Here is a 72,089-nt window from a genome sequence, read left to right on the forward strand (position 1 = left end):
CCTCTGCTGTATTTACCTGCTCCGCTGGTACTGGTGGTTGCCACTCCATTTGGCCATGGACCACTGTTCCTGAGCAATAGGAGCTGTGGAAAATGGTGTCCCAGTCTGTGCCACACATTGTCCGGGAACAGCCAAAGTGAATGGGAACTGCATGTGACTGTACCTGCAGAGGTGCAGGTAAATACAACAGCGCACCCTGCCAGGGACTAACCCTGGTGAACCACCTCTGTTTTATTGTTAACCCTGGTTTAGATATATTTAATTCTATTTTAGCACATCTGGATGCACCAGATAACCATTTGAAGTCCCTGTAAGTCCTTCATTTCTATGGATCTAGAATTCTATCATTATTTGTAAATGGAGTCATAAGCTTAATACAAAGTTTTCCAACTAAATATTTCTGTTCCTCTCATAGACTGTGGGCAATTTAAAAATGAATTAAAGAAAACTCTGCTGCAGTCCTCTCACTCTCAAGGGCTCATCCATTTTATTGTCCTGTGAATAATTAGGGCCAGATCCTGTCACCATTATTCATGCTGAATATTTAATTACTCTGCATGCAACCCCACTGAACTACTTATTATGAAGATGAATGGCAAAATCAAGCCTTTAGGAGCAAATTCAAGTACACAGGCTCTCAGAACACAAGGAGCAGAACTGGGGGCCCTTTTCTCCACCCTTACTCATTTGGAATAACAATTCTGAGAGTTGCCTGTATATGCTACTCAACCTACAGATGACAGGATCTGTCTGAGAGTCTTTTTGAAGAGAAAAGAGTATAGTTATTCATTTAAATATGCAATGGTAATTTGTATCAACCACATTCCCATTTCCATTAGAAAGGGGAGAGTGCAATTTAAACATCAAGCTAGAGGGTATTGCTGAAGGATCTGATATTTTGCTGAGTTATTTTTGTTTAAGCAACAAAACAGGTCATTTGTCAAAAAACAATTCAATCTACTTTTTATTAGTATTATAAACAAACAGGAACCTCAGTGTTTCAAACACAAACTGCCTTATTTATAACATGGAAAATGTTCCCTAAATATGAGAGTCTGGACCAAATTCTGCTCTTGTGTACATCAACATAAATCAAGATTAATTCAGTTGGCTCCATTAAAATTATGCAGATATACTTGAGAGTGGAACTTGCCCCTTAAACCATACTCAAATATCTGCAAGAACAATATAATTAAAATTAGGAAAAGAGGAAGGGAATAATTTGGATCAAAGTTGTCCAACTCCCTCACTCATCTCCATTTCTATATCTTTGCTTTGCAATTGAAGTCAGTTTTATAGAGAACTCAGTATTTAACCTTATCCCACAGTATCTGCCAAGTGAATCATCCACCCAACACCTGAAAGGCACACCCATACAAATAGGCATATACCTATAAATTACATGAATCATGTGCATAAGCAAAGAAAAGCAGGAGAAGGGTGGGGGGGAGGGGACAGAAGTATGTCAAACGCTGGATCTGAATGTGTTGCCAGATCAGTAGCTTGGCACTAGCATGGAAGTCTATCAGCATGGAAACAGGTGTTGTAGTCATGCTGCTACAATACCAGAGGGCATCATTATTAAACACAGTGACAACAAAGGAGCTATTGTAAGGAATGTGGAATAAAAGACTTGAACACTAAGGTTAACATGTAAGGAAATAAGCAAAATACGTGTGCAGAATTTGTCATATGCTACAGATTTTCCTTCATTAGTATGAAAATAAAAACCTAGCCTGAGTCCGGGTAACAGCAGGCACGCTATTCAGTGGTAATGTGATTCAAACAAGGAATCATATATATTTTCTCTTTTGTAAGGAACCTAAACAGCAGATAATGACTCATGTTTTAGTTATAAAGGGTTTGGTTCAAATGCACATGTGCTTGGGGTCTGGATGTTCATCCTCAAGGTCTGAGATTCTTTCATCAACAAAATATATATGTCCAGTTATTCTGACTTCTGTTCTATTCTACTCAGATTTTTACACCTTCCACAACATATTGAGTGACTTCCAGCAGTGCGTTGAGCAGCTGTGGATACATGCCAACACACACACACACACACTGGGCCACTTATTCCGGAAAATCAGCCGCTTTTCCGGAAAAAGCTGCGAACTGTCTACACTGGCCCTTGAATTTCTGGAAAAGCAACGATGCTCTACTGTACAAAATCAGCTGCTATTCCGGAAAAACTATTCTGCTCCCGCTCGGGCATAAGTCCTTATTCCGGAACACTGTTCCGGAAAAGGGCCAGTGTAGACAGCCCAGTAGTCTTTCCCGGAAAAAAGCCCTGATCGCGAAAATGGCGATCGGGGCTCTTTTCCGGAAAAGCGCGTCTACATTGGCCACAGAAGCTTTTCCAGAAAAAGGGCTTTTCCGGAAAAGCAGCCTGCCAATGTAGACGCTCCTTTTCCGGAAAAACTGAAAACGGAATAGTATTCCATTTTAAGCATTTCCGGAAATTCATGCCAGTGTAGACACAGCCGAGGGCAGTGTAGACAAGCAACATGAATTTCTTGTGCAAGAAACCCCTATGGCTAAAATGGCCATCAGAGATTTCTTGCTCAAGAGAGCATCCACACTGCCATAGACACTCTTGTGCAAAAGCACATCTCTTGCGCAAAATCACATGCCTCTGTAGACGTGCTCTTGTGGAAGACTTTTTGTGCAAGAACTCTTCCACAAAACAGTTCTTGTGCAAGAAGCTGCCAGTGTATACATAGCAACATTGTTCTCTCATTTCTCCAGAGGGAAAAGCATGGGCAGTAGTGAGGTACCTTGTTTTCGTAGTGTGGATTGGTTTATTTTTTATTTTTTGGAAGTATAAATATACCTTTTGCTACTTATTGATTGTATTGATTGCAAAGTCAAAGATATGTGCTTCACAATCGAAGCAGAAAATAGTAAGGTTTGTGATTGCCCCTAGTTCTTGGCTGCACTCAGAAAAAGGTCTGTCTTGCACACAGACTAGCTTTATTCTGATCATTGAGCATTCTACTGTGCCAGAAGGGAGAAGTTGTCAACCACAGTCTTCATCCTAGAGCTTTAGTTTTTTAGCCATTGAGTCAACTGAAGATAAGCACCAAGTCCTTGAACTTGATTCAAAATTCTAGGGGGAGATGGTATAGAAAATAGAGGACTGATCTGATGTGTTTGCAGGAGTTTGTGCTGATTAGGAGACTCTGTAGCATTATGAACTTGTTAGAATTTCCTGAGTGCTGAGAGCTTCGTGCCCACGTATGTTGGGTTATTGTAATTCATCTGAGATGATAATGGTGTGCATAACTAAGGCCCGGTTTTCATCAACCAGGAAAGGACTTTATCTTCCAGAATCAGCAAGGAATCCAAAAGTTTTCCTTGACTACACACTGAATTGATCCATTATGGATGTGTATCTTCCACCAATGAAGACTGCACCAATGTCACAAGCTATTCAAAATACTTTCCTTTCTGGTGTAGCTGGAAATATTTTTTGTTGTATTTTGACACTTTCATTCTCAGGCATTGGATGTAACGTGCCAGTAGTTTTGTGCCAAAGTTCACAGTTTTCATGAACGTCTAAGCTGATTCTTATTTTGTCTGAGTTTATTTGCTTATATTGGGGTGTTCATTTATTTTTAATTACATGGAAAGGAAATTGTAATTCCATCAAATGTTTGCTGTTTCAAAATTCAGCTGAATTCAAGACTGATATAATTAAATGCAATGTTATAAACTTGAAGCCTAATACCTATGACAGACGAGAGATGGGTTTATGTTGCAATGTCAGGATTCAGCCTGATCCAAAAAGTGCCCTGGTTCATGCCCTTAATCTACCTGAAAAAAAATGGTGTTTCCCCCAAGAAAGAATCCTATTTCCTTTTCAAAACCAGGGGAACAGACTGCCAGGGGACAGTCTGCCAGACACTAATAAAATACTTCAGAGTATCAGGAAACAACACCATTGCATGAAAGCATTGGAAAATGTGTCATGGAAATCGAATTTTATCCACAGCATTCACTTACACAGTTACTTCAGAAAAGAGTAACGATATTTACCTGCAGCCCAGATTGAAATTCAGATGTGTTTTTTATCCTCATCAGGCAGAAGAATTTCCCTGTCCTTATGTCATGGAATGAATTGTCACTGACCTATATTTCTCTTCCATATCACAAGCGGATTCAGATGATAACAACACAAATGTACTTTCACCCACAGTCTGCAGAGATAGCCTGCTTGGAGCAGTTCCTCACACATCTGAAGAAATGTTTGTACACCCCATGGGGAAGGATGAGAAAATAATTCATACCACAGTCCGCTGTTTGTAGCAGGTTTCTGCAGGGATTGGGTAAAAATAAGTTCTCTACCAGGAAAGATGTGTATTGTTTAAACAAACAATGTTATGTAGAGCTCTCTGTTTCAGCCATGTGACTATAGCTGTCTCTAGCTTAATAACGAGCACTGAGGTCACACACATTTTGCTGTGAAGTGACAGAAAAAGTAAATAGCAAAAAATGGACTAAAAAGTCAGAGGTTGAACAGAGTGCTTTCTACTACAGTACTAAAGCTGAAGTGTCATGGTGATGAGTGATAAAAAGATAGCTAAAGGTAGTGCCGAGGTGTGAAATTCATCAAGCACTGAAATCCCAGTGACAGGACTGTTCGACTTTTCCAGGTTCTACCTCTACATGAGCATATTTTTATTAATAGTTGGTTATGTACTATTATCTCCACTGTATAGCAGACACTGCCTATTAAATGTAGTGAAAAGATGTTCTCAGACAAATAGAAGGTAAGATAGCAGATCACATTTAAAAATGTGCTTATTGCGTTACACCAGTGAATAACATTATCTCAGAATTTGCAGTATTCAGTAGCCATTTCCTTTAGTAAGTAGAGTGAAATACAGAGAACACTACAAAAAACGAGGAAGTGTTTCCAGTTTACCTAAAGCACAATTAACATGTTTTGTAGAGAAACTGTTGTATGCAAAACTAGGGGAAGTGAAAAACCTTTGACTTATACTCAAGTGTTTGGACTCCCTACAGAAGTAACGTAATGAAATATTGGGTTACCTGTGTTATAGAGGAGCTCAGACTAGTAGATATAATGGTCCCTTTTGGCCTTCAAATCCATGACTATGAATTTATCAATACAACTAAAATTGGACTACTCCTGTTCATAACGCTAAGTGTGCACATAAGTGTTTACAGGATCAGGTCCCAAGGGAAATGAATGCTACCTGCTATATCATCAACTGGGTTTTCCCTGGAGGTTTCTTATTCAAGAACTGAGTAGTCCAGACAGATTTATCATGTGCCATCCTTTAAGTCCACGATGATATGACTGCAAGGACCTGTGAGATTTCTAGCATGATTTCGAGATCCAAATCCTTTGAATATATTCATGAAATTTTCAAAAAGCATATACCTCCCTCTCAGCTCAGCTTCTCAGTAATGTGAGGTTTACACTTCTAAAAATGAGGGGCTTGTAACTTTTGTATAAAAGCGCTCACTTTCATTATGTTAATAAGATATTGGTAGGCACAGGTTTGTAGCTAAGCAGTTTATCCCTTGGTTTTGTGACTACCCAACTTGCAAATTATGTACAGACGGGCATAAAGAGAGTCAGACAGGCCTATTAAATGTTTGGGTTTATTTCAGAGTGAAAAAGAGAGCTGCACATCTGTACAGGTGGATATGCTATAGCTCTCCTAATATTTGGGCATTTTGGAAGTTCTCGTGGCTTTTAATTTTTTTTGTTAGAATAAGTTTCAATAACAATCAACAGTTTGTAAAAAGAGACTTTTTTCTTCCAGCTCCTTGTGTTTACTGTTTCATTTCGCTACAAAAATGTATCTTATTATTTTGCATCATTTCCTATGGGATATTTCTATTTCTCCTTGGTCTTCTGTGACAAACACCACCATGCTGCATGTAGTGTTGATTGTAGAACTAAATGAAGCATGCAGTGCAGCATCTGAAAACAATTAGAAAATAATTGAAATGAGCCATGGACTCCAGGTACTGCCATTACATTTTATTTTTCATAAGTAACGTTATTTGGGAACTAGCGCTGTATCGTCTCGGTCCCTCTGGTTGGTGGCTGGCTGGCAACCAGAGTCCCCTTGCTGGTGCAAAGAAGGGTTTAAAAATAGGAAAGAGCTGCTGTTGTGGCAGAAAATAAACAAAGCTGTGGTAAGGGCAAGAATCTGTTAAGAGGTTAGGGAAGAGGCACACTTCTTATATGCCCTCACGTGGGAGGAGACTGAGCCCTGCACTCAATGCCTTTGCAGCAGCTGCTTTATGAATTAATGAAGAGATCTTTCCATGAATATGCACACAAGGCCCTTTCATTAATAATTCATCAGGCCATCAATCAGACAGCTGCACATTCAACACAGGAAATTGAGGTTAGGCCTGGTTTTGCCCTGCTCTTTGAATTACTGCTGAGGAGTCAGGTAGCAAAAAAGGGCCTCTGATAGTTTATCAAACAAAGTGTGGGGAACAGAATCCTCACACCCCACATGAAGAGAGAATGCTTAAAATGCATGCATGTTTTGCTTCGAGAGGGAACGTCCTTCCCCCACTGCAAAAAACAAGCGCTTGTCTCTGCTGTTCGCTACAGTACAGCTTTGTTATGATGCAAAGCTATTTTGATCCTCTGATAGCAAGAACACCTTGTACCAGCTACACCCTGAAGACAGACTGTTGGATTGTGGAAAGTGATTCACATCTTTCCAACAAAGAGGACACTGAAGTGTGGTTGGTAATTTTTATTTCTGTTAAATGGGATTGCGGTCTGGGAATGAATTAGAGGGATGTCTTAAGGGGTAAAGGCTTGAGCTGATTCCAGAAAACAGTTTATGATGTAACTTTATGTATGTGAGAATGGGACAACTCATAGGGACAGTTATTCCTAAGTAAATGTGTTCACGGGATCAGACCCTTGATAATATCTAAACAATAAAATATACCTGCAAGGAGAAATTTTTAAAAATCCAATAATTTAGGGCCTGATTCAAAACCACTGAAGTCAATATAAGTTTCTACTGGCTTTAATACAATTTGGATCAGGCCCTCGATGCCTTTAAATCTTTAGGGTGTACACCAGGAGAGGGGAACCTTTTTGGGGTTGGGGGCCACTGACCCATGGAGAAATCAGTCAAGGGCCGCACACAAACAAGACTCACAAAACAAACAAACAAACAATCAAAAAACCCCTCACTGATGGAGGAGAAGGACATGCCTCACATTCCCCTTGCACACTAGAGCCTAGGGATCTCAGCCTAGTAGATTTTGTGTGCTCCAATCCCATGGTGGGGCAGCAGGAGGCTGAAGTGCCAGCATGGGCTCCCTGATTGGGGGGCCCTGAGCTTCAGGGGCTGGATCTAGGCACATTGAGGGGGCCACATCTGGCCCCTGGGCCTGAGGGTCTTCACCCCTGGTGTATGTGATCATCAGTCTTTCATATATCACTGAATTTAATGTATTACTTAGGCTAGAGGACCATGTAATGTCTGTTGGGGAACAACACCTCTTCTATCAGCAGCATGCTAGGAAACTTTTCCTCTACCTCCCAAAAGAGGATCTGGCCATAATGAGTTATGTGTGTCACCTCCAGACTGGATTATTTTAACTGAGGGAAGTAGGCAGGCACTAAGCAGAAGCTGTTGCGTGAGTAGGATGCAGCCACTCTCTCTTTAGCTGGGAGAAAATGTCAAGAGCATCCCATGCATGTGCTTCGACTCCTCCCCTGGCTCCCAAGACACTACCATTGTCTTGAACTCCAAAGCCATCAACAGATGAAGTCCAGCTCAGATCAGTGTCCACATCTCCAGCCATGAGATCTGGGCTTCTTTTGGACAAAGCAACTTACAGGATGAAGCATGTGAGAGAGAATTAATTTTTGGTCAAGGAGTGTCAGTTCCAAATCAGTTTCTAGATAAATGAGCCTTAATCAGAATCTGACCACTTTCAGAGTATGTTTCAAAATCTTATTAATTAGAAAGCATTTCCTCTGTAACAGGAACAAGGCTTTCAAGTTCTATACAGTGCTTCCACTTCAAAGTTCATTCTTGTATTCAGGCTCTACAGACATTACCTGTTACAGTGGCATTTCCCATTGTAAGCATAGTGAATAAAACAGGAAACAGTACCTGCTCTAAAGCCAGAACTTTTAACCTGAATGTAATGCAGTATACTGGCTCTTTAAGACTCATGAAATAAACAAAAACCCTGGAAATGGCCGTGTAACAGGAAGAGAAGAAGCAGGCCACAGGGAGTTAGTAATTGGGTAGAAAAAAAGTACAGGAAATTGTCACTTTAAGGGACCAGTAGGATATGGTGGAGCTGGGCTTCTCTCTCATCCAACCAATCAGAGAGGAGCTCTCCAAAAGAGAGCAGTAGAGATACTGCCTTCTCTCTCAGGGTGTGTACTGAGATGCAGAAGGAAGGCAGAGCCAGAAGGCTGAGTTCCCAACAAGAAGGACCGAATCAGCAGCTCCATGGAGAAGGGTCTGGGGCAGAGTAAGGACTCAGTTGGCAGCAGAAGAGCTAGTGAGGAGTACAAACCTTTGTGTTGCTGTATGGCCTTTATTTAGGGGACACTGAGAATGCATCTACACTGCAGGGCTTAACTCAAAATAAGCTACGCAAATTGAGCTACATCAATTGTGTAGCTTATTTTTAAATGGGGAGCATCTACACAGCACTTATTTCGAAATAGAGCATTCTTCCTCCGACTTCCCTTACTCCTCGTATAATGAGGGTTACAGGAGTCATAGTAAGAAATCCTTCAGCTTGACAATATTTCAACAACGCTAGCAATGCAATGTATCCGGGAAGCAGCTAGATATTACCATGATGGATGCTTTGAAGGACAGGGTCATAATTCAAAATTATCTGGACAAACAGGAGAAATGGTCTGAGGTAAACAGGATGAAGGTTAATAAGGGCAAATGCAAAGTATTCCATTTACAAAGGAACAATCGGTTTCATGCATACAGAATGGGAAGTGATTGTCTAGGAAGGCATACTGCAGAAAGAGATCTAGGGGTCATAGTGGACCACAAGCTAAATATGAGTTAACAGTGAGACACAGTTTCAAAAAAAGCAAACATGATTCTGGGATGCATTAATAAGAGCAAGACATGAGAAGTCACTCTTCTGCTCTACTCTACGCTGATTGAGGTACTGTGTCCAGTTCTGGGCACCAATTTTCAAGAAGGGTGTGGAAAAATTGGAGAAGGCTCCGAGAAGAGCAACAAGAATGTTTAAAGGCCTAGAAAACATGACCTATGAAGGAAGACTGAAAGAACTGGGCTTGTTTAGTTTAGAAGAGAAGATTGAGAGGGGACATGATAGCAGTTTTCAAGTATCTAAAAGGGTGTTACAAAGAGGAGGGGGAAAAATTGTTCTCCTTGGCCTCTGATGATAGGACAAAAAGCAATGGGCTTAAATTTCAGCAAGGGAGGTTTAGGTTGGACATTAGGAAAAACTTCCTAACTGTCAGAGTGGTTAAACACTGGAATAAATTGCCTGGAGTGGTAGGGTAGAAGGGAGGGGTTGTGGAATGTCCATCACTGGAGATATTTAAGAGCAGGTTAGACAGACACCTGTCAAGGATGATATAGACAGTGCTTGATCCTGCCATGAGGGCAGGTGACTCAATGACCTCTCGAGGTCCTTTCTAGCTCTAGTATACTATGATTCTATAACTGATGAGTCCCGTTTTCTGCTGATATAAATGAAACTCCACTAGAGTCAATAGATCTTTGTACAGTTATAGCACCAGAATTTTTAACTGATTGTCTGAACATATTAGAATTATGATGTAGACTGAGCTTGGCAAATGCTACTTGAACATGAAGCAAGAGAACCCAACTCCTCAAGAGTCTACTGAGAAGGAACTAATTATCTTGGTGATTTAGATCTCTCAAGGCTTTTCTTCTCTCTGGCACTTAGGGTATGTCTCGACTACATGGCTCTGTTATCAGAGCCATGTAAATTAGTTTACTAGACATACCCAAATTAAGCGGCGATTTAAATAATTGCTGCTTCATTTACATTAAAATGGCTGCCACATTGAGCCAATCAGCTGTTTGTCGGCTCAGCGCGCTAGTCTGGACGCTCGTGGGGTGAGGCTTACCGGGGCAGTCGACAAATGCCTTTGATGTCGACCGCGGAGCGTCCAGACTAGCGCGCTGAGCAGACAAACAGCTGATAGGCTCAGCGAGGCAGCCATTTTAATTTAAACGAAGTGGCGATTATTTAAATCGCTGCTTCATTTGGGTATGTCTAGTAAACTAATCTACATTGCTCTGATGACAGAGCCATGTAGTCTAGACATACCCTTAGAATGTAGAATGGGGGGGGACCTGCAAGAGACCTGAAAAATACTTTGACTCTAAAGGCTTCACATCCATCATAAGATCTAATGGATTGGCTAAGGATGGATCATGTCATAAATAAAAATACAATAAAGTATATTGAATCAAAATACTTGTATGTCCTCTATAAGCAATAACACTTGATAATAGAAGTGAAATATACCCTGGCTTTCTACTTCAGTTTTGTACTTTTTACAATATAAAAGCACAGGGTTATTTTATACCCCTAAGACGGTGTCTTTTCAAAGCTTTCCTTATGGCATATCCTGCTGAACTATTTCTCACTAACTGCATAGTTCCTGTTACATGACGTGTTGTCATGTGTCCCACTATAGTGTGACTTATGCTGGTGGACAGGACATGTCACAATATAGTAAGGTAATATTCATTCCAGTGCACAGGGGAATTAGGCACTCATCTCTTCCCCTTCTGGTATTGTTAACAGCAACCGCACATCAGGTGCCCCTGCACGTCGCACAAGGCATTTACCCTAAGTTATGTGACAAGTGAAGAAATATGGTTTCCTAGGGGAAAATGGTAAAAATAAGTAAAGAATAAAGGAAAAAATGCTTAAGTCAATTTTATAGTGTAATCATTTCCAGTAAAGCACAATGGCTGGAAGTTAATGCCGGACAAATTCACATTAGCAATAAAGTACTTTTTTAAAAAGTAGAGAGAGATACTAACCTTTGGGATAAATGACCAAGGGAAGTGGTAGATTTTACATCTCAATGTTTTCAAATCAAGATTTGGATGCCTTTTGGGAAGAGATGCTTTAGTCAAACAAGTTATTGGGCTCAAATGGATGAAATGATATTACATGTGCCCTACAGGAGATCAGTATAGCTGATCATCATCTGGTAATCTCTTTTGGCTTTAAAATCTATGAATCTGTATTACAGTGTATTATAATTGTAAAAGGTGTAATTGTGCTGGATATGCCAGCCTTGAAAAGACGTCATAAGCGCTTACCAGTCCACATTCAAAATCTGCTTCGGCATCAGCAACAAGATGATGATGAAGAAAATAATGATATTGTACTCAACTGTCAAAAATAAGCCAATAAAACCTTTCCTATCTGGAAAAGCAGAACTTTCCATGTCAGAGAAATCCACATGTCATATTAGATCTGAAGAAGATTGAGTGACATCAGCTAATCAAGAAGAATAGAATAAAATTAGTGTAAATGAAATTGAAATTTGGCTTATCTGGTACAAGACAATATTCAGAATACACATTGGACCTCACTGGTCTGGCACCCTTGGGACCTGAGTGGTCCCAAACCAGGAAGTTTGCCAGAGCAAGAGAGGTCAATGTTTCCCCGCTGGCTGCCCATTCCCAGGCTCCCAAGGCTGAGGATCCCATTCTGCTGTCAGCAAAGTTCCTCAGCTTCCAGCCAGGACTGCCTGGCTGCTGCTGGTCCCACTGCCAGCTGGCCCTGATATTGTTTGGGAGTTTCCTGACTGAGGCCGCCCAGCCAGCTGCTGCTGTGAGTTTCTGGGGTTCCCTATCTGGAGCTGCCCAGCTGCCACTCCTGCTCCTACTGAAGGCTCCTTGGGATTCTGGGCCCAGGGCTGCCTGGCTGCCACCTGGCTCTCCTGCTGCAGGGAGTTCTGCAGCTGAGGCAGGGGCTTCCTGTTTGCTGCCTGGCTCCACTGATGTTGGGGGTTTTCCAGCTGGGGTGGAGCTCCTCTCCCCCACCTGGCCCCACTAATACTGGGGGTTCCCCAAACTAGGCCGGGGCTACACAGCCATCACCTGGCCATGCGACTGCTGGACCAGCCAGGGCTCCCAGCCCTGCATTCTGTGGCTGGCTCCTGCTCCTGCCTCCATGGCTCTTTGGTCTAGCAAACATCTGTGGTCATGCGAGACCATGGATGTTGCTGGACCAGAGAGACTTGGATTTGGGAGGTTCAAACTATAGTAGAGAGACAAGTTACACAAGATAATATCTTTTCTGTTGGTGAGAGAGACAATAAAAGCTGATCGAATAAAAGATATTATCTCACCTACCTTTTCTCTCTAACATTCTGGGACCTGCACAGCTACAAATATAAGGCATCTTTTTCAAAATTATTATTGCTTATTATTATGTTGCTTATCATTTTGGATGTTTTAAATTAAAGCCATATTACATGTATTTTAATTGGTGAGTAGGACACAAAAATGCTTCTTTTAAAGCAAATTTTCATTATTAAATCTTTTTTTTTTTTCCAGGCATGTATCCAGGGCCAGATTTTACTGACTTTCATTCCATGGGTAGTTCTGTGGAAATGAACAGAATTATCTGCCAAGTAAAACAGGTACTGGGTAAGCATACCAGAATTTAGCCCATGAAGGAGAATAGACTTCAGTCTGCTACTGTTTCCCAAACAGAGTTTTTCCATTCACAGCTGGAAGCCAAAATCATAAACTGCAGGTTGTAAACCTGTACTATTGTCTCAGCTTCTGTTTCCATGGAAATGGGCACCAGGTGCCTCCCCAAAAGTTGTAAATGTTTTAAAATAGCAACTATTTTAGAATTTTATTTAATGTGATTTTACCAGTCCTTTTTGGGTTGTATGTGGGGGAGGGAGGGAATCAAAGTACTTTTCCCTTGTCCATTTCAGTTGCCTGCTGAGGGATCAAAGTAATATTTGATTTCTACAACAGTTAAAAAAATAGTCAAAAATACCCTAAACATAAACATTGCAGAGAAACTATTTTCTCTAGCATTTTTTATTTTATGTAGGGCTTTTGGGGAAAGCAAATTAGCTAATAAAAATCAATCCTGGGTAGTTATATTAGAAATCAACACGGGGAATTTTCATTACCCTCCCATATGGCCATTTTATACATTTAAATTCCAGTGAAGAGGGAAATCTGTAATAAGCAACCTTGTTATCACACGTAGTACTGTGACCTTGGTGACTCCTTTAATCTACCCCAAAGATTTCTAGTCCTGTTTTGTCCAGCTGATATTCAAAGACCACATTTACTAGGCAAATGATTTTCCTGGTCTCTTGGGGGGTCATTTATGACAGGTTTCAACCTCTGTGTTTATGAGCATGCACACACACATGTTTAAAAGATGTATTAATGGACTACAAAAACCACAAAATACACCCTGCCAATATTTTCATGAGCTAACTGCACAGGCTGCACTGTTTAGCAGGCTCAATACATCTTTATCCATTTCCCTGCGTATCCTAACTCCTCAGTAGTCTGGTAATGCCATCGCAGTTGCTGTTTTTCTGTCTCACCATCCATCTTTACATATTTTCAGTTACTAAACCAATAAATGACTATCAAAAGATAAAAAAACATTGCTTTTTGCTTTAGCAGGACACCTTTGATGAGATGTCCACAGAACCTAGTCATTGCTTTAAATGGAGGAGATATGGGGCTGAAAAGTACTGTAATATCTCTGATGCATGAAGCTTCTGGGAGTTAATTCTCCCCATTTAAACGACCTTACATGGTTCAGTAACAACCCACTGCAGGAATCACTGACATGGATGATTGTTTTTTGACTTTTTAACCTCCAGGTAATAGAGATTAAGTGCTACTTGGATAGAGACAATCTTTTCTAGTAGTGTATTGAGACTCAACTAACTACACTATATTTTATACTGGAAAATAATAGAGTTACAGCAGTGAGCTATCTTTCCTTTTGCCCCTGTTGTAAATGGTTTGTCTCCATAAGATCTTGGTCTAGTCAAATGCAATGAAATTGCAGTTAATTTTCACATATACTCTGGGTAAATTGTTCAATACATCTGGAGTTTTGTGGTAATTGTTAACAACAGATCTGCAAAGCAGGAGCTTAGAATTTATAGTAAAGTCAAATGACATAGGAAGTAAGTTTAAAGCATTGAAGAATTGATGAGAATTGAACAGGATTTGGTTAAGAGCCAGAGAAAAAGACTGTGATTTTTTTAAATGATTAATTATCTGTTCTTTGTAAGTACTTGTTGCTGCTACATATCCCTTATTGCTGTTATCAGTGCTATATTCTCTTAAAAGAATACATTGTTTTTCCTGAGTATTTGATTAACTCTTCCTCCTTTGCTGTACTAGTAATTGCTAAAGCTCTGGGATCCTCTGCAGTGCAATTTACCTACACCAGCCTCCTCCCTCTCCCCACCATATTCTTCAGCTACATGCTAGAAGAGCCAGGGAAGAGAAGAGTCTGAGTCTCCCTGCTGATTGTAGACAGGCACTGTGTGTCAACTTGTGTCAGTGATCATCTATACATCTGTCCTTGGCTCAGTTCACTAGCTCTTTTCACTTGCATTTCAGAATTGCCTTCCAGCTGATTGAAGACTTTTGATCGCTACCATCCTCTGATGTACTTGAATCAGTGACCTACAGATAACAGGACCTACGGCCCATTATCAGTCTCCTTAGACGACAGTTTTCATCTCAATTCCATTGGCTAGTTCTTGCAAGAAACTTTCTCTTGCATGTTATTTAAGCAACATATTGCAATGTGTCTAAAATTCTAAATAAAGAATTCTGGCCCCTGTTGAAAATGGAATGTACTGCATACCTACTGCATTCTGAAGTCAGAAAAATACTGTTAGTTCACTTCAGATTCATAATGCATACATTTCCGGTTACACTTTGTTGGCCTAATGTGAAATCTGGTTGCAGAAGATTGACTGGTTAGGATCTGACACTCACTATTTTCTTATCACTCACCTAGTGAAGGTTCATCCCAAATTTACTCTGGTTGAGGATGTACTGGACTACCCAGAAAATCATTCTTCATTTCTGCAGATCAGCAGATGACACAGTTTACTGCCCTTTCTGCTCCTTTTCCTGGAGTTTAACAGTTCGGAATCTATAAATCTCTTCTTTATATTCTAGGACAACAAAATATGCAAAGAAAAAAATGTCTCCAGTTTCTGCTATAAGGAAGAGACCAGCCCTGCATACAGGTGTGCTGCTTATTGCTACTAAAAACCATGAATATCCAAGGTATTATAGAGTGAATACAGTGTTGGCACTGTCTGGAGATTGTCTGGGGAAAGAAAGGACAATATTTTTCTATGGGCTGTAAAAACAGTAGATATACCTTTTCTATTTTGAAAAAAAAATGACATCACTAACTTTGATGCGTTAGGGGACAGCAATGAAATAAAGAATAAATCAGTGGAGAAAACTAAGCTAAGAAAGGATGATCATATAAAACAATGACTTTTCCCTGGTCATGAATGTGGGGGAATGCAAATGCTTGGTTTCAAGAAGTACATAAAATCTCTTTTTGCCAATGAAGCAAACCTCGAAACACAATCTTCCAGACTCTCAAACCAAGGTATGCAAACTGCAGAGGCAAGTGTGTTGCTAGCAAATACAAGATTGACCACCATGCAGACCACTGCCAGCTTGGTACAGGTATTATTGAACAGCCCAATTTTCCACACCGAGTAAAGGAATCTTCAGCATTGATGTGCAATACAAATACCAGTAATTATAGCAAAATTATTACTAGTGATATAGTGACATTATGTCTACTAATCTACAGAGGAAGTAGAGAATCTAAGGGGGAAGTAGGGTACTTTGCAGACCTTCATTAGGTAAAACTAAAGGTAATAAAATGCACATAATGTTCCAAGTAAGGAAACCTTTTGCTCCTTTCTTCTTTTTAATAAAATTTAACATGCACTTAAAGATCAGGAATTACAGAAAATTCATGTGCAGGTTGAATATTGAAAGAGCAGAGGGCTGACAGGATCACTTTAAATGTACTTCTGGAAAGGGTTCAGCTTCTACAGTGATGACTGAGAGCAGTGTATGAACCTGAACAGAATAATCTAGACTAGAATAGTGCTCCTTTGGCACAGAACTTCACTTTATCTGATAAGAATTTATCCCATTTGCTTCAGTGCCACTTTTATTTCACTATTTAGCAAGGGTGAAGTGGAGATGCATCCTATTACTTTCATTATTTCATATTTACCGCACCAGTGATAAGTAAATTGCTGCAAGTGCACCTTGAAATCTTGCAAGTGTTACTCTTCTGTCAGGTAGAGCCAGCAGAAACCAGGGTCAGGCTAAATACTTATGAGTGTGATTTAATCAGTACAACACAGAATTAACTTGATCCCCCACCCAGTAACCTGAGAAAGTCTCACACCACCCAGGGTGCTTCCCCATTTTCCAGCACAGAGGCTGAGTGTAGAAAAGCAACTTTTAAAGAAAGGAGGGAAGTCACCCAGCATGAATTAGGGAAAATACCCCAAGCAGGATTTCTAATCATAAACCTGTGAGCAGGGCCAGCAGCCCAGAATGCATGGGCTGTGCCTTCTGCCTCATGTTCTTGAATTCTACAGCCAAAAGTTCCTTTTCTGTGCCACTTTGTCCTGTCGCCACACCCCGCCTGCAGTTGCTGTTCTAGTCAGAGGACCCAGAGTTCAGAGATACATTTGTGTGAGTTCGCATCCTACTTGGGAAAGAAGGCACCTGGCTTGCTCTGCCATCTGAGCACTTGCTTTGTCTGGCCTCACCCAGCAGCTGCAGTTCCTCTCTGCCTGACTATTCTGCCAGTGGCTCACTCACCTCACCAGCAGCTCGTAAACCAGCCAACTGTCTGCCACCTTCTGCTGACATTGCCTCTTTGATGTGACCTCTGCACATCCATCTCAAAGATGTTTAACTTTTTGCACACTGGGCAGAAACACCACCCCACCTCAAGTCACTTCAGCTCTGACTGAGCATGTACAAGAGGCTCTTAATGACACCTATTTAGCGCTAACCTTGATCAGTAGGAAGGAACAGCTTAAACTAGTCTAGGGGACTCCTAAGAAGAGTCCACCCCATTTGACTGAAACACCTGTCCTCAACCCTCGCACTTTCACAGGGCTCTGGCAGTCAAGTTCTAGCTTAATGAGGTCCTTTAGCTGAGGATGACCCCTCATTTGGGACCAGCTAAGCACAGTTCTGCTTTCCTTCATTCCTACAATATTGACAGCTCATTTGTAACAGCATTTCACTATCCCTGCATTCAGTACTGAAGTGATATGTAACCCAGCACCAGGCAAATTTGATTATTTTGAGCAACATCACTCTGTCTGCTGGATATCTAAGCAAAGTAGGTGTGTTCATATAAATACAGATGTTCCTAAAGTCTCCCTCCCAGTTAGCTTCCAAGGGACAACTCATTCTGCTCATTCACACCCTTCTTATAAAATGCTTCTGAAAATCCCATTCAATGTCTCTCCACATCCTTATACACCTAAACAGCTTTTAAAATCCATCTATCCGACACTTTTGGAAATAGGACATAGGTGCCTAAGTCATATAGGCATTTTTGAGAATTTCACTCACAGTCTAAGTAGTTTTCATTAAATCCTTCTGGATAAAAGTTATGCTCATATCTGTGTGCACAAATATCAGTATAAAGACCTCAACCTGTTTGCAACTAAAACTCAGAAAGTGAGATGATTACTGATATTTGCACCTGTAATTTATTGAAGGTTAAAAATAATGCAACATGTTGCACATGCAATCAATCAATCAATCAATCCCAAAAGGGAAACCAGACTAAAGTCCATCTAAATTGTAACTCCAAATGTCTTTGATCACAGTTAAGTAAATGTGGATTCAAGAGCTATAGAGCATGATGAATGCTTCTTGAAAGCTACACAGGAGTAGAATTGGTGTTCTCATAGCACTGCAGCATGATAAAGCGCATTTATGAACCACTGCAGGAATTGTTGTAACTCATTTGAGTGTCTTCATTCCAAAAATATAAAACTAGCTGCACAGTATGAAAAAAGATTCAGAATAAAATCAATATCCTCTGTTATAACTATTCTCCAAGAAATACTGCCATGTGTCTGTGGGAAGAGAACTTAAAATTCACTCCTGACTTTTCTATGATTTCTGGCTAATTAGGTTCACCTTTCTTAATTCTTTGTATTCCAGATTTCTTCCCCAAAGCCCAATGTACTTGTTTTCTATACATTTTCTATCTCTCTGGTTCCACTTTTCATTTCCTTTTGGTATGAGCTCCATGCCATTGTTTTAGTATTGTAAATGGTTATCCTCATGCACAATGAAGGAAGAGATTTTGAAAGGTAATATATCATGGAAAAAGTAGATCAGGCTGCTGTGTACTCCCTAAGGGATAACAGACTTCTCTCACAGTCCACTGAAAACGGTGGTGCCTACATTCAAAGGTAAAAGCAATAATGCTTTATTTCATCAAGTTTCTGCAAGCTGGGAAGAAATGTTTTCTTCTTCCTAGGATTTATACATTTATTCCAAAATCCATTTCAAATTGACAAAGAAGATTTAAGGATGCAGAACTGCATGGAATATGAGTTCCATTATTGCCTACTAATGGTATTATGCCTGACACGGTACGCCACAAAGAAAGCACTGTCCCTGCCTTTAAACACTATCAACCAAAATGAGGCAGATAAGGCACACAATAAACTGCTTGGTCAAATAAAATCATGTTTCTCAAAGTACAAATGCTGTGTATAAGTGAAATAGTAGGGACATTATATAAATCATCAATACTCATACCTTTGCTACAGATATACTTCCAAACCAAATATTAGTTGCAGATATTGCCACAAAAGTTGACATCACCACAGTCTTAAGGAGTGAATTCATATAACCAACTGATCATGTTAATTTTACCCACATTGACTGTAAGTAAACAGACAAGCTTTTCATATTAAGTACACTGTAAATATTTATTTTAAAATTTTGGTTGACATATATATATATAGGTGTTAACCAATATATAAGACAGACACACAGGGAAATCAGTAATAAGGTACTCATTTACAGCATATACATATGACATTACCTAAGAGGTCCATGGATAACAAAGAAGAGACAGGAATATGCAGCACTTTAAAGACTAACAGGATGGTTTATTAAGTGATGAGCTTTCTAATAAACCATCTTGTTAGTTTTTAAAGTACTGCATAGTCCTGTCTTTTGTTTCAGCTAGACCAGACTAACACGGCTGCATCTCTATCACTATGGATAACAAAGGGCACTTGAATTGTGGCCAGTGTCTGAGCCTAGGGTGCCTTCTGTGGGTCAGTTAAAGATCAAACTAATATTGACCTAGTAATGTGGCTGGCTGTTTGGGGCCAGGGCATTTGGTATAGTGAGCAGAGTTTCCAAATAAAATCTCACTATACTAGAGCCAGAGAACTGGTATGCAATAAAGGGGGCGATGTGATTTCTTTTTTCAGATTCTTGATAACCAGTGTGTGGGGGAGAGGGAAATCAGGAACACAGTTTGTGATTGGCTAGTGAGTTTAACTTCAATTAGCCACGAGTTTGGGAAAAGCTGCTCTCCTGTTCGCAGCCTGCTTGACCTTAGTATTATTAGTGTGGATTGCCTCAAGCACCCTCGGTCAGTCACATAAAGCTTGTCTGTGCAGGAGACAGAGCTTTCTAAGCATGAGTCTGAAACTATGGAACAGCTCCCTCTCGCAAGACTATCCCAAACCAAAACACCTGTTTTAAGTTCATGACATTCTTCTTCAGTCTGATTTTTACAGAAATGGAACTGCATATAGATTTAAAAAAAAACCCTCACAATATTACCATAGCAAAACTCTATATTGCACACACAGTTTTCCCTCTGGGACAAGATAAGATAGAACTATCCAGGACAGATGCTAGTCATGTCACTTACTTCACTGCTACAGGGCACTCAGATCCCACATGCTATGTCTAGACTACATGACTCTGTCGATGGAGCCATGTAAAACAGTATATTTGGCATAGGCAAAGAAGCAGGGATTTAAATAATCCCCATTCATTAAAATAAAAATGGCTGCCGGGCTGTGCTGATGATCATCTGATCTGGCACAGCGGGGCAATCTAGATGCGTCGCGGTTGACAAGGGAAGCCTTTATTGACCACTCCAGTATGCCTCGTGAAGTCTAAATGCTCATGCTTTGATACAGAAGAAGAAAGCTCTGGGTGGCTTTTCTCTCATGGTTAAGAGTCTTTATTGCCTATTATTAATTATGGAACTCCATCTAGATAGATTCACCACTCTGTATAAGATCATAGATTCACCACTCTGTATAAGATCAGTGTAGTGTTTAATAGTTAAAGAGCTCAGTAATAAAGTTTGGTTAATAAAGTTGTGGTCACCCTTTTTAAACCATAAACTATGAGACATATATTATCTCTACCTGCCAAGTCCATGCCAACTCCAGTTTGCATTTACACTAATGGGATATGCGAGTACCCATACATACAATTTTTGAAAGCACAGTTTAGATGATCAATTCTGAGAATCTGAACCACAATAAAAACCTTATTTTGCATGCAAAGCCAGTTGTACGCAACTCTCCCACTTCCCTCTCCCACACTGGCATTTCTTGGTTAACATTTTCCACCAGTTACAGTCACAGATAAGCTCCAGGCTCCCTATTTAAATTAGAAACCAGTGAAATCCTGGTACTGTAGGTTACTTCATCTTTGTCTCCGGCATCCTTATAAGAAATGGACAATGTCTGATTTTCATGAGCTGCCTGTTGAAGAATTATAAAGAATTAATAATGTATAAGCACATAACAAAAGTGTATAGCACTTCATAAATTCCTTACAAATAATTTATGGTGTATTTACAGCATGAAGTAGTTTTAAACACATCAACAACCATTGCAGTTATTTTATTTTAAAGGTATTCATTCCATTGTAAATAACTTGTTAAATAATTATGGAACGTTAGTATCTGCATGTTTTCTGGGAATGATTTCTGAAGGAGTAATAAATGGGTCCAGCACTACTGAAAATGCATTTACTGTGTTTTAAGAGTGGTATGTTTGATTATAAAATACTTACTGAACATAAATGTGCCATTTGGAATGAAATATGAAGCCCTATTTTAATAGTAAATGCCTTTGCAACAGAACTATGACCTTTCTGTAGCAGACTTATAAATATTAATAATGCATAAGAAGTGACCTGAACCTTCACATTCAGCACATGGTCAACCCATTTTTTACGTTTAGAGAAGTATGGTTAACTTTCATAATTGCATTTTTTTTTAATTTATTTGCCTCTGTTCTGCCTGATTCAACCCAAGACTTAAGAGCAAAAGTGCAAGGAAAGGGAACTAAGCCTCACAATATCTATTACTGTGAATCTCACGCAAGACTACCAATTCTCAATTCAATGCTCCTTTTTCCCATCCCCTTCCTTCCGTATCCCTGGACAACTGTTTGATTACAGATTTATCCCAGCCCCAGTGAAGCCTCTTGAATTTACATAGATGTGAAGGTTCCTGCCATGCCCATCATTGTCAGTTTTCTATTTCTGTGAACTCCGGATAGAGATGGACCACAGATTGCTGCCTGATTATCTTGACCATCGTGTTATTAGCCATACATTCCCTCTCTTTACACAGGTGCACTTAGACAAGCTAGTATGGAATCTGTCTTTCTTCTCATAACCCTCAACACTACCCTTGTTCCCCTGAAAGGTCTTACATCTTTCATCCAAATTCCATAGATGGACATTCTGTCTTTGGGAGTATTCCATTAGGAAACATTTTGACACAGCTAGTCTTGAACAGCGCTCTGTTCAAATGTCAAAGAATCTTAGAACACTAGAACTGGAAGGGACTTCAAAAGGTCATGGAGTCCAGTACCCTGTCCTCATAGCAGGACCCAGTACTGCCTAGATCATTCCTGATAGACGTCTATCCAATCTGCTCTTAAATATCTCCAGATATGGAGATTCCACAGCCTCCCTAGGCAACTTGTTCCAGTGTTTAACCACCCTGACAGTTAGGAAGTTTTTCCTAATGTCCAACCTAAACTTCCTTTGCTGTAGTTTAAGCCCATTGCTTCTTGTCCTATCCTCAGAGGCCAGGGAGAACAACCCCAGACACAATACTCCAGTTAAGGCTTAATCAGTGCAGAGTAAAGCAGAAGAATGACTTGTTGTGTTGTCTTGCTCACAACACTCCTGTTAATGCATCCCAGAATCTTGTTTGCTTTTTTTGCAACAGCATCACACTGTTACCTCATATTTAGCTTGTGGTCCACTATGATCTCTAGATCCCTTTCTGCAATACCCCTTCCAAGCCAATCACTTCACATTCTATATGTGTGAAACTAATTGTTTCTTTCTAAGTGGAGTACTTTGCATTTGTCCTTATTAAACCTCATCCTATTTACCTCAGACCATTTCTCCAGTTTGTCCAGATCATTCTGAATTATGACCCTATCCTCCAAAGCACTTGCAACTCATCCCAGCTTTGTATCATCTGCAAACTTAATAAACATACTCTCTATGCCAATATCTAAATCATTGATGAAGATATTGAACAGAGCCGGTCCCAAAACAGACCCCTGTGGAACCCCACTTGTTATGCCCCTCCAGAAGGATTGTGAACCATTAATAACTACTCTCTGAGAATGGTTACCCAGCGAGTTAGCACAGACCTTATAACAGCCCCATCTAAGTTGTATTTGTAAGTTGTCATGTTCTGGAGTTTCCCGTTAGTGCTCAACAATGCATTGCAACATCCCAGAAGAAACTGGCAGGTTAATGGAGACATCAATATATATTTTAGTAAAACAGATTTTACCTTGAAACTTTTACAGATCAATGACAGGGAAGATGTTTGTTTGGCACAAAATTATCTGAACCTGAAGCTTTGTATTTTGTTTGAAATTGAGGATGATTATACAGTTTTCTTTGCTTATGGAATATGTTTAAATATGATGTTAACATCAAATAATAGAAGGAAGAAAGTTACGCCCTTAGGGATATGAAGACTCAAAATTTTTAATACAAGAAGAATCTATAAATTTCATGCTGTAATTAACTACAGTACAGAAACTAATATTGTAAAGTCCTTTTTAAAAATTATATAAGATCTTTTAGAAGTAGATTCCAATGTTTCTTCAAAACAGTTGAAATTTTAACTATATGTTTTAAAAAGAAATAAAGAAGTATTTTCCTTGGCATGAGAAACAAAGTCAACTATTTGGCATCAGAACAAATGCATTACCTAGAATGAATCAGATCTAGGAGGGAATCTGTCTACATACACAAAAGAAGACATAAGAATCCTTTGTTGTGCTGCTTTTCTGATTACAAGATAGTGTTACAATAAAAGTAGCTGACTGCACACTAAGGAGGTTTATAACACGCTAGTGACAATTACCCAGGCACAAAGATACTCAGTAGGAAGTAAGTCTGTTTAAAAACTATACAATTCTGAAACCTTCAGTTGCCTCATTACAATTATAAAATAGCAAACAAGAGAATTGAAAAGTTTTAAAGCCTTTGAGCATTAGTATATTAATGTGGTAAATGGGAATGCAAAGCAGAAACTCAAAACATTTACCATTATCCCTGATCCATGATTTTATAGGAGGAGGAAAGTAAAGTGTGTGGAGGAAAAACACAATAGACAAGAACATATGGTATGTGAAATCCCAGGAAATACAAGCAAGAAACTATAAAACTGTTTTGTAGTTATTTCAACCAGTCATGAAAAAACACAAAGCTATACAAAGCTATCCCCCCCCCCACACACACACACCCGGGCCCTTTCTGGATACCATGCAGGACTAGGAAGTTGTCCTCAGCTAAACAACTCTGAGATGTATATGCCCATATAAAGTAGTCTAATATCCTACTGAATTTCCAGTTTAAGTAATCTCATTCTACTCACCTTCCTGAAGTTTCAGTTGAATACAGTACTCTTCTTCACTTCCTGCCCTAAATATGTATGTAGTGTTAAAACTGCTTCTATGAATACAGTTGGGATGGGTACATTTCAGTGTCAGGGTGAAGTGACTACTGTAGGTAGCATTTTAAAGTGCTTTGATAGGAGTACTTCAGCGTGAAACGTACGCCATTCATTAGGAAGCACAAAGTTCCATTGAGAATGAAGGGACAAAAGATTTTCAGGCTTAAGTTCTCAGACAACATGGGAATACTATTGTGTACATAAAATCTGCACATAGTTACGCTGATTGCAGCGACAAATCAGGTACTTACATGTATACGCACATCTAGTTACTACTGTCCCCTCCCTCCCCCCACCACCACCTGATTTGATTTTAGAGGATGAAGAAAACTGAAGAAAAACACCTTGTTCTCTGTAAAACCACTTACAAAGTCAGTCCTGCAGCTGGAATAAAGGAACCCCGAAAGATCTGACTATGAGATTTTATTGTGCATCTATTGTAACAAAGATCTTCAAGGTCTGCAAGTTTTACTTTTTCAGCTAGCTAGTCTTCACTGATTACTGGTCTCTAACCCAGAGGACAACAAATAAACAAAATTGTACACCAGAGTCTATCTGTGGTACTTATATCCCCACTAGGATAGTATAAGAATATCTTACAAGCATATGGATTTATCATACAATTCCCCTATGCGGTAGGAAAATGCTATTATTTTACAATTACATTTAATGGGAAACTGAGGCATGAAGTGACTTTCCCAAGATCTCATAGGCAGCCTGTGACAAAACAGTTAGGGTACGTCTAAACTACATGGCTCCGTCGACGGAGCCATGTAGATTTGTTGTTTTGGCAAAGTCAAATGAAGCCGCGATTTAAATGATCGCGGCTTCATTTAAATTTACATGGCTGACGCGCTGAGCCGACAAACAGCTGATCAGCTGTTTGTCCACTCAGTGCACTAGTCTGGACGCTCCCCTGCTGACATCAAAGCCTTTTGTCGGCAGACCTGGTAAACCTCATCCCACGAGGAATAACGGGTCTGCCGACAAAGGGCTTTGATGTTGGCAGGGGAGTGTCCAGACTAGTGCGCTGAGCGGACAAACAGCAGATCAGCTGTTTGTCGGCTCAGCGCGGCAGCCATGTAAATTTAAATGAAGCCGCGATCATTTAAATCGCGGCTTCATTTGACTTTGCCTATGTGTCTAATCTACATGCCTCTGACGACAGAGGCATGTAGTCTAGACACAGCCTTAGACTCAGACAACACCTTTAATGCCCAGATCAAGCTTCCTCTCTAAAATCTTCTGTTTGAAGGTACTTTAAAAAAATTAAGTTCTGTCCAAGACCTTTATGATATTTTCACTTCAGTTATATATCATTACACTATTGTTTGACTATAAAAAAACTATGAATACATAGGGCCAAATTTATTGGCCTCTGTAGGCACATGTTACCATGCAAATTTTCTACCTTGTATATCACTTGTGGTTGAAGGGAGGAAGGACTTAAGACTTAATTTATGATATCTGCCCAAAAATATACATTATAGTTTGTTATTTACAGTTTCATTGTGAGATTTCTGCTTCTGTACATGACCTCATAAACTACTTGAAGGTGGAGCACAACTGGTTGGAAAACCATTCCCAGAGAGTATTTATTAGTCATTCACAGTCAAGCTGTGGAATCCCACAGCAATCAGTCCTGGTTCTGTTCAATATCTTCATCAAGAATTTAGATAATGACATAGAGCATACGGTTATAAAGTTTGTGGATGGTACAAAGCTGGGAAGAGTTGGTGGACATGATTAAAATTCAAAATGATCTAGACAAACTGGAGAAATGGTCTGAGGTAAAGAGGATGAAATCAAGAAGGACAAATGCAAAGTACTCCACTTAGGAAGAAACAATGATTACCTAGGAAGAAGTACTGTGAAAAGAGATCTGGGGATCATAGTGGTTCACAAACTAAATATTAATGAACAGTATAGCACTGTGGAGAAATAAAAGTGACCATCATCATGAGATGTCTTAGCTGGAGTATGATAGCAATACATAAGGGGCTCGTCTACACTGGCCCCTTTTCCGGAAGGGGCATGTTAATTTCACCTATCGTAGTAGGGAAATCCGCGGGGGATTTAAATATCCCCCGCAGCATTTAAATAAAAATGTCCGCCGCTTTTTTCCGGCTTTTAAAAAAGCCGGAAAAGAGCGTCTACACTGGCCCGGATCCTCCGGAAAAAGCGCCCTTTTCCGGAGGCTCTTATTCCTACTTCAAATAGGAATAAGAGCCTCCGGAAAAGGGCACTTTTTCCGGAGGATCCGGGCCAGTGTAGACGCTCTTTTTCGGCTTTTTTAAAAGCCGGAAAAAAGCGGCGGACATTTTTATTTAAATGCCGCGGGGGATATTTAAATCCCCCGCGGATTTCCCTACTACGATAGGTGAAATTAACATGCCCCTTCCGGAAAAGGGGCCAGTGTAGACGTAGCCAAGAAGTAATTCTTCCTCTCTGCTCTATGCTGATTGGACCTCAAATGTCCAATTATGGGTGCCAAATTTCAGGAAAGATGTGGACAAATTGAAGAAAGTCAAGAGGAAGGCAACAGAAAAGATTAAAGGTCTAGAAAACGTGACCTGGGAGGCAAAATTGAACCAAAGAAAAACCCAAAACTCTGGGTTTGTTTAGTTGGAGAAGAAAAGTCTGAGGGGACTTAATAACAGTTTTCAAATACATCAACGTTTGTTACAAAGAGAAAAGAGAAAAATTGTTCTCCTTAATCTTGGCAGATAGGACAAAAAATGGTCTTAAACTGTAGCAAGGGAGGTTGAGATTGCACATTAGGAAAAAATTATTGCCAGAGCAGTAAAATACTGAAATAAATTGCCTGGGGAAGTTGTGGAATTGTAAATTCTTAAGAGCAGGTTGGACAAACACTACACAAGGATGGTCTAGATAATACTTAGTCCTGCCATAAGTGTACGGTACTGGATTAAGTGACCTTTCAAGGTCCCTTCCAGTCTTACAATTCTAAGATTGACAGTGCAGCTGTAAAGGGGGAATTATCTGTTTGTTTGTTTGTTTGTTTAAAAACCACCTAAATACAATTTAAAGTAAAAATCGCCATATACTCTATAGTTAATTTCACAAAATACAATCTATGTCTACATACCTAATATCAGAATCAGTTTAAGGTTTACTGTGTCACTGTCAATGTGTTCTTGCAAAGGTTTCTGTACTAATCTTGTAGTTTTCCAGGCCAGGATGCAGTTGTATGTGAAGCCAGATATAGGAACAGTTAAGTGGCTGCAGACTACAACAAAAGTTTCCAACAGCCACTTACAAGACCAAATTAATGAATGGAGAGGCTGTTCGAAATGAGAGCTGAAAATGTGTCCATTGAATAGTGTCTAAAGGTAGGTCTACGCTACAGAGAAGATGAAAATTGCTTCAGGAGATCTTCCAATGTTCGAATTAGTGGGTCAAGTGAATACACACTAATTCAAACTGAGAGTTGGTCAATGTTAGTAGTTCTGCTTCTACGAGGTGTAAGGGAAGTCAAAGGGAGAGTGCTCCCTTCAACTTCCTGCAGTGTGGACAGCACCAAAATTTGAGGTAAGATGCTTCGACTTCAGCCACGCAATTAACGTAACTGAAATTGCGTTTCTTAATTTGAACTTATTCCATAATATAGACATACCCTGAAGGAGCTTCTTTATTCCAAATTAATGCTAACATTTTGGAAGCTGGTCTGGAGATGTACAAACTCAGCAATTTCACTTTTCACTAGCTGGTGCAACCATTTTCCACAATATTTATTTATGTTGTGTACCCTCCCTAAATTTCACCTTTTAAGCTTTTCATCTGAAGAACAATTAAAAGAAAATGTACTTCAAATCACCATAACAATGGGAATTTGTGAATTTTAACATCATTTAAATTGCAAAAGGAAAAGCTGACCAGTTTGTTACTATTCACTCAGGAATGCCTGAAGCTTAGCAAATATTCTAATAAACGAGTGTGAGTAACTTTCTATTATTGTTAGTAAGCAATATCTCTATAAAACTCCTCTCCAGTGTGATGTTATGAAAACATTTTAGGGCCTGATTCTGCAGCAGAATACCTCATGCGAATAAGCTTCTCTCGGTGGGAATGTGGGTTGCCAAGTCAAGCCCTTAGAAGGGAAGAAAGGCGCCCTGCACAGGTTGGAGAAATGAAAACACTAGTGTACCCTATAAGCTGAACTCTTGGGTAGATGTCCAGGAGAGATTCAAAAGCTGTCTGTCTGATTAGCAGAGCACCCACAGCCTCCCTCAGCTAGTGGCATGTGTTTCTATTGGTGGCACACATCTGCACATGCCTTGGTGCACATAACTAAATTTATTCTGCATATGGATGAAAAAAAATTAGAGAGAACTTTGGAAAATTCCACATTTTTTTCTTAGATCATTTGGAGAACAGGACGAGGACTATCATGTGTGATTGTACAAAGTGCTTCCCTTGGGGCACTCAAGATCAAAAGCAGAAAGTACAGCCTGCTTGGTTTCCAGGAATCCTCCATGCTACAGCAATAGTGGGTGTCAATGAGTCCTGGATACGGTAATTTTGTTCTTCTGCAGTTCTCTCTCTGAATATTTTTCTCTTGAATTCTCTTTACTGAATTGTTGATTTTTAAAGCTATACAAAGAAAGATCTTAAAGGAACACAATATTCTTCTTGACAACTTAAAAATTAACTTCCTCACTGTGCCACCAATTCATGCATTTCCAACTCAAGATTATGCTGCTAAAAATCTCCTGAAGGAGATTTTTTTGCTGTAAGGCAACATCCAATAGATCTTGCAATTATTCCTCATTCTGCGGTATAAAGCTCAAATCAAACTCTTTTCATGAAAATATCTGGATGTGAACAGCACAGACTTTCTGACATTTATCAAGCCAGATTCAATGCACTTTTATAAAGCACTGGCAACAAGAGCTGGGTGGAGGGAGACAAAGTCAATCAGATAAATAATGAAAAGTAAAAAAGTGTGAAAAGCCAAACAAATGTAGGGATATGCAGATTTCACACTGAAGTAAAAATGAATCCAGGCAATGTTAAATGGCTGTATTTGGACTTGCCTGGAAAACTGGTGCTCAGAGAAATCACAAAACTACAGTTCAGCTTTAGAAAGAGAGAACATCAGTTTTGGTCACATGGAATTCTAGAAGATGAGAGGTAGTCACTACAAGCAGCTAGAAGAAGGAATATGAAGAAAAAGGGGGTGCGGGGAAAGCCTTGAGAGCACACACTACAGAAAACAATAGCAAGTAGTAGCAAAAGATCATCAGGAATATCATTTTGCATGCACCCAAGATAAATGAAATCATCCTTTCTTTTTAATCCTTGATACAAATACATGCCCTCTCTCAGTGCAACAACATTCTATTCTAGCTCATCTAGAGACTGTAAAATCACATAATTTCTCTTCTCTCACGTACATCCCTCAGGAAAATTCCAGCAAGCCTGACAAAAATAACAACTAAATAGGAGCCAGGTCCATGTTACCATCAAAGCAGCAGCACACTCTGTGCTGGGAGTGGCTCAGTACTCATCAATCAGTTGTATGTAGGCAGTGGAGATCCCATGGATCATGTGCAGGCTGAGTTCCCTCCTCTTGCCCACTATACATCACTGGATCCAACTGGTGAAATACCAGAATGTAGAGTTCTGGACTGTAATTACCCAAATTAGAATTTGGCCAGGATAAGAAATTAAAATATTCTGAATAACTTTCTCCTTGTCATCTGTCTCCTTAGATCTATGCAAAGAAGTCCAGCAGGATGTATGCACCTGGTATCCTTCTTAAGGTTACACTCCATCATAGAGCTACTTGAAAACATACCATTTTTCATGTTATTTAATCCCATATTTCTAAGAAAATTTCTTTTGAAAGGAATACTGATCAATCCAGTTTCCATCTCTGTTTCTCCAACTGGATCCTGAAATTTCTGCATTGACCATCTTCCTTTCTTTGTTAAATCTGTGTTTGATGGGTAACAATTAAGCCAAATCCTCTTCCGTGATATCTGCCTCGAGCCCCTGTTTTGTTACCCTGCACTCTACAGGGCTTCCTGTAATTACATAGAGCTGTGAGGAGTGTACAGGAAGTCCTGCAGACCACTGGATGATAACGAAGGATCTCAAAGCAGTCTAAACCAACAGGTACCGGGAAGATAAAAAGAAAGACTCATAAGAAAAATTAAGTTAGTGGGAAGTATCAGAGGGGTAGCCGTGTTAGTCTGAATTTGCAAAAGCAGCGAGGAGTCCTGTGGCATCTTATAGACTAACTGAGGTGTTGGAGCATAAGCTTTCGTGGGCAAAGACCCACTTTGTCAGATGCATGTAGTGGAAATTTCCAGAGGCAGGTATAAATATGCAGGCCAGAATCAGGCTAGAGATGACGTGGTGGATCCAATCAGGGAGGATGAGGCCCACTTCTAGTAGCTGATCTGGAGGTGTGAGTACTAAGAGAGGAGAAGCTGCTTTTGTAGTTAGCTAGCCATTCACAGTCTTTGTTTAATCCTGAGTTGATTGTGTCAAACTTGAAGATGAACTGTAGCTCAGCAGTTTTTCTTTGAAGTCTGGTCCTGACGTTTTTTTGCTGCAGGATCACTACCTTTAAATCTGCAATTGTGTCCAGGGAGATTGAAGTATTCCCCTACAGGTTTTTGTATGTTGCCATTCCTCATATCTGATTTGTGTCCATATATTCTTTTACGTAGGGACTGTCCAGTTTGGCCGAGGTATATGGCAGAGAGGCATTGTTGGCACATGATGGCATATATTACGTTAGTAGATGAGAAGGAGAATGAACCAGTGATGGTATGGCTGATCTGGTTAGGTCCTGTGATGATGTTGCTAGTGTATATATGTGGGCAGAGTTGGCACCGAGGTTTGTTGCATGGATTGATTCCTGTGTTAGAGTTATTATGGTGTGGTGTATAGTTGCTGGTGAGAATATGCTTCAGGTTGGCGGGTTGTCAACTTCTACCCTAAATATCTGGATCTCCAGTTAAATCATTGGGCGTTTCTCTTCCTTAAACCAGGCTGATTTAACCCCCAAACCATGAACACTTGTATGCATTATATATTCTATTCTATTCTATTTTCTATTCTATTCTAGAATAACATGAAAAGCTTGTGTTAATCATAGCTTATAACATTTTATTATTTGGGCTTGTTATACTTCTACTCCCAACTTCTGAAAGACTGTTACTGGCACTTCAGAAGCATTTAAGCATTGGGGAAGGGATAATCCTGTGGTTAAAATTCTGGATTGGGAATCAAAAGACCTAGAGTCAATTCCTGGCACTGCTTCAGACTTCTGGTACGACTTTGGGCAAGTCACTTAACTTCTCTGTGCCTAAGGGTACGTCTAGACTACCTAGTTTTGTCGACGGAAGTTTTGTCGACAGATACTGTCGACAAAACTTCCGTCGACAATTTGCGTCCAGACACATGGAGTTCTGTCGACAAAGCAAGCCGCTTTGTCGACAGAACTCCGTAGTCTGGACGCAGTGTTACAGGCAATAACACCTTCTGTCGACAGAGTTCTGTCGACAGAAAGTGTTATGCCTCGTAAAATGAGGTATACCAGCGTCGACAAAACCGCGGAGTTCTGTCGACGTTATGTCGACAGAACTCCGCGGTAGTGTAGACGCTGGTATTGTTTTATCGACAAAAGTCCACTTTTGTCGACAAAACTAGGTAGTCTAGACACACCCTAAGCTCCCACCTCAAATCCACTCCAATTTTGGTTATGGACTTTAAGAACTACCATAACATGCACAATAAGAAAAAAACGTAAAATTATTTCTAATGTTGAAAAGAAAATAGCATATTTCTATTTCCTGCAAATAAATGCTTACCACAAATGGGTATCTCCATAGCAACTGAAAGTTTGTCAGACTAAGTCTTGAGTTTTAGACAATGAACTAATCCCATAATATAACCTTCGCTTTCAATACTCTTATATTTAGCTAGTTTAGATTCCTCTGCTCTTATTCAGACAAACTGCAGCAACATTACATTAGGACTGTGACACATATGTTAAAAAAAGGAAAATGCATCTTATTGTAAAAACACATTGCATACGTCTTCCAAAACCTAAGAGCCAGAGAATGTATTTTTGTAAGCTACTAAAGTAATTGTGAAGATGGATACATATACTACAAAATATCATATATTATGTTCAAAATATTAGAAAAGTTGCTAATGTTTTTCTGTGTCTCACTGTTTTAACACCAAACTAAGACACCCTCTATTCTTTAGGCCTTCTGAAAGTTAGGCACTCATAATTTAAAGGTACCTAAAGTTTCTAATCACTTTGAAAATCTTGGCTATAATTTCTATTCTCCATGTATATTATTTTTCTGCTTTTTGAACAGAGGCATAATGGAACTGTTGGGAATTGAAGGTTATAAATGAATGTGATCACAGAAGAGAAAATATGTTACCATTACTTTTTATTCCTAGTTGTGGAATATGCCATTTTGAAAGCAGTGATAACTGTATACACCTGACTGAATTTTGGGAACCATAATAACTGCAAGTAGTTATTTCAGGTATCGGCTTATTTTCCTTGTGAAACAATAATTAAAGACTATAACAAAAAGCACCTGAATTCTGAATGGAAAGGAAATAGGTAGGTGTTTTGAGTATTGATTTCTGAGGACAAACGTTACTGTCAGTTTCCTTTTCCCAAATATATACCTCATGTACAGTCTTATTAAAAATTACAAGATCACTGTGACCTAGTTTTCCAAAACCAGACATCTCAAATCCTCCCACAATTAAAATTTTATCAGCCTTCCAACCCATTTATTTCTTCCATTATTTCCCCAACTGACTGCTTGGAGAATGCATAGGAAAATAGGCCTGGCATGGAAAAAACAGGCCTGAAGGACAGCAGATGGGGTCAATGGTGAACTGACAATATTTTTTCCATTTATTTCCTCCATCCTTTCAGAAGAACTTCTGTATCACAAAACAATCAGTTTGCCCTGATCTAAGCCCTAATCCAGAAAAACTCAAAGCAAACCATTCAAGCAAAATGGTCATTACCAGCAGCAATCTACAAACCAACATAAATAGGTCCATAATACAGCTCTTCAAAAAATGCAAAAGACTTTTAGACATTTTCAGAATTTTTTATAAAATTTTCATTCTGTGAGTTTGGAAAATGAATGATTTTTTTATTTAAACAGTTTTAATTTCTAAAAATAAATCACATGCCATTTCCAAAAATAAATCACATGCCTTTCACTGCCATTTCATCCTTTTTTTTTTTTTTGTTCCCTTCTTCTTTCCCCCGCTTTTCTCTCTCTCACACACTGGCATTGACAAAAGTAAAAGAGGGGGGAAAAGAGGGAAATTTGAAGAAGAAAAAAAAGAGTAAAAGGGCAAAAATCTTTGAGGCTTTGTGGGGTTAGAAAGGAATAATAAAAGAAAAGTAAAATTGTTTGAAAAAAGCATAACCTATGCTAGTTCATACCACACTCAGCCTAAAACTGGAATGGCAAGGGTCAGGTAGGGTTTGAGTGCTCAAGCTATTATGAGAGTTGTCTTGAACCAGATTTTCTCTAAAAATTACTACAAAAAGGAAACTGAGTGACTAGACAATGATGAAACAAATATCAGTGTTGTCAGCTCATCAATGGAATAGCTCTGGTTTTACATTGCCGTCACAGAGATAAAAAAACTGGCTCTTTAAGTGAAACTCAGTTTAAATCAAAACTATAGGCCAGCCTATGACACCCTTACAAACCTCAAAGAGCTACCTTACTTTCTGAACAGGATATTTTATCTGTGGTAGAATGTTAATGGAAAACAACTAGTTTTGTAAGTATCTGTTGGTTTCAACAGTTATTATTAGGCTGAGAACTATGTGCTTTATCCATTCAATCAAAACAGCTCAAATTTCAAATACATATAGCATGCACAAGGAAATCTTCTCAAGCAGCCTATAGACTGAAATATACTTGCATAAAAGGTTTTTTAAGAATGTGCACATTCACACACAGGTTGTAGACAACCCACATGCAGTAAAATGAGTTAACATCGATGAATAAATTGTTTGCTGTGCATACTTCTCCCAGTTGTAGTCACAAAGATAATAAGCATTAGACTAGATTATATGTATAATACAAACAAGCAGCCACCTGCTGCTAGATTATGTAAATATCCTAAACAGGAGGGGAATAATATCCACTCTCCAAGCAGCAGCAGTTATTTTTTCTTCAAATACAGTATTACACCAAATTTAATACACTATGTAGTGATATTCTCCTATTTGCTGGCAATTTAAGCCATTATTGCAGATTTAAAGTTCTTGTTTTAACCATTATTAATTGACCACAATGTTTCAGTGATCACCTCAGAAACATTCCATGTGTAAATGAAATCTTTAAAAGGTATCAATTACAGAACATAAGAAGATAAGAACGGCCACGGCTGGGTCAGACCAAAGATCCATCTAGCCTAGTATCCTGTCTTCCAACAGTGGCCAATGCCAGATGCCCCAGAAGGAGGGAACACAACAGGTAATCATCACACGATCCCTCTCCATTTCCAGTCTCTGACAAACAGAGGCTAGGGACACCATTCTTACCCATCCTAGCCACAGAGATCTCTTTAATGGTGAAAAGGGGCTGTGTCTGAGCACTGCATCTACAGTATGACCCTTCACTGGTCTATGATAAAGGGGAAGGTCTGGTCTATGATAAAGGGGAAGGTCAACTTAATACACAAAGCTTCCATGGGCACAAAGCCCTCTCAGTTCAAATTAGCAGGTTTTCAGTAGACCCACTAATTCGAACCCTAGAATATCAGCTGTGGCATCGTCTATCTCCTGCATAGTGTAGACGTGGCCTGACAGAGATAGAAGGATGTAGACTCTGCAGCATGCTGCTTGGTCACAGCAATCCTACTTTGGCACAGTGTCTAATCACAACCATGTCAGTGGAACAATTTAGCTGCTAGGAAATAATTCTAACTTTTGCTGGTGCTGCCCCTATGAATCAGATCTCTATTGATCCCTCCTTTCTGCATCCTGCACTAACCACAGGAGAGACTCAAACCTAGAGTTTCAAAAATGTTAATTTCTGTGTGAAAATTAACTATCTAGAGCCCAAATTCAACTCTGTACTTCCAGGAATAGAGCTTCTCTCATATAAGCTTGAGGAGTTACTGAAGCCATATTGTTTCTGGTAGTACTATACCACATTCCAGAGATATTGCTTCTTGGGAGGGACCACTAGCAGAGAAATTGTGATCTCCACTTGTCTGATTATTCACTTTGCAGATTAGTTATGCTTTTAGAAAATACTTGAGTGCGGTATGTTGCTTGACTTCTCTCTAGATTAGGTACCTATGGGTAAAGCACTAAAAATATATGTGCATTAGATGTACCTCATTCTCTTGCAAGAGAATGCAGACTCCTAGTATCTTGATTTGGGCAAACATATGATTGGAGACTATGGGTGAATGATCTCCTCAGGAGGTAGGTAAGGAGCAGAAAACTCCATATAATTATGCTAGGAGAAGGCGGCGGGGGGGACGGGGGGACGGAACCTCTTACACCATCACTTGTGCAGCAACCATGACTTTTTTTCTGTTCCTTTGTTTCATAAAGGATGCACAGTAAGGCCGTTGGAAAATAAAAGCTTTAAAGAAAAGTATGATTAGCCAATAAGGCTATTTGGCTGTGGAAGTTAGACAGTGAATCATTACACAAGCCTACAAATGTCTCAGCCAATTTCATATACATTAGTTGAGAGAACAAAAGCTGAGAGAATAATTCATTCAGGAGTGCATAGCTTTCTGCCCTTCCACCTTTGGCATGACTTATACTAGAGGCTGGACGTAAGGACTGTGATTCCATCTATTCTGCATGAGTAATGGGTGCAATCAAAGGAGGTTTGCAATTTTCATTCCACCCCTCAAACATACCAGCAGCACCACTGCCTTCCTTCAAGCACCTATGCAAAGCTAGGTGCTCTATGACCCTAAAGTTCTGCTGCAACTTTATTAATTCCATCTTCTTTGAAAGGGGAAATCTCTCTTGTTTTCACAGAAGACAAAGAAAAGAGACTTCACAAAGATTCTCAGACTTAAATTTGAAACATTTCTCATTTGGGATTTCATTGTTTCAATCCTATGATCTGATTGTCTCATCTCTTAACACTCTCGATAATCTCAAAGGAAAACAACTCCCAGGCCACTCTGATGCCTCTATAAATCTTCAAAATCCTGCATTTGAGTTTGTTTCATCTATTGTAAACCTGCAGCTTTGCACAGGTGAGTAATCATGCATGCCCTAATAAAGTTGGTAATGTAATTCAAATTGGAATTGATTCCTCCCTTTTAGGAAGAAGCAATATTATTTGAAAATGAAAATAGCAGCCTATTTGTTTGACTGATTTTCCATTATAGAAAATCATCCCTCCTATATGCACAGAAAGAGGAAAACATGAGGAACTGTTGTCTTTCCATGAGGAATATGATTTGATAATTGCACAAGAAAATGGCAAAGCTAATTTTGTTAGGTGATATTACTAAGCAGATGGTGCTCGGGAAATCACTCTCCTAGCAAAAGTAAAATTTGAATATTATATTTCATATGAGTCTTAAGGTGACAGTTCTATAACCTTAAGGGTAAATACATATTTAATGTTACAGTTGGCGTTGTTAGTGCACTGAATATACACCTACAAATAAACTCTCCTAGAGCAATAGAGGAGAAGATAATGCAGGCATATAAAGCAGAAAGCCTGCATTCACCCCAGGTAACTTTAATGTATTTAACTATTAAGTATTCACAGCTTTGACATTATATAGCTTCAAGACAAAGAAAACATTTGCTAGCAAATAGCATTCAGGAATGCAAATGTAATATAAAGGGCCAATCCTCATAGTGTAAACCAATGTAGCTCCACTGAAGTCAAAACACGATGATTCGCAAGAGTTGAGATCCTGGCCCAACATTTTCCAGAAATGTTGTATACAAAACCCTCAGTAAAATAGGAGGCAACCTTTCCTGCTTTTTAAAAATATTGTATATTATACTTATAAACTGCTATAGATGAGGTTCTTAGCTGGTGTATATTGGCTAGACTCCTTTGACTTCAACAAGGTGTACAATCTGAGGCTTTCACCCATAAGAAGAGAGAATGTATATGTCCTATTTAATTTGTATTAAAGTATGTGATACACATTCAATTTTTAAATTCTAGATAATTAAAAACTAGAGCTGAATAAACGAATACCTCTGAAATTTTATGTGTACTCATTCATATTTACAATGGAGTCTCTTTATCCAGGTTTCTGCGTGCTCTACTGGTCTGCTAGCAGGGGGAGTAAAGGGGACAACTGCCCTGGGACCTGGTGATTCAAAAGAACCTGGGGTTCTTGTCCAGTGCTGCTGCCACGGGTCCTTTAAATTGCCACTGAAGAGCCAGGCAATGCTCAAGGACTGACCAGGAGAGGCCTGCCCCTTCTGCCTCAAATCCCACACCTTCTGGGAGCCTGGAGCCAACCCCCACACCTGGCCTAGGTGCCCAGCAATTTTGTCATCTGCTTTGCTGTTATATGTTTGCTCCCCATTTTACAACTACTACACATGTGCATCCAAATACGTTGAGAGAAGTTGATATGAGAAAATGAAATTTAAAATCTGCACCAAACCAATGAGTTTCTGTTGGTCGGGATTTATGAGGAAACATACCTTTGGCAAGTCATGTGGGTCACCGAAAGGAAAAGATTATTTTTCCCTTAAAATTGCTTAAATATGCTTATCTGCTACTGGTGTCTCAGGGTACGCCTATACTTGCTCCCTATCTCGAGATAGGGATGCAAATGTAGTGTACCAAAATTGCTAATGAAGCGTGGGATTTAAATATCCCGAGCTTAATTAGCATAATCGCATCTGGGCGCCATTTTGAAATCACGTTATTGCAAAATAAAATGCCCTGTGTAGCAGCGTTATTTTGAGAGAAAACCCTGCTCTCGAAATAACTGTCCTGTCACTCTTCATACAATGGGAAGGGTTTTCTCTTGAAATAACACTGCTACACGGGGCATTTTATTTCACAATAACGCGATTTCAAAATGGCGCTGGATGCGATTATGCTAATTAAGATTGGGATATTTAAATCCCGCACTTCATTAGCAATTTTGGTACTCTACATTTGAATCCCTATCTCAAGATAGGGAGCAAGTGCAGACGTACCCTCAGAGAATCAAGGTCGCAGGGTTTGGTTTTGTTGTTTTATTCCCTCCGCCTCCACCCTCAAACCACCACCACCACCACACAAACACACATAAGTCCTTCTCCTGCTTAAAGCAATTATGATCAGCCAATTAGAGAATAGAAACAATATCATCTGATTCAGGTGACAAATAACAACCACTAAACATTAAATTTGAGATGGATACACATAACTAATTCATCAGTCCATCCAACAATTTCTATAAAATGAAAAAAATATCTTGAGTAATTTGAATGGTATATATTAAAAAAAATTATCTGCTCTGTGATTTGTAAAAAAAACTAAATTTGTTGAGTAAATAATTCACTATCAATTTTTTGCTCAGTTCTATATAGAACTGTAAAATGAGGGCACACAGTTGACTTCTACAATGTAGTCAAATAACATTTCCTAAAATATAGTACAAGCAGTGTTATACTCACTTTAATATCTTGAGAACTCAGATAACTGGTATCTGTCATAGATAGCAATATAATCCTTCCTTCGGTTAATTGGAAAAATTCCAATAGCCACCCGGCATAATTTTTCAACATTTTCCAATTCATGCGGAAGTCAAGTTTCTAAACTTGTAGCAGTAAAGTTTGTTTGTGTCATGCTTCTGAATTTAATACCATTATCAGATATAAAGTGATTTGCCACTATTTGGTGCTGGATAGGCTTCAACTAACAACTACTGTGTTCAATTTTGGAGAGGACCTGGGAAAGATCCAGAGGCATATAACAAAGCTGATCAAAGGGATGGAAGGCAAGCCATCTGAGCTAAGTCTGCAGGAACTAGGTATGCTCAGTTTGAAGGAAAGGAGATTAAGAAGTGGGACATGATAGCAATCCTCAAATACTTGAAAAGCTTCCATAAAAAGATGAAAAGTTCTCTCTTGCCACAGAGGGTAGGACAAGAGGCAATGAATTCAAACTACAGCACAGCAGATTTAGATTAAATCTCAGGGAAAAACTCCCTAACTGTAAGAACAGTGAGGCAATGGAACAGATTGCCTTAAGAGGTTATGGAAGCTCTTTCCCAGGAGGTTTTCTAGAGGAGTCTGGATAGTCATCTGTCTGGTAACGTTTAGACACAACAAATCCTGCACTTTTGCAGAGAGTTAGACTAGATGAACTTTTCAGTCCCTTCTTACCCTATAGTTCTATGATGACTTAAGTGAGTCTCCAAATAATTCCACTGAATAATTCTTGGTCTGTTAATGAATAGCTTTTGAGAATTCAACATCTTATACCTGTTGGCATGCAGGTCATGTGCAGAAGCAGCAAGTCATAGGGGCACACGGTGTCCAGACTCCAGAAATATTCCAGGCCCAGAGTCTCGGCTCAACCAAAGTTCAGGCCTGGCTTTTCCCTCAGCTTCCCTGCCATTCCTGTGCTCCTCCTCCACCTCCCCCCCCCCCTCCAGTGCATAAACAGGCCTGCCCTGCAACATCTGGGTAATTTAAAAGTGCCCACCCCTCACCACTGGCAGTACAGTGGGGCTAAAGCAACTTCCTGCCTTCTTTCACTTCACACATGCTCTTGCTCCAGAATGTCCCTGTGACCTTTGAGTGGGGGAAGGGTATCATCAGGCACTGCCATTGCCTTGAACAGCCCTGTGGAGAATGGGAGCTATACAGGAGGTGCCTATGGGCAATAGCACACGGAGACGCTCCCAGCCTAGAAGCTACTGCCTGAGATGGGTGTGAGTCACTAACGGGAGCTACCCCAGGTAAAGGCTGCACCCTTTTCCCTCCCCCTGCCCCACATTCCCTTTCCATCCCCTCATACTTCTTCCTGCTCCCACACTCCCTCCCAGAGCCTGCATCTTCCCGTATCCCCATCCCCTGCTCCTGCCCAGAGCCTGCACCCAAACTCCATCCCACAGCCCAATCCCAAACCTACCCTGCACCCAAACTCCCTCCCAGATCTTGTACCAGTACTCCCTCCATCTCTCCCACCCACTACCCCAGTCCAGTGCTTGCACCCAGCACCCAAATTCCATCTTCCACATTCCACGAGGAGTAATGGTAGTTCGAACTAGGAAGCCTAGTTCGAACTACCTAGTTCGTGCCCCGTGTAGCCGCGCTGCACGGGGTTCGAACCAGCAGGGTTTTAAAAATGGCGGCGCCCCGCTTATGCAAATGAAGCCCGGGAAATTCAAATCCCGGGCTTCATTTGCAAGTGCGGTATGCCTACATTACCCTCCTAGTTCGATCTAGGAGGGTAGTGTAGACATACCCAAACTCACTCTCAGAGTCCACATCCACTTCTGTGCCCCAGTCCCCTGCCCTAGCCCAGAGGCTGTACCCAGCAAACTCCATCCCAAATATGCACCCCAGACCCCATCCTGCACCCAAACTCGCTCTCAGAGCCTGCAGTCCCTCCCCAGACTCCCTCCCAGAGCCTTAGACAGGTCTTGGAGGGGGGAAGGACTTGGACTTGCTCTAGGAACCACCAAAAATTCTACAAACCTACTGCCCCATATCATGTGATATATTTGCATGGCCTAATTGGATGAGCATAACACATGGACTCAGGTTGCAGGTGAGAAAAATTATGAATTAATGAGTGCAAGCAGTTTTCTATGAATAGTTTGTAATGTGTAGAGGCAATAAGCTTTTTGGAGCAAGGTCTGTCAGTCTGCTATGGGTGTATAGAGTGCCTATCACGATGGCGCAATGAGTGCCTCTGGACACTACTCTAATGAATTACCAACACTTGAAATTCACTTTTTCAGTTAACATTCCTGACATTGTCTAGAAAATTCATGGAAAATGAATGCAAAGGGGAGACAGACAAATGTGAAGTGAATACTTTTAAATATATGAATGTTCAATTTTTTGATGCTGTTTACTATTGGTCCTGTGCTATCTAGAAAAAGCCTTCATTTTTTCAGTAAAGTACATTTTTTATTAAAAAAATTGTGTGGATCATCACTTTAGAGAGGCTGCTCCCTGCCCCATTTTTCCTGAAGGAAAATGTCCATTGACGTCAGAAAGTTTGAGTTTACACTAATGTGTAGAATATATTGTATCCAAATTTCCCATAGTGTCCACACGAAATGAGTATTTACACCTCATTTTCATTACACTGTTTTTGCTCTGGTTGTAACTATGATATCCACTTCTCAGGTCTTTTGGGGGCAGAAAGAACTGAACAAATAGATACTTCCATAGAGGCTTTCATCTTCCCTCTAGAGAAGTTCTTCATATTTGGTGCTGTGACATTTATTTGACAACTTGTTTTTCTAGTAATGGATGATTTAGGGGATTATTTTGCTGGATGCCATGATCCACAGAGCTTTTAGTTCAGAGTAGGATATGAGACTCTGCAAACCCACAGGAAAATGATTGAGTGCAATCAGTCTGTTGAGTATGCTCTAAATATGTCGGAGTTGACACATGTATTTGCATCTTGACTGACGGTTTGAAACATCTGATTTCTACATGCTTTCCAGATTTGTATGCAATCTATAAACAATGAATATCTAAATTAAAAAATTCAAAAGGCCAACCACTATACACAAATATGGACACATTCTAAGGTCCTTATTTACAACAGCTTGCAGGATCAGGCCTATGTGCATTGACCTCTGTACCTGCATGGACCCCCAATACATTTTGTGGATTTCTTCTTAGGAACAAAGATCTGTCCACATGGAGCAGCTGGTAGACTCAGTGCTCTATTGTTTACATAGGGCATGTCTAGACTGCCCGCGGTGTTTACTCAGGCACAATCCTACTGAAATAATACATTTTTAAAAATAGATCAATATAAAACAGATTGAGCCAGAGTATCTTCAGTGGAGACATACTGATTTACAGCAGGTTTTAATCTGCCCCCAAATGTGTTCTATATGTGAACAGTATATATGAATCACTGAAGATACAGTAAAAGTGAATGTGAGTAATGCCAATTTTACATCGTGAGGATTTGTCTCTGATTGTTTAAATATATTACTGGTTTTGTACAGAAACAGAACTGAATCAAGAAGTATAATATTGAAAGCTCCAACTATCTTATTTAGAACCTATTCTTAGCAAACAATTTTGCTAGGACTTTTATTAGAGAAAAGAGGCAAAAAGTATACATGTGTTAAATGGCAGACATAGCAGAAGACAGGGTGGCGACAATGCACATTGGTGGCACAAAAGTCAAAGCTAATCACACATTACATTCAAGTATCAGAGGGGTAGACGTGTTAGTCTGAATCTGCAAAAGCGGCGAGGAGTCCTGTGGCACCTTATAGACTAACTGAAGTGTTGGAGCATAAGCTTTCGTCAGATGCATGACGAAGTGGGTCTTTACCCACGAAAGCTTATGCTCCAACACTTCAGTTAGTCTATAAGGTGCTACAGGACTCCTCGCCACATTATATTCACAGCAACTTAGGGCACGTCTAAACTACATTCCTCTTTCGAACGAGGAATGTAGTCTAGACATAGCCTTAGGGAACTTCTTCTTACTGCTTTTGATTGTTCCAAGTACAACCATTTTAGCTAATTCTCTAAGATTTAGATCACAAAAGGGCAAAATCCAATCAATTTAAATAATGTTAAAGTTTGCAAGCTTATACATTTCATGCCTCTTTAGAAGCTTCAAAACCTTTAACTTTCATTGGAGCCATAAATATTCTATAATTGCCAAAAAGAATATAAAGCAAATTCAGATGCACCAACCCAACCTCTTTATGAGCAACACTTTCTTTTAATGGTACATTTAGCTAATACTGAATTACAGTGGCATTCCTGTGAAAGTACATATGACATCCACATTAATATCAAATTAATTCATTATGATCAATGCTCTTGCCATGAATATCAGATGAATTAATTAAACTGGACACTTAAAATAAAGTGTTCTCCTTTTATGCATCTATTCCTTCTATTTTAAGTATTGATTACTCTTCCTCTTAGATTCAGAAAATCTACTTTTTTTTGCCATTACATTGCATACCTCATCCAGAAACATGAGTGTCTGAAGTCTGCTAAGATCAAAGACAAGATAAGACATTTATCACCAAAGGCCAGCAATTATCCAGCATTAGCTACTACTAGAACCAGTTAAAGTAAAAAAAGTTCACAAACGGTTTCCTTTAAAGCCTTTCTGTGAACATTTAATAGGCTGCTTCAGTCAAAGATTATCAGCCAATATTCTAGAGCTTTTAAAAATAGATGAGTCTTTTCTTCATCTTAATGTGTTTTGGATAGGGATCTTAATTTTTAAGTATATGCAGAGGGATGACAATTTACTTAATCAATAAATGTTGCATGCAACATGGGGAATTCTATATTGAGCTTCTTATTGACAAATAAGGAACTGATCACAAACTTAAAAAATAATAGTTACTTAGATACAAATGATCACCGGGGTCACATTTCTAAGATGAAAACAGAAATAAAGTCCAGACTAGTGATATTTATTTAGGTATAATTGGTGGAGAAGAGGATATTGGTTCAAAAACCAACCTAGTTTAGAGAAGTGAAAGAAACTATAAACAAATGAAAAAGGGGGAATTTTGTAGCAATTAACATAAATTGGAAGCTAGGAATTGTAGAAAATTGATAAGGGAGGTGAAAGGGATGCAAGGTGAAGGCTGTAGCCTGCAGAGTTAAGGAAAACATGAACATTTTTTTAAAAAAGTATATTAGGAACAAAAAGAATCCTAACAATGGCATTAGTCCATTATAGATGAAAATGGAAGGATTATAAAAAATAATGCAGAAAAGGTCAATAAATAATTCTGTTCCATATTTGGGGGAAAAGAGATGATGTAGTCATAGCCTATGATAACCCTCTTTCCATTCCATTAGAATCCCAGAAGGAGGTTAAACAGCAGCTACTAAAGTTAGACATTTTAAATTCAGCAGGCCTGAATAGCTTCAATCTAAAAGTTTTTTAAAAGGTAGCCAAAGAGCTTGCTGGACCATTAATGTTAATTTTCAGTAAGTCTTGAACATTGGAGGAAAACTGGGAAAATTGTGCTATTTAATATTTTTATTTATGACCTGAAAGAGGGCAGATAAAAATTTGCAGAGGACACAAAAATTACAGGAGTGATAATTAAAGAGGAGAGTTCACTGATACAGAGTAATCTCGATCACCTGGTAAACTGGGCTCAAGCAGGTAATATGGGTCTTAACATAGCTAATGCTAATGTGTATGTCATGGAACAAAGAACCTAGGCTGTATTCACATGATGGGGGTCTCTATTCTGAGAATTAGCCACCTGGAAGATTTGGGGTTTGGGGTGGATAATCAGTGTACTGCTCGCTGCACCAAATGTAGTCGGCAAGAGTAAGTCTCAGGTCCGACACTGGGTTCTCAAAGTACAAAGGATGCCACACAGGTCTCTGTCAATCACAAACAGTTTATTTCTTGACAGCTAACAGCTGTGCCCCGTAAATGGAAGAACAATATAACAAAGAAGCAGCATATCTTACATCCCTTCCTGCAAGCCTGTTACCCTGGGTAGGCTGCGGATGAATGGGAGGTTGTTTCAGCTTCCGAGGCACTGGTTCCCAAAGCCCATCAGCAAAGTCCGATTTGCTAGGCTCTGAGGCAGCCTTAAATAAAATTTTCCTGACCTGTTTGGCAGTTTGGAAATTTCCAGGGCTTACTCATTAGTGCTGATGTAGAGCTTAGTTGTTAGTTATTGATCTGGTTCTGATCTGGTTCTTCTTGTTCTTTGGCCCTGTTTATGTGATCAGTACTTTAGGGTAAACAGAGTTGTTTGTGTTCTTGTCCTTTAACCTTATCTTATACTTGTTCTTGCTATGCTGGCAGCTATGCTTATCTTAAGTGGCGTATGTTCCCAAAGACTTGCTTCTGGCTCATCAGATATAGGGGAAAGGGAAAAGGGGGGGAAGGAATGCAGTCCCTCACCACCCCTAAACTATCACATACAAAGTTCTTCCGTAATTGACCACTACAATCAGCCAAGCATGTGTTCACAGTGGCCAAAAGGGCTGATAAAATCCTTGGCATATGAAGATTATTTTTATTTGTGTATTTAGCACTGGTGAGACCACTGCTGGGATATTTTGTCCAGTTCTGGTGCTCAGAATTAAAAAGGGAGTTGATAAATTGGAGAGGGCTCAGAGAAGAGCCATGAGAATGAGTAAAAGATTAGAAAACATGTCATATAATGATAAACCTCAAGGAGTTCAATCTATTTTGTAAAGCTAAAAGAAGTTTAGGGGTGGCTTCATTACAGTCCATAAGTAACTACATTTGGAAGCCAAAAAATACAAGAAGAAAGAGGGATAGACCTAGGATGACTTGGAAGCTCATGATTATCAATGACTTAGACAAATGTTATTGGAAATCGGAGGACTTAAATCACATGGCAGATAAGCAAGCAAGAAGAAAGCAGGTAAGGTCTCTAGTCTATCAGGGAATATCTACACTAGCCCCCTAGTTCAAAATAGGGAGGCTAATGTAGGCATTCAAAGTTGCAAATGAAGCCCGGGATTTAAATATCCCAGGCTTCATTTGCATCTTCCCGGGTGCCACCATTTTTAAATGTCCCTTAGTCTGAACTCCGTGCCCACGGCTACATGCAGCATGGAGTAGGTAGTTCGAATTAGAGATCCTGATCCTCTAATTCAGGAAGCCTAGTCCGAACTTCCTAGTCCGTGCCGCGTGTAGCCGCGCGGCACGGAGTCTGCACTAGCGGACATTTAAAAATGGCGGCGCCCGGCAATATGCAAATGAAGCCCGGGAAATTCAAATCCCGGGCTTCATTTGCAACTCCGGTTGCCTACATTACCACCCTAGTTCGAACTAGGGTGGTAGTGTATACTTACCCAAAGATAATTCCTAGAATGTATTTGGAGGAAGTTCTATGTTCCTTTTTCTACTACATGAGCACACTGCTTCTTCCTGGCCTTGGAATTTATGAATATCTGAATTAAAGTAGCTAGAAAAGTATTAGAATATTACATCCAGTTCTAGGCCCCCCATTACAAAAAGGATATAGACACATTGGAGGAAGTCCAGCGAAGGGCAACCAAAATGATTAGGAAGCTGGAGTACTTGAATTATGAGGAGAGGCTGAAGGATTTGGGATTATTTGAGTCTACAGAAGAGAAGAATGGGGGTGGGGGGGGGGGAAGGAGCAATTGATAGCAGCCTTCAGCTACCTGAAGGGGGTTCCAAAGAGGATAGAAAACTGCTGTTAGCAATAATGACAGATGAGGATCAATGGTTTCAAGTTACAATGGGGGAGGTCTAGGTTGGACATTAAGAAAAACTATTTCACTAGGAGGGTGGTGAAGCACTGGAATGGGTTACCTAGGAAGGTGGTGTAATCTACATCCCTAGTGGTTTTCAAGTCCCAGCTTGACAAAGCCCTGGCTGGAATGATTTAGTTGGGTTGGTCTTGAATTCGATGACCTCCTGAGGTCTCTTCCAACCCTATGACTCTATCATAGCATCTGCAATGCTTTGATCTGAATGTTGGAGAATAACTCTGAGTAGCAGCGGTAGAGAATGTTAGATTTAAAAGAGGGAGGATGGCAAATTGTCAAGTCAACAGGTATGCCATATGCAGCAATTGGTCATAAGCCACACCTCCGAGAGTCAGTCTTGCAGGATGAACAGGAGTTTTCTAGACATAATCAACAGGAAGATGGCTTTTCTATCTGAGGACATCCGGAGCATTGTTTCATGTGATTAGAGCTAGCACTGGCCCAATCAGATACTGACAATGACAAATACTAGGAGCAACACTCAGTTTTCACATGACAGATCCATTTCAGAGCCAAAGAAGTCACTGCAAAAAAATCTTTGGGATGAAGAAGAGGCTAGTTCTTCCAGAAACGTTGTGCATCAAAGAAAATAGTTATTGACTGTTTCAAATGAGGCAGAATAATCTTATTATGTGTCAAGAGGCTCAGATCACCTTCCCTGACCTCCTCCCTAAACAGCTCTAATTATGTGGTCCCAAGAGATTGTATTGGTCTGTGGTGGTTATTATTTTTAGGTCTGATTGGAAGGTCCATATCACGGTAACTCTTTAGGAGTCACAATTGTTTTTTGGTCTGCATTGTACTGGAACTAACTCCTTTTGAATATCTTTGCCAAAAAATGGTCAGTGTCAAAATGGCCATTTTTAGATTAAAATCTGAGCTCTCTGATTCTGGGTTCTCACATTTACTCACATTTCCCTGATAGTAGTGTTATTAGCATGGAGAGAAGGAAATCAAAGCTTAAGTTCCTTTTCTCCCTGATTCAGAACAATGTAGGATGAAAAATACTGCTTTGAATCAAGCATAACATGAATTTTAATTGGAGTCTCCCTCTGATCTGTGTTCTAAGCACTTGGCTATAGAGTGCAAGAGTCTCTCTGGTTTGTCCTACACAACAATGGAAGATTGAATTAAAACATACAACTCCAGCTATGTTAATTACGTAGCTCGAGTCAATGTATCTTAAATCACATTTCCTCACTGCCCACACAGCAGGAGGTCAACAGGAGCATCAAGAGGGGCACCCTCTGAGTTCAATTTAGCAGGTCTTCACTGGACTGCCTAAATCAAACCCTGGAAGATTGACCATAGCAGTATCTATCTTCTGCATAGTGAAGATGCAGGCTCTGTGACTAGTGTGTTCATGATCCCCAAAACCTTACCAGTAAAAATTTCATCAAAACTAATATATCCCAGTGAAGCATTACAGATCTCACAAAACATTTTGAGAAATGTTAGTGATCATTATTATGTATTATTTGCAAATGATTTTCAAAAAAGGAAAAGTAGCTTTAAATCTGTCACCCTGGGGCTACGTCTACATTGGCCCCTTTTCCGAAAGGGGCATGCTAATTTGACAGGTCGTAATAGGGAAATCCGCGGGGGATTTAAATATCCCCCGCGGCATTTAAATAAAAATGTCCGCCGCTTTTTTACGGCTTTTAGAAAAGCCGGAAAAGAGCATCTACACTGGCCCCGATCCTCTGGAAAAAAGCCCTTTTCCGGAGATCTCTTATTCCTACTTCAAAGTAAGAATAAGAGATCTCTGGAAAAGGGCTTTTTTCCGGAGGATCGGGGCCAGTGTAGACACTCTTTTCCGGCTTTTCTAAAAGCCGGAAAAAAGCGGAGGACATTTTTATTTAAATGCTGCGGGGGATATTTAAATCCCCCGCGGATTTCCCTATTACGACCTGTCAAATTAGCATGCCCCTTTCGGAAAAGGGGCCAGTGTAGACATAGCCTGGTTGTATAGCGGGATTAAAATCCGTTGTAATCTTTGGAGCTATGAAATAAAGGTTAGTGACTTAATGGAATCCTGTGTGTATGGATCATAACTTTTATTAATGACTTTTGACTAGGTTGTGATGTTTTCTGAACCAGTTGCATGGTGGTTCTTGTTACTGTATCATATCAAACCATTACAGAGAGTTATGCCTAAATTACTCTACTGCTGTTGAAAATAATGTGTGTATCTGTATTGAATTCTGTCATATAGTTTAGCATACCAAGCCATAGTTGAAAAATCTATTTTATTAACTTGTTTTAAAGCTATTTCTAAACCTCACTGTGCTGCACTGTGATAGGGAATAGCCTTTCACACTCTCCAGAAAACATACCTTTAGAACAGGGAGCAGAGGGTTGAGTGATACGTTTCTTTTGGATAAAACTTCCTTACTCCTCCACAGGTTTCAGAAAACAAATCACCAAAAGCTTACTGAAATTGTATGTACATTACTCAGCTTTTCCTAGGAGGAAAAGTAACTGTGTCATAGATTACAGCTTAAACTCTATTTTCCCCACCATAGTAGTTTATAAAATTATAGTATGCACTATAACATGTCTTGTTGATTCATGCCCAGCCTAAAGCATAAAGTCTGCTGCCTTATAGGAGAAAATTATGCTTCCTGGAATGAGAATGGTAGATGACAGACATAAAAGCAGTCAGCAGCTTTTTGATTTCCAAAAATTATTTGATATTATTCAAATATGCTGCAAATCAGGAAAAGTGGAGAAATATTAGCTGATTTTAAATGTTCGGTAGTGTTCTCATTCCGAACGGCTAATTTGCCATTATATTTATTGTACTTATTTGTGTGTAGAACATAAATATGCAGTGGGCTAAATTCTGCTCTTATTTGTACTGGTGTAACTTCAGAGTAACTCAGTTCAAATCAGTGGACTGACTTTCATGTTTTGAAGGGAAATAAGCAGTGAGTTCCAGCAGATCCTTTCTGGATTGCCTTCAAACCAAAACATGTATTAATGAATACGTAGAGCAAAAATGAATACAAGAGATTTTGCTTACCATAAGGGAACATCCTGCCTATTCTTAGGCAATCCTGAAGAGAGATATGATCAAGTCTATCGGGCCTCTTCTATCCCTGTCAAAGGCACAGGTGTCTTGATAGCCTCCTGTTTAATGAAAACCTGACCAGACTGGGGAACCAACAAGATTGCTCTGCAAAGGGTCAGCAAGAGACATTGAGCAGTCAGAAGCCAGAAGGCCATTTAAGAAGGATTACCTATTTCTTCTCAGAGGAGAATTCTGGGATAGGAAAGGAGCATCTTAGTAATAACCTAGAACTAAGCCAGGCACTTTGGTTGCAGTATTCTAAGTAAATCAGCTATCCTTTGTTTGTTTGCTAGTCTAAGAAGGCAGGCAGTTAACAATCTAAATGTATTTATTGCTTACCCATTTAAAAATTGATGTGGAGCTACAATTGGAGAGATATACACTGGCCTTCCCCAGTAGACCCAAATATGTTTAAGAAGGCATTTAGCATCTTTCTCCCTATACCTCAAAGGAAGTGGCTGGGTAGCATGGGAATGTTCACACTTCCCTTTTCTGCTTTGGAGTAGGAGGTACTGTAAATTCAGAGTCCTGACCTGCAAATTGTAGAACTTCCAAAAGCAGCCCTTTGATTTGGCTCTGGCTTATGGGAAGGGTACAAAGTGGACCTCTACTTGAGACCAAATCTGTCTCCCTGTGGTACATGTAAACACTATAGTGATGTTATAAAATCTGTAAATAGCAAATGCTAAAATTAAGTTTGAGTTCCCAATCTAAGACTTTCTCAGACATTAACTTTCTCAGATAAATTGTCTTTTGATATATTTTCTGCAGTTAGCCTCAGCTAAAAAACATATTATTTTTCAGATTTCAGCAGAATTGTTTCAGCTGTTTCTGAATTGTGCAAAAAAAAATCCTTTCCTCAAAGTGGTAGTTGAAGTTCATGAAGGCCAAGAAATGCTTTCCCCAAACTTACTGCAGTGGAAGTTAAAAAAACCCTGAGAAATCACACATTTTAAAAACATATTGCCAGTCATATTAAAATGTTACAATGGAACAAAACCAGTAGTTCAGATAGAAGCCATTTAAATTTTAGAGGAGAATGAGAGTTTTAAAACTATAAAATTCCTGACATCTTGGACCAAGTTCTCACAAGAATGGCTCATGAGGCTTCAGAGTCATAGACTTCAAAACACAAGCACTAGTTCTGAACCCTAAGTTAAATGTAAACTAGCTCTGGATTTGTATACCTTCCTTACTTAAACTCTTGTTTGTAAAGCAAGATTAATTAGATGATATTGTACCTATGTTCAGTAGTACTTTACACTAATGATCTCCCTATTCGTATGAAACTGAACCATCCATAAAAATGTATAGGATGTACAAATAACGGATTCACTGCCCACTGAAACTATTCAGTTTTTTTAATTTCCTGATTTCTGTATCAGGCATGATTACTCAGCCTAAATGTTACACTAATGTGTCTATATTTTCATTTAAGAGGACAGAAAATATTCTTCTCCAAGTTCCACAATAGTGTTTTTATGGCTAGAGTGAAGGCTGGTACATGCAATATGATATATTAAAGTAGCTACAGATGGTTTCAATGGAAAAATGCACAAGTTAAAATTAGTATTTTGACAAAAACATACCAAATTAAGAGGAAAAAACTTTTGCAAGTCCAAATAAGGTCTTTACTTAAATGTTTGATGTAGAATGAAAGAAGGAATAGCTAATTAGCATTATCAAAGCAAATTATCCATTGGAAATAACTGATGCTGCATGTTTCTTAATTCTCCCAGTATTCTTGTGAGACCTGGGTTTTTCAGACTTAGAAAAAGCCTGTTTTTGATATACTCACAAAAAAAGCATAGAGCACTCCTTTCAACCACAGTAAGCTTTTTTTTAAATTCCTGTCTCAAGGTCTTTTTTAGGATTCAAGATTTTTTTAAGAGTTTTTAGATTAAATAGAATAGATTTTCTTTACGCTTTTTTAAAAAACAAATCATTCTTCAATGATGCAGAAGAGTGATACGAAGTCCTCTATGAGGAATGAAAAAAACAGAAACAAATAAGAGGTGGAGTTAACAAGTAATGAAAGAAACAGTGTTTATAGCTGAATATATTCTAATCTTGTATAGATTAAATCTGAGAATTTTGAGTTGACTGTGCAGGATTTGTTTACATTGGAGTAGAAGACAAACATCATAAAGTTAGAAACCAGGGCTACATCTACATTGCAGGGCTAACCTGCATCTTAATAGCAAGCCCGTTATTTCCAAAGTTCCTGTAAATCTCATTCCACGAGCAGTAAGGGACATTTCTGAATAGCGGGTTATTTCAAAATATTATGAAATAAGCTATTTCAAAGTTTACTTGAAATAAGCTACGCAATTTGCGTAGCTCAAATTGCATAGCTTATTTCGAGCTACAAGTGCAATGTAGACACACCCTAAATGATAGACAAAAAAATCTTAAATCTAACATTTTGGCAATCTGTGGCCTTTGATGGCTGTCATCATGTTTCCTGTCCTTTCTAGGGGGTAAAGAGGACACTATTAATATAGTCCCAAAGCATTTACTTTCAAAACTTATAGAATATGAATCTTACTGCCTGCAGAGCAAACTACAACTCCTACTTCAGCCTAGTATCCCCACAGTAAAAACAGGGAAACAAAAGTGACAAAATGAACTAAGTATCCAAAATGCCAACTGAAAGATATAGGGTCAAAGATGAATATGGGCTGATTTTCAAAAGCACAAAGAGCAGCTCATTTCTAAACTTGCCACAAAGTCAGTGAGCATTGGGCAGCTAATTTCCATTTCAGTCTTCAAAAATCTTCCCATTCATATTTGTGTAACATTTCCTATATTGTGATGTGCTCAGAACACAGATAGTGTTATCAGACATTTTAACTGAATGCATAAGCCATTATCTCTTGTGGGGAGGAGGAAAGAGCTTTACTATAATTTGTGATGAAGTTTTTTCTAAATGATGAAGAGATCACAAGTGAAGTCTGCTTTGTCTTTTCTCTGCCTAAATCTTCTTGCTTAGGAATAGCTGCTGCTTATGGGATGTACCCAAACAAGTTAGCCAACTTTACTTGCTCCTGGAAGCCTTTTTAGTGCAGAAGCAGATAAACAGAAAGGATAACCTGACTAGAAATATGGAATCTGCTGAAGTCCTGCTGCCCACAATGACTGGGAAAAGAGAGATCTTCCTGAAGGGTGGAAGAAAATCAAGCAGCAATAACAAGCTGATCACCTGAAATCGAGAGTTGAAGAGGTAAAACACTGTTGTGTAGGTTGAAGAGGAAGGCAAATAGAGAATCCTGGAGAAGAAGTGCACATCCTGTGGGTGAAAGCAAGGGTCTAAACTGTATTCAGCAAATAGCTGCATATGTGGCAAATAACAAGATTAAAGTTTCTTCTGACTTGGAGCACAAGTAATAGCATACTCAGCAACTCCAGCAGCAATTCAGCTGCCCTGAGCTAATCAGAGATCAGGCTCCCCTGACATGGAGCACATACTCAGCTGACATCCCAGAAATAAGGGTAATGATTAAACTATAGGAATGCTAAGACTCTTGCTTATTGCCAGTAAGGTAGTGAGTGAAGATTCTTGGAGATTTACTACTTCAGCAAAGGCTTTGTAGGTGGGAAACTGATTGTCAACACTGGGTTTCTGGCAAGTATGCATTTTCCACAGGTCATAGAAAGGAGTGATGTAATCACATAAAGCTGGAAGCCTGGGTGAGCGGCTGAAGTCCTGTCAAGTGCAGTGAGAGTTTGTTCCCACCAGTGGCATGTGAGCCATCTCTGACTTACCTCAGGATCCTTTCATAAGCAGAAAGCTATTGAAGAGTCTAATAATATAGGCAAAATTGAAGGCTGTTTGTATGGGATACCATTTTTGAATGAGGGAACATGGCAGAGGTCTATAAAATCATGACTGATATAGAGAAGGCACACAAGGAAGTTTTATTTTCTCCTTCTTATAACACAAGAATTAGGGCTCGCCAAATGAAATTTATAGGCAACAGGTTTTAAACAAACAAAAGGAAGTATTTCTTCATGCTGCCTATGGTCAATCTGTGAAACTCTTTTGCAGAAGATCTTATGAAGGCCAAGAACTATAAGAAGGTTAGAAATATTAGCCAGGATGGGCAGAGTTTAGCCTCTATTTGTCAGAAGCTAGGAATGGGAAATGGGATGGATCATTTGGTGATCGTCTGTTCTGTTCATTCCTTCTGGGGCAACTGGTATTGGCCATCAATAGAAGACAGGATACGGGACTAGATGGCCTTTTGGTCTGACCCAATATGTCCATTTTTATGTTCTTTATGAAAGAACTGTTGAAGTAAATGTTCAAGTGAGCGCACAATCATTCTATTTGTGAGGAACTGAAATAAACTCCTACAATATAAAGTGTAAGAAATAACTGTTTGTGGTATTTTAATATGTACTATTTAAGGGTATGTCTACACTAGCTCGTTAATTCTAGCTAGGTCAGCAAATCAGGCAACCGGCGTTGCAAATTAAGCCTGGGATTTAAATATCCCGGGCTTTATTTGCATGTTCCCGTCCAGCCGCCATTTTTAAATCCCCCTTAGTTTGAATGAACTGCCCATGGCTACAGTTTAAAGTTAATTCGAATTTAGTCCTTAGTTCGGATTAACTGTTACTCCTCATGGAATGCGGTGTAACAGTTAATCCGAACTAAGGACTAAATCATTCTATCTTGATTTAGAGCCCCAGTAGGCATAACTTAGAAAGGCCCTGGTGAGGGGCTATTTTGAAATAGCAGAAGTGGAGCATCTATACACGCCTTATTTCAAAATAGCTATTTTAGAGGAGACGTTATTCTTCATTGAATGAAGTCTGAATAAAATTATTTTGAACTAACAGAATTGCTGTGTAGACACTCACATAGTTATTTTGGAATAACACTCATTATTCCGAAATAACTTTGCTGTGTAGGCACACCCTTAAATAGTACATATGTAAGTACCATAAACAGTTATTTCCTGATATTAGAAATATTTAGATTGAAGTGCTTCGCATCCTGGAAAACAAAGTCCTAGCTCAACAATGCTCTGTGGATTAGCAGCCAACAGGGGATGTAAACAGACGCCTACACAGAAAGTTTAGTAAAGTTGCTTTCTTAAAAATTCAAGTTTTGCAGAAAAAAAATTTGAATTGCTTGGAACGTTAAAATGCTGATGCAACAGTTCAGTGTTTTCCAAACCCAAGACTAGTATCTCTAATCTTTCCTCATCCTCAATTTTCAGTGAAACAAAACAAAAGTAAAGAGAATCAAATGTAGTTATTTGTATTACTATATCCTCTGGGGGACCACATCAGGAAGCAGGATCCCATTTTGAAAGTTGCTATACAAACAGATTAAAAAGACAGATTCAGCTCCAAAGAAATTATAGTGTAAACAGTTCTGAATGAGCTCTCCCCTGACATCTAATAATGAGCTGGGGGAAGAAGATTTCAGGAACCAATCATTTTTGCATATTCTGTCATACTCTGCCTAGATGCATAGCAAGATGGGGCTGCTTTCCCAAATGATCTCTTTTGCCTGGTATTGGAGTGCTAGTCACTTTGTTGTTGAGTACAGGGACAATACAGAGTTTTTATCTGGGTTGTATAAATAAACACAGGGCAGTAGAACTGTGCTTGGGGGTTCATACTAATTGAACTGCATTCATGATGCAGGAATGCCAAGGCCAAAGGAGAATGACAGAGCGTGGGAATAGGTATTTCTGTCTGGTGGTGTGGACTTTGCCTAAAGACCCTCAACACCACTTAGCCCTCCCACTCTCCACTGTTTAAAGACAGAACTAGTTCAGACTCAACTGGCTACGTCTAAATTGTATCCCTTTTTTGGAAAAGGGATGCAAATTAGACGTATCGCAATTGCTAATGAAGCGGGGATTTAAATCTCCCCCACTTCATTAGCATAAAAATGGCTGCCGCTTTTTTTCGGCATGGAGCTTTGCCGGAAAAAAGCGCCAGTCTAGATGCTGATCTTTCGGAAAATAAAGTCTTTTCCAAAAGATCCCTTATCCCTTTATTTTAAGAAGGATAAGGGATCTTTCAGAAAAGGCTTTATTGTCCGAAAGGTCAGTGTCTAGACTGGCGCTTTTTTCCGGCAAAGCTCCGTGCCGAAAAAAAGCGGCAGCCATTTTTATGCTAATGAAGCGGGGGAGATTTAAATCCCCGCTTCATTAGCAATTGCTATACGTCTAATTTGCATCCCTTTTCTGAAAAAGGGATGCAATCTAGACATAGCCAACTGAGTATTTTGTGGCTTAGTAGTGCTGAAACGATTGATAAGTAGATCTATGTGCTAAAGCTAAGATTTGCTTCTGGGACAATGTCTCTGCTGTCATCTGAAGAAGTGGGCTATGCCCACGAAAGCTCATGATACCATCTACATGTTTTGTTAGCCTTTAAAGTGCTACCAGACTATTTGTTGTTTTTTAAGTTTTTTTCTGGTGTGTGAGACTGCCCAGCCTTCACTAGCAGGCTAGTGAGACCCCCTCCCCCTCACTAACATCTGAAATCAGAGTTGTATTAAATTTGGGGATCACAAGACATCCTAGAGCAGTGTTTCTCAACCTTTCTTTATATAAAGTACCCCTTTTAAAAAAAATTAAACGTACCCCCAGTACCTACAGTTTTCAGACACAATTTTTTTCTACCATTGCAACACATTTGTTTAAACAACTTAATCATAGCAGGATGGGTGATGAAATTTTTGGGTGCAAAAAATACAAAAATAATAAAGTGCTGTAAAACTTAAAACAAAAATTCAATTTTCTCCAAATTTCAGTTGTGTTGACCTACCCCTCAGACTTCTCTGAAGTACCCCTAAGGGTACTTGTACCACTGGTTAAGAAACACTGTCCTAGAGGCTACAAGAGAGAGGGCAGTGGTGAAGTGAATGACAGCACTCTAGGGGCATATCTACATAGCAGGGTAAAAGCTGAATTAAGCTCCATAACTTGAGCTACATCTTTTGGCACTGTCTACACAGCAGGAAGTCGAAAGAACAACAGGAGGGTTACAGGAGTCCGAGTAAGAAGTTCTCGAGATTGCTATTATTTCGAAATAATGGCTTGCTGTGTAGACATGCTCTTTGTTATTTCAGGATAATGTCAGTTATTCTGAAACAACGTTGTTGTGGAGACGTACCCTAGCTGATAGAGAAGTGGCCAGCAGAAGAATGGGCAATGGCAGAATGAGTGATGCAGAGTGAATATCATGGTGGCAACAGTTGAGGCATTGTTTGACACCTTCCCCCTTGATGTAGGGTGGAAGCTAAACTCATGCAAATACACTTCAGAATTCCGGAAGGAGAGGGGAATGGCATGTTAAAAGGACATTTTTTGTCTAGTTTTCCTTTTCTTCATTCCCTCACCATGTGGTGTGATGCTCTCCAATGTGCTCGGTGTTTTGCTTATGGTCATATGTTTTCAAATCATGCTTCTTGTATTTTCCAAAATTAATGCTAGTTTCCTTTCCCCTTTTATTAAAAGTTCTCTTTGCTATACATAGACTAGAGATGTTAAGGACTAGTCGACTATCAGATAAGCAAATGCTTATTGGATAGCCAGTTGACTAGTTGATTTCCTCTGCCCCCTTGCTGCCTCTATCAGATACAGGGGGTACTTCAAAGCAGCACCGCCACTCAGCTGAGACTGGGATCAGCTGTACCGCACTGCCACTTTGAAACACTGAGTCGGCATTCAAAGGGGCAGCACCATACAACTGAGCCCGAGATCAGCTGGGGACTTCCCAGCTGACCCCGGGATCCAGTACGGCATTTCTGCGGAACATGGGATCAGTTTCCAGCTGACCTCAGGTTCTGGGGAAATGCCTCATGGAACCCACGGTCAGCTGGGTAGTTCCCAGCTGATCCTGGGTTCTACTGGGGAGTCCCCCGTAGACCTCAGGTTCCATGCTGAGCTGCCACTTTGAAATGCACAAGAACCCCCACTGGAGATTCTTGTACATTTCAAAGATGGCACCCGCGTGCAGCCCGGAGTCAGTGAGACTTCCTGCTGGCCCTGGGCTGCACGAGAAGTTCTGCATTCCTCCTTTGAAATGTACAAGAGACCAGCAGGAGCTCTTGTACATTTCAGAGGAGGACTATGAAAGTGCCTATCGACTAGTCAAGTAGTTGATGGAAATTCCATCAACTACTTGACTAGTCAATTAACCGTAACTTAACATCCTTAACACAGACTAAGTGCTTTCAAGGGGGGATGTTTTATCTCTTAAAGGCACCTGGGGTTGAGTATAGTTTTCCCAGATTACTGGGTAGAGGCTTAAACTGGTTCTTTGTTTTATTGTCAAAAGGAACCCCTAGATATTGAACCCTGGGCCTTCTTGCTGCTGACGTGTTCCACTTCTCCTACCCTAGCCAATGGGATATCTGACTTTCTGACTTTGCTCCACCCTAGACTGTCTGGTTGAAGCTGTTCCACTTTGGACAGATTCCACTAGGCCAGAGACAGGCTCTCTATAGCTTGGAGCCCCCTTCTGGCAGGTAGAAGACTAATGTATAGTCCCCCTGTTCCAATTATGATATGTTTAGGTATCCAACGTAGCATAGAGTCAGGAAGACCAATTGTGGGAGATCTTCCCTCCACAGCCCAGGAGATTGCTCTTTTTCCTCTTCTGCATTCCAGGTGAATGTGCTGACCACTGGAATAAAGGTTGCGAGGGAGGCAACTCATCTTTCTGGATTTTGAGGGGCCCAGATCTAGTAGGTGTGCTCAGAGCACCAATTGTCTGAGGCAGAAGCATGTATGCCCTGAGTAAAAAACCTTAGTGCCTAAGGAATTCTTACAGCAAAAATGTTATTGCCAAGTGACTTTAGGCACTTACAGAGATAGGGGCCACTGAGCAGGGAGTTTGTGGATTTCAATGATGCCTAAATCTGCAGTTTAGGCACCTAAATTCTTTTGTGGATCTAGGCCACTGTTGCTCTCTTTTCTACTTCCCCTGGCAGCTGTAGAAACAAGCACTAGTCTCCTAACACAGCTCTACAGATTGCATCTCTAAATCAGATTATCCGAAGATTTGCTGTGAGAAAAAATGTAAATGCATCAGATGGGTCTTACATCAAAAAACAAAGATTTAGTCTTTATTTTTTTCCTGGCAAGCAGCAAAATGCTTGCATGTGATGGGGGGGAAAGCAATTTAAGGATTTGTATGTTATTCAGGGAGAGTCTTGTCTCAAAGCTTTAAGAGGGAAATTATTCAGCCTTTGTTGGAAATTTCATTCTTGATTGCTAAGATTACATTTAAAATGTATTCCAGAAGGTTTAAATGCTGAGTTAAAGAATACTTAGAAAGTTAGCAACATAAAAGTAAGTCTTCACAAATTATATTTAACAGAACATACATGCCTGCAATAAAATCTTAGTAGGCTCCTGAGTGAGATAACAAAAGGAGGTGCTAGGGCGCTTTTTAGGAACTAATTTTGAATAAAACAATTCAGATGCAAGTATTCCCATTGGCAAAAGAATAGCACAGCTTCTTTGGGCTCAGTCACATGGAGAGTCTTTGGTTCATTTCTCTAGAAGAACTGTTTGTAGACCCGATTTGATATTCAGCTCTCTTAACATTTCATTTATTTCATCTGAAGAAGTGAGTTGCAACCATGAAAGCTCATGATACCATCTACTTGTTTTGTTAGTTGTTAAGATGCTGCTAAACAATTTGTTTTTTTAAGTTTTTCCTGTTACAGTCTAACTCTGCTACCCCTCTGAATCTCTTAACATTGTTAGCCCTTTAGTCGCAAGCAGCAAGCCAAAAATTCAGGGCCCAGTAAGTTGTTCCAGTGAGGAGGAGAAATGGCTGGTAGCCATAAATGCTGAAACTAAGAGTCCTGGGAGTGCAGCCGTACCCCTGGCTTGCAGTGGTTTCCATCCTATACAAGGTTTACGATTTGGGTCACTGATTCTCAGCACCTCCAGTGTACAAATTGTTCCAGCACTCCTGGGTACTACTTTGAAGCATTTTTTTTAATTGACAAAGAATGTACAATCTCCTGTGTTACTGAACAACTGGAAGGATCAGATAACAGGAAACTGCTGCTTTAACTCTCAGCCCCAAGAACACTCTTTTCAGCCTGGACCCCACATTTCTTCCCTGGTCATACCTGGTGATTTCAGCTGCTCCTTCCAGGATGTTTGTGTGGCTTTCTTGTTCCTGATCGTCATTCAATTAATGGATGTTCTGCTCTCACCCATGTATTACGCAAACAATATTCAGCAAAACCCCTCTGCCCACTCAAAAATTCATGGCTGAGGGGGTTTATGATTAATTTATCCTGACAGTTCTGTTAATTGAAGGGTCTTTTCACACCCAGGTTAAAGAAGTTTATGATGCATACAGTTATCCATAGCTCTCAGTATAACAATAAGTAAACTATGGGGCAGATTCATCCCTGGCAGACACAGCTGCTACTGCAGAACGGGGTTGGGAAGGGTATTATTTGTGCTTCCCTTATTCAGGATTGTGGCAAGCCTACATGACTCCCAGAATTTAACAAAAAATCCAACAACAAATGGTCTGGTAGCAATTTATAGAGAAACGAAACATATAGATGGTATCATGAGCTTTCATGGGCACAGCCCACTTCTTCAGATGACCGGAGTTATGAGTTGGGGATATGAAAACTTGAAATAAATAGGAGAGGGGAAGGGGACGGGGAAGAGAAAGAAAAAGGGAAGGGGATGGAAGACAGAGCATCATTAAGTATCTGGAGAATGGGTACTTAAACCTAAGCAGATAAAAATCAAAGTCATTAGATGGATTAGTAAAACAGGAAGGATACCATTCAGGGAGCTCTGAAGGAGATTTTAACTTGCATCCATGCTCCAATGGCCACATGAGCAATCACAAGTATGAAGAATTGCAGGTCCTTTTTTGCCATGGAATGCTGATCCACTCCTTCTATGCTACCTTCAGGTTACTGCAGTCTTTGTTCTACACTTGGTTTAAGAGGCCCTCTGTGCTTGGCATGTTCCACAGTGGAAACTTCCTTCAACTCTATAATCCCTTTGTGTCAGGTTACATGATATGGGCTGTAGGGAAATGATCAACAGGGCACTGTGTCCCCAACCACTAAATAAGGATGTATGCTAATTAAATCCACTTTGTTGGCCTGGAGCAGTAGCAGCCAACTAACGTTCAGTAAGGCGTAGCTTTTTCATAAGTGGCAACAAATAACAGCACACAAACCTACTTTTTGACCAATAAATGTAATGCATGTAAAGCTTGATCACTCACACTGTAGCACACAAAGAATACAAAAGGAGCACAAACATGACCAAAGATAACTTATAATTAAGTCTGGGCTAATTTCCCAGATTTTTGTAATATCTGCTCTACTTTCAAATGTCTTTTCTTTTTACATTTGTGAATCAATATCTCTGGTTCAGCTCTCAGAAATTAGAGTAAATGGCCAGTTAATCAAAACACTAATATACTAACAAGCAGTTTATACCTTGTATTTTGCTATCAATCATATTTGCAAGTAGCCTGAAATGAGTAATAGATTACAGCATATATGAAATACCCTGTAATATCTAGACTTCAGTTCCTAGACCTGATTCTGTCACATTCATTGGTACTTTATTCGAAGTTGATGCATTGATTTCAGTGGGACTACTTGGAAGAGTAATACACTTGAGAAAGACTGTAGCAATCTGTTTTTTAGTGTCTCTTGAAATATAAGTAATGAAATGAAGATTAGATTAGCCAGAATTGGTCAGTCATTACAGCTAGACATGAGTAGTACAGAGGGAACAAATAGGTGATTAGGATTTCTCCAGCATTTTGATTTAGAACCCATGAAAAGAGAGGATGAGTAATCTAATTCTCAGCACTCCTGGTCAGACCAGGTACTGAACACTAATAGAGTCCTGCACTTTTCACTTCAGCACTTCCCATGCAACTCTCTTCAGGGCTGGAGATGTGAAAGACACTTTTTATTTTCAGGCTGCTCTTGAATAAAGGTCCTTTCTCGTCAAACCATCATGGAGTGTGGAACACTCAGTTTTTGGCAGCTTTGAAAAACCCATGATGACTCATTTTATTAAGTAACTCTGTACCACTGATCTGTAACTTCCTCTGGAAATGAATCTGTCCTTTTATGCTTTCAAAAATAGACATCCCTACTCCGTGACATGCAATGTGGAGAAATCCCAGAGGTGTTCTTGAGATTCTGCTGTGACTCCATGTTAAAATATTCAGAGAACCATGAGGGAGAATGTATTAAAAATAGAACTTGCTGCAGGGAGGGGAACAAGTGAAACAGGGCATTTAGGAATTAAATTTACAATGGATGAATGGAACAACAGGGAGAAAACTGTCACTCAGCATAGGAAGAGGGCTACAGTAGCATGAAACTGTCAGCATGTGAATAGGGCAAGACGAATACAGCAACTGGTAACAAACATACGGACTGGGCAGTAATCATGTGACCCCTGGTAGTCTGTTTGTGAACCAGTCAGCAGGAGAAAAAAATGTCAAACAGAGGGAAGGTGGCAGGATAACAGGAGCACACCACTACACAGTGAAGAGGGCAAGCAGCCAGTTAAAATATCGTTTACTTGGATTCAGATCCCCAGACAAGAAAAGGAAATGCATTATGCAGTGCAAAATCTAGCCACTAAAATAATGTTACATACTTATGGGAGTCACTGCAATAGGAAGTAACAATGGAGCCTTTTTTTAGCTTTGCTACCATTATTGCCAATTATCATCAATCTGATTATATTGATCTATTGAAACAGAGCTTGAATAAGATCCTCAGTTGACGTAAATCGGTATTGTGCCACTGACTTCAATGTAGGTACCAACTGAACCTTTAGCCTAGATACAGTATATGCTCTATGTCCTCTTGAGTACTACTCTTATGTCTGGCTTTCATAAAAAAGTCATGTTTGAAATCTTGGGCTAGAGTGTAAAGGCCTTACTCTGCTATAGATGTGCCAGTGCATATGTCCAAGAAACCTTCTTCCGTGTATAGATTCTGTGTGAGGCTTTTAGGTAGCGCTCCCCACTTGTCCCTGGGAGTAATTTTTATGTAGAAGGTAAGGCTGAAGTAAGGTCATAGTTTGCAGATTACAGATGGTTCATGTGGAGAGCAACCTGAACCACCCTAATGACTGGGGTGACCTCCCATAGGTAGCTTTAGGAGAGATTGTCTCTCCTGATGCGTGGTACTCCTGTAGCAGGGCTGTTTCCCATTACACAAGTCTGTGGCACAGAAACCACAATATAACCCATTGACTTTAGTTCTAGACATATTGTTTTCACACACTTGCCAATTAAAAGCCAGTTTCCTGCTAAGAACTTTTAAAATAAAAAAAATATATATAAAAATCCACATTGAAGAGGTGATTGTCTTAAAAAATATTAGGCCTTGCAATCTGCCCCCACATAAGCCACCAGTATATAAGCCAGGGCCATGCTATCTGCCCCTGAAACACAAACAGCCAGGATCTGGGCCTAGGACCCACAGCCTAAGCACCACTTCCCAAAGACCTGTGTCCGCTGTCCTTGTCTGATATGACCCCAGTCCTTGCTTCACCAATCTCCTCCCCAGGCTCTCATGTGGCTCGCTGCTCCTCAGGTTCCTGCCACCTGTCACACAGCTGCGCGGCTCTGCATAGGAGGGGCACAGGGTGGACATTTTTTTTTTTGGCACATGCACACTAGCGCAGGGCTTAGAGGGAACCCTGGTCTGGAGCCCGAGTGGCCTTCTGGAAGGAGCCTGCAGTATTCATCAGCTCACCTGCTCAGTCAGTCCAGTCATAGCTGAGCCACTTCCTTTAATACTCAATCTCCACCTGGGAAATGCATAGCAATGACAAGAGTGCATGGCTTCTTGGGCCTAAAGTGATTGGTTAACCCCTGCTGCACTAGTATACCTCGCCACACCCAGGCTCACCAGACTGTGACTGAGAGTTGGTCATTTAACTCCTTTGTCCATGGAATAGCACTTAGGGGTGATGTCACACACCTTCTCATGTGTTATGATGTATTCCTATGTTCTAAAATGATCTATCTTTTGCAAAACATGTGAATCATTATGAAGTACCTTAAAAGTAGCCTCTCTATTTGGCAACTGAATCTGAATAATTTGTTCTAGGTTTCTGTCCCTAAAGTCCAAGAATTATAGAGCACAATATGAGATACTGTGTATTTTGTTGGCAGAAATCAACTCTATAGAGAGTTATTAGTAAGTAACTGGTACAAACAAAAAATCTTAGGGTATGTCTGCACTAGCTCGTTAGTTCGAGCTAGGTACGCAAATGAGCTAGGTAGGCAAATTTGCTAGGTTGCAAATGAAGCCCGGGATTTAAATATCCCGGGCTTCATTTGCATGTTGCCGGGCACCGCCATTTTTAAATCCCCCTTAGTCCGAACTCTGTGCGCGCGGCTACACACGGCACGGAGTAGGTAGTTCGAATTAGGATCTCTAATTTGAACTACCGGTACACCTCATTCCACAAGGAGTAATGGTAGTTCGAATTAGAGATCCTAATTCGAATTACCTACTCCATGCCGCGTGTAGCCATGGGAACGGAGTTCGGACTAAGGGGGATTTAAAAATGGCGGCGCCCGGGAACATGCAAATGAAGCCTGGGATATTTAAATACCGGGCTTCATTTGCAACCCCGGTTGCCCTCATTTGCCTACCTAGCTCGAACTAATGAGCTAGTGTAGACATACCCTTACTGATAAAATTCAAAGGCTATCTTTAAATCAAGCCTGGTGCAAAAGAAAAGTGAGGAACCAGAACTCAACTAACTTAAATTAGCCCTAATTTTGGATGAAATAATGAAGCACTGAATTATTTTGACCACCACTGACGTTTTGGGTCCTTAAACAAAGACTTTGGGGAGAAACATTGGCTACTGGAGCAAGTTACACCATCCTGCCTGCTAACCCCACAATCTTCTGGGATCCTCGGTTTTTGTCATCCTGAGAGGTATCATTACCAGACCAGACCAGACCAGACCAGACCAGAGAAAGACCAGAGAGGGATGTTGTTAATATGAAAGCCTTATTTAAAACTTTACATTTCAAATGCTTTTAACTATTTTCCCTAATTTTCTTTATCTTTTAATAAAAGGTGTTAAAAGCTGATTAATGGTTTGTTTGCCATAGTACTAAACAGGCTGGTGCCTCATAAACCTTGCTTAGCACAGTTTAATGTTGGACAGTGAGTTACTTTTGGCCCATCTTTTGAACTGCTCACAGTTAACAGGATAGAATTTATGAAACCTGAGTATTCAAAATCCACAGGTCATCTGAACTTTTCTTTGACGATAAAAGGTCAAAATACACTTCTATGAAGTTTGTGATCACTTATTCTGTCCCTAAAAGAAAGGCAATAAACCACACGCACAAAAGTTTTGATCCAGAAGTTAATTAATTGAAGCCTGTGGAAATCCCCCCCTCGCCCTCCCGCCATCAGTTGCAATAGTCTTTGCAGGATGAATGAAATGAAATAAATGTGTAATGTCCTGGATCAGATAGGTTTTGTTTTTACTGCTTTCCCTTTACTTTTACTTGCTATTAGGGCAGCTTGTTGAGAATACACTCTTCTTGGGTAGTGATGTATCCAAGTGAGGCACAAGTAGACCATTATTAGAAAACTGAAATACTGTGTGTCAATCTGGTGTCAGCGAGGCTTTTTAAAAGATGTAGAAAACTTAAAGAGGGTTCAGAGAAGATCTACAAGAATCATGTGGGATCTGCAAAACATGACTTGAAATGAGAAACTTGACGAGCACCATTTGTTTGGCTTGCTGAAGAAACATTAAGTATATTAATTGTGGCCCATTATTACTCCCTCAGGGAAAAGTTACCCAAATACTAAGAACATGTTAGTGTAGCAGGCAATAAAGTAGCAAGATCCAATGGCTGAAAGTTGAACCTAGAAAGATTCAGAATGAAAAAACAATGCAAGTTTTTAACAGTGATTGCATTGAACTACTGGAACAACTTGTCAAAAGATCTAAGAAATGCTCTAACACTCCAAATCAATAATGGATTTTTTTTCTAAAATCTTGGATGAACCACAAATTCAGATGCTACTGGGTGAAATGTTATGACTTCTGTTATATAGGCCAGATTAGATGCTCATAATGATCATTTCTGGCTTTATGTGTCTATCTATCTACCTGTCTAGCTACCTAGCTAACTAATTTACTTTTGGGCATCTAACGCTCTTTAGATGTTAAGGAACTCAGTATTGATAAATCACAACTTATCCCCATCTCTGTGCACAGTCCACTAGAACATGCTGCCCATAAGGGATAAATTAATAACTCCTCCTAAAAATGATTTTTCTTCAGGCTTTTTGATTAGGAACTGTATATTCTTAGCACCTTTGAAAATGAGGCCATATATTCCTAAATATGGAGTAACTTAACTTATAATTAGTAGTAGTAATGCTGAGCAGCTGAATAAAGTTGCTGATCAAGTCACAGATCTTTCCTCCTAGAGTACAAATCTACCACCATGTCACTGAATTATTGTGACACTACTCTGTGAAGATCAACAAGTAAAACTGTCTATTAAAATTGTCATTTGATAAATTATTTTTGTGTGTTACGGCACATACAACTTTCATAAAAAAACAAACAACCCTGTCAGGTTTTTTGTTCCCACACACTACAAAATGCCACTATTTGCTGACATTAAATTACCTGCAAACCATTTACTCTGTCTTCTAATAGCATGGCTTGGTGTATTCCCAAAGGAATCTAATATTTTTGTGCAATTATTTATTGTTTTTGATGCTGCTAGCTTTTTTGAACAGTGTTGTCTTAATCCTATGGATCTTCCCCAATGGATCACATATTATTGCAAGATGTCTTATTGATAAGATTTTTTTTTTCATTGTAAATGAGTGATGCTATTTGCTGGGGCTTTCAAAACAGGAAGAAAAAAAAATACTTGGCTGTGTGAACTGACAGTGATTTGCTTGTTGTCCTAAGAGGCTTGTGTTCTAGTTTAAATGGTACAGTCAATTAAGCTAAATCTACACTATTAGAACATAAGAATGCCGTCTGTTTGCTCCTACACAGGCAGTATGTGTAACGGGAAAGCATGCTGGAAACATGAAATCCTCTTTGGAATTTCATAAACTTTTAGCATTATAGAAATACAAATACTTATAATCAGAGAGGTGAACACTGAGCAAATTGATGATCAATTTAGCATGCAAAAGAATCGTGAAATGGCATCAAACCAAAATAATATGCATGTTTATTTTAAGTTATTTTTAAAGCTATGCACTCCAATAGGTTTTGTGCTGTAACTAATGAAGACGTAACTGTTTTTGTTGTTGTTAATAAAGAGTGCTAGTGAGTAAAAGAGAAAACGTGCAAAACACTTTTATCAATTACACATTTGTTTTCCATTGGATTCTGTTGCACCATGTGGTAGGTCTTGCTTTTCAAAAGGTATTTATCCTAAACAAATTCCCACAAGAATTTGTTTAATAAATTGATCTCTTGAAGCCTTTTTAGTTGGTTTGCCAATTAATGAAAGTAAGCCTGTCAGTGCAACAGACTATGAAAATGAAGCACACTGAGTCTGTTTTCTGTTATTTTAAAATAAGACACTAATCTATGTAAAGGAAAACAACACATGGTTTACCTTTTCTCTGTCTCTTTCATTTATACCCTCACACTCTTGTCTGCAACATTGTGATAGATGAGCTCAGAAACTCACAACAGAAAGAAGACAAATGCAAAACAGCTAGGAAAGACTTCCTCTCCATCAACAAGTATGCATTAACAAGAGTGTTCAGCTGGTGATGTGTCAGCTAAACTGCCAGTATTATTTCCGGACACAACAGGAGATACTCTAGAAAATATAAAACAAGCCAAAGGGTAAAACTGATTATACCTAGAACATGAAGTAGATCATATTCTTTAATAATGACACCTGGGTTGGATTTTTTTTCCTTTTTGTATTAGAAAACACTTTAATCTCAAGAATACTCCTGGATGACTATACAAAGCAAACCTTATTTATGTAGCAAGAATGGATTAAGTTGAACACATACACACTCAAGCACTGTAAATACAATGTCTAGTCTATATGAGACATCAGGAGGATCTCTGAACAGTCCCCATTAGCACATAAGCCCAACTAGTAGTAATGAGGACACACACACTAACACTTCATCACAGAGGGGAGAAATAGCATTTACCAACGCAAAACATCATTTTGAGATTTTCCAGGTACCATAATGATAGTTTTTCTTGCCAATGAATATTCATGACACATCATAAAACTAATGATAAACATAAAAACTGATGTGAACGTTTGACTAATCTGCTCTTATTTGTTTGGAAGAGCTGTGGTAATTGCCTGGTTTGTAAATTAAACATCTGCTATGGGAATAAACAAAAACATAACCGAGCATATTCCAATAAATTGAATTCACTGTGGTTCCATAAATTTTATTAGATAGGCTCATCAATTTTATTACACCTGAGTGCTGCATAGCTATGAAAGGTACTGCATAATTTTTTTAGGTACCTTATTTGCAAAAATAAATGTTTTTTGTTCAAATAAACTTTAGCTCTTATTTAAAGATCCCCCCCCCTTAAAGGTAGCTAACAGAACAGGTGACTTAGATACATTTGGCTGCCATATTTATTCAGTACTTCTACCAAATTGCTAAATAGTATCAACAGATTGTCAGAAACAGCATCTCTGTGTTGCACCTGCTCATTTGAAACAAGACAATGGCTGCTTTTTAATATATACAAGAAATTAATTTGGCATTTGGAATGACCATGATTTTCAATTTGCCAAGTTCCCAATGTAGGATGCACAAGGGAAAAGAGTGAGAATGAAGTACATACAAAAAATAGTGCAGAAATACAAAACGTGCTGTGTGTCAATTTCTTCTTAGCCAGTTTATATTATGAAGCATAACAGAAGAATGGAAATTCAATTTTGAATTGAGAATCTTACAAACATAAGCCATAAAAATAAGAATTAGAAAAGACTTGTAAAAGTTATTCCTGAGAGATTCAGTATAAGATGTTTCCTGTTATTTTAACCATCTCCATTGCAGAGAATCACTGGGAGTTGTGTGATACACCAGTTCTATAGATGTTTGATAGCATACTGTGTATACCCCATGTTTGAAGGTGAGCACTGAAGGATGTTCCAAGCCATAACCTTCTCTGTCATCCTATGAACACTTACAGTGGCTGATTGTGACAGAATACAGTCCCGCATTCACACTCTAACACTACGGTAATAATCTTAAATGCAAAGTATGCCTTGTAAGATATCATTTGAAAACTCAGGATTTCCAGCACAGTATTGTCCTGATAAAATAAGAGTAGTAACATTATATGTAAAGTTATAAGATGTCACTCTATGGTATTATTAATTCATGTTGCAATCTCCTATAGCCTTGCCCAAACTGAGATTGGCAAACAGACCTGTCCTAAACAATGGAATGTGTGCTCTGTTTAATTTGCATTTAAGAAGAAAACTGAGTCATCAAGAAGGGAGGGGAAAAAAAGAAAAGTTCAAACAAGTAAGAAAAGAGCAGCAGGGAACATTCTTCCACATAGACTCTTTGGCTGTTTCTAGACTGGCCAGTTTTTCTGGAAAATCAGCCACTTTTCCGTAAAAACTTGCCAGCTGTCTACACTGGCTGCTTGAATTTCCGCAAAAGCACTGACTTCCTACTGTAAGAAATCAGTGCTTCTTGCGGAAATACTATTCTGCTCCCGTTCAGGCAAAAGTCCCTTTTGCGCAAAGCTTTTGCACAAAAGGGCCAGTGTAGACAGCTCAGATTTGTTTTCCGCAAAAGAGCCCCGATCACAAAAATGGCGATTGGGGCTTTTTTGCGGAAAAGCATCTGTGCCAATCTAGACGCGCTTTTCCGTAAATGCTTTTAGCGGAAAACTTTTCCATTAAAAGCATTTCCGGAAAATCATGTCAATCTAGACGCAGCTTGGTCTTATAGTGCACAATAGGAAATGTTTACAAGGTGGGGGGACAAAGTATAAGAAGAAAGGACAGACATCTCAAAGGACCTCTCTCTCTCTCTCTGCCAATCACATTCACTGCACTTGAAGTGATAAAACAAGAATCCATTGGACTCTGGGAGAAGAAGTCCTGACCTATGAAGTTTAGTCAGTCAGACTTTGAATGTCACTTAATTTGGTAAACTTAAACTTAAATGGTCTTGTAGCACTTTATAGACTAACAAAACATGTAGATAGTATCATGAGCTTTTGTGGGCACAGCCCACTTCTTCAGATGACCGGAGTTTTAAACCAGTCATCTGAAGAAGTGGGCTGTGCCCACAAAAGCTCATGATACCTTCTACACGTTTTGTTAGTCTGTACAGGATAAACTTAAAAAACAACAAATGGACTGGTAGCACTTTATAGACTAACTCGGCTACCCCCTGAAGCTTCTTAATTTGGTAAGTTAGACATGAGGAGCATTTTATCTTTATTTTTCTTGTAACCATTTATGACTGTTATGCCTCATTACTTGTACTCTCTTAAAATCTAATTCTCTGTAGTTAATCAACTTGTTTTATTGTTTTATGTAATTCCATGTGTTTAAATTGAAGTGTCTGGGTAGCTCCATTTGTGGTGACAAGTTGTGTGTATATTATTCTCTTAAAAGAATGACAGAGTTAATAGAACTTGTCCAGGAGAGAGCTGAGCAGTACAGGATTTACATTTCGGGAGGAAAATCTAAGACTGGGGTGTATTGGAAGTCACACTAAAATATAGAACCAATGCTAATGAAAGCCTGAGTGCAACCCAAATGTGGCAGGAAGGCTGCAGTCACACACAAATGTACATGCACACACACTCACACTCAAGATATGGCTTGCATTCTATGTTTTTTTATGAATTTCCCAAGTGGGAGCTACTTCAGCAAGTTATTGTAAGGCACCCAAGGTCAGAGGGTAGAAGTAACCCAACCCTGAGCTGCTCATTAGTCTGGATTGTATCCTAGAGTGTCACACTGATTAATAACAAAAGGTTGCTTTTCTGGGCTGCCAGAAATAAACAGTGCAATTATGCTAGCCATCATGGCCTTAAAATTGCCAAAAATTATGCTAAACCTTACACATAACAGGCCCCAGTCTAGAATCTAGGAGCAATTCAATGTAAGAATAGGAAGAAGAATTATCAATTTTGGTTGGACATATTCCTGGAGGTTTTATTACATGGCATAATTTTAATTAAAGATTAATCTTTAATTTCAGGAGATTCCAGGACAATCCTCCATGGTTGGCAACCCTAGTATGAAGGTGAAGAGCCAGGTTTCTCACTCCAAGCCTCTCCTCTCTTGGAGCAATCATTCACTGGCCTGCATCTTCCCTGGCCAGAATCCAGTCCTTCATCTAGCAGCTATGGTTTCTTCCAGGCCCATTTGCATAACTCTCCCTTCATTTCCCTCACCTGTTTTCAGGCCATTCCTGGGTGTCCAGAAGCTACACTACCAGTTTTCCTCCAAGTAATAAATTGCTTCTCAGCCCTTCACTCCCAGCCCTTCACTTCTCAGCCCTTCACTCCCAAGCTAACTGGTGTTATCCCTGGCCAGCTCCCAAGAAATTGCCTGTGAACTACTTTTCTTGCTCACCCATAGCCTCCAGCTCTCTGGAGTACCAGGTCCCACAGGGTCTATGTGAGTAATTCCTTTACTGGGGGATGGGGGGGCATTATGAAGCCCAAAACATGCTAAATGCTTCATTTAGGGTTTCCACCATGGTCAGTAAGAAGCTAACAGGCTCACTGTAATATTCTTAGTGCAAAATCCATTGAAGTCAGTGGCAAGCAACCAATTTACGTGAATAAGATCACAAGTTCACGCTTGTTGTCTGCTATTTCCTAATGCTTCGTCAAACCCAATCTTAAATGTGTCTGGTGATTAGGGGCTCCAGCAGATGGGGGAAATGAAAGAACACATCAGATTCATAATGGACAATGCTAGATTTGAGTATAAAATATAAGAACCACTTCACAAGGAACATGGGAGGGCAAAGGAATGGCTATCTTTCTTATTTTGTTCTCTAGTCAGACATGATGTGGGCTTAGCCAAAGCTTGTCAGTGGAACTTTGCAAATGGAAGCCAAAGTTCAGCATAACTCAGGGGAGTCACCCTTTAGCAGAACTATTAATCAGAGGAAGTGTCTGAAAGATGTGGTTGTCTATAAACGTCAGAGATGGAACAATTTTTCTTAAGTGCAATTTGTCAGAAACTTCAGTCTCCAAACTTATTTCAGCAAAAAACTTTCATTGATTATAGCCTCTGTAGAGCATCATGAAGACACTGACAGGTGGTAGCTATGTCAATAGAAGTTCCTCCATCAGTATAGCACTGTCTACACTTAGAATTAGATTGGTATAATTATATTGTTCAAGCATATGGATT

At 39.6% G+C, this 72,089-nt stretch overlaps 2 long non-coding RNA genes across 2 annotated transcripts; one reads left to right on the plus strand and one right to left on the minus strand.

Moving 5' to 3' along the window:
- Nucleotides 1-5,246: 5,246 nt before the first annotated feature.
- On the minus strand, nt 5,247-53,019 carry LOC142827619 (uncharacterized). The gene is made up of 3 exons (XR_012902315.1): nt 52,867-53,019; nt 15,054-15,217; nt 5,247-5,959 (listed from the first exon to the last, which is right to left on the minus strand). It is a non-coding gene; the product is annotated as an uncharacterized LOC142827619 (long non-coding RNA).
- On the plus strand, nt 6,366-14,888 carry LOC142827618 (uncharacterized). The gene is made up of 3 exons (XR_012902314.1): nt 6,366-6,744; nt 12,588-12,680; nt 14,652-14,888. It is a non-coding gene; the product is annotated as an uncharacterized LOC142827618 (long non-coding RNA).
- Nucleotides 53,020-72,089: the final 19,070 nt, after the last annotated feature.

This window comes from Pelodiscus sinensis, chromosome 3, assembly GCF_049634645.1.
Source record: "Pelodiscus sinensis isolate JC-2024 chromosome 3, ASM4963464v1, whole genome shotgun sequence".
Classification (NCBI taxonomy): Eukaryota; Metazoa; Chordata; order Testudines; family Trionychidae; genus Pelodiscus; species Pelodiscus sinensis.